A 53,929-nucleotide genomic window follows, 5' to 3' on the forward strand; every position below is an offset into this window, starting at 1 on the left:
GAAACCTAACAATGCAATTCAACAAGTCTTTTGAACCAAGAGCAACATTGGGCGAAAAAAAAATGTTAGACGTAAAATGGTCTAAAATGTTTTCCCTTGCTCTTTTTCAATTTCTGTGCACGAGAATAAAAGTTCGATGCCAATTCGACTCCAGAATGTTCACAAAGATTTGTCTCGTTTTTTTTTCAGCAAGAACTTGGGCAAGATGTGTGAGTAGACAGACGCGCACTTGTGAGCATTAAACACCACCTGCCCAATGATTCGTAAGCCTGTCCCTCTGTGGCCTAGGGCAGCGGAATCATGTGCGTGTGCGCGCGTGCGTGCGTGTACGCGTGCGTGCGCGTCGAATGTTGCATTTCGCTTAATCTTATCGCTGGAATGATTTCGTTCAGATACCAATATTATGTACATGTAACTTAAAATTTGTTTCACTACCATGTAGTTCCATGTTTCCTTAAATGAGGAAGTATGTGCTGTATCATGGATTTATTTCGGTTTCTTGGATTGTCTTGTGTCTACAGCTTTGTATGTGCAATGGTTTTTCCAATACCGTGTGATCGGAAGTTACAAGTCCCGCGTCTGTGTCCTACCTCCTGCGGCTGAACACGGTGACTGAGAGACATCTAGAATCCCGTTCATGCAGCTGGGATGAAACCAGCGAAAAAGACGCACAAAGGAAAACAGAAGGGAAATATAGGAAAGAGGCTGGACTCTGTAGGCTGTAGAAGACCAAGGTAGCGATCTTCAGCACTCAGTTTGATCGCTCGGATCCAACAGAGAAACGGGCTACCGTGTTGACCTTTGATTTCACTTCTTCGGTGTTACTAGGGCCTGCCCCCAAGGACAGCTATGGAAGAGGCTTCCACAAGTGTGTACCCCGTGTCTACGTATGTTGCCCTGTGTACCCCAGGCAATTAATAAGCCGAGTATTAGAAACTGAAACTTAACAGCGCAACAGACGGACGTGTATTAGCATGTGGTGTTTCGGCGTTGACTGGGGACGGGGTCTAAATGAGTATTTGCACAGCACACAAACAACTCATTATGTTCGGTCATAATAAGAAACATTTGTATTGATATCTTGCTTAAAATTTCGAAGATTGGGGCAAAATTGAGTTCATAATCGTGCAGTGTGTTGTGTATACTTCCTCAGTGCATTTCTGTAGTTTCTGTCCACAAGCTGATGCAGTTTCTGCATAAACGGCCAGCTTCGGACATGCCTCCGGTTCTGGTAACCCAGTCCCGCTGACCTTAATGAGACCCTTACTGCTCTCCGATCCTCCAGTCCCAGGCTGCTCGGAGCAAACAGCTTAGCGAAGCTGCTCAGCCTCCTTTCCGTTCATCCCCCCCACCCTCCTTTTGTTTTCTTAGCTAATTAGTTAATTAACGCTCCTTTCTTCCTTACGCCACAGGGGAATACTCGCGGTTGGGGATTAGGAGCCCTCAATATGTGCTTGTGCATGTTCGCAATTCTCTCGACATTGTCTCGCATATCGTAGCCTTTCTTCTCTTCTTCCGAAGTACACAGTAACATAGTAGAAATAAATGTAAAAACTAATGACAAAAAGAAAAAAAAGGTTGCTGTCGGGTCATACCTTCACCGGCTTTCGCACTACTTAGATAACTGGAAAACGTGCGGGAGTGGACGTTTTTTCAGCCCCTAAGCGACTGTCGAGTCTAGTCCGAAAAGTGAATTTTCCGAGCAGAAAACCTCAAAGCTGCTCGAAGAGCCACACTAAACGTTTCCTCTCTTGCCAGGAAGGAGTGATTTATTCCTTGTCAGTGTCCAGTGGGAAGAAGTACATCGGCTAAACTGGCCGGTGCCTTAAATATTAAAAGAACACGAATACAACGTCTCACGTGTTTCCACCACAGAGCACGTGGCAAAGCACTGCAGAGAATGCAAGAAGGATGAAAGCGACGTGGAAGAAGTTATTGCGATCACCTATGGGATGTGCCATCTTTTCAAAGGCTAACAACAACAACAACAACATCAGGACTGCACTGTGACAGGAAGAAGCCGTGATGTTTTGGCGCGAGACATAATTGAATCCCCGATTATAACACGGCTTCACGAGGAATGTATCAGCGCGTCTTCAATAACTTTCTCGGAGAAAGAAAGAGCCTCTCTTGAATGCTAATGTTGATACCTGCCAGTTACTTTTTGACGGTCGATGTTTTATGTGCATGAAATGTATCTTTCCAATTCTGGCCGCCAGTGGGGTATTTAAACTGTCCGGTTTGGCACCTAAAGGCTTCAGTAGCGAGTTAGCGCAGTGCTCAGTCGTACTCTCTTGTCCCCTCTTTCGCGCTTTAACTATGGAAAGTATAGTTTGAATGACACGTTTGAATAATACACTGCACACCCAAGATGCGCGAATCCAAACCAACAGAGCCTGTAAACATGACAACGCTTATTTGAACTCTATAAAGCACGGATCCGAACGACAGAGGGACAAGAACTTGAAAGCAAGCGTGCGAACGGTGGCTGTATACTACCACGGTAGCTGCCTACGATGCAGGCAAGGTTCACAGCTACACGCATGCACGATGGTGAAAGCGCTACACTGGGCCCTGGACTACGACACCCGTTCGCACGCCACAGCCAGCCGTTGTCCGATTCTCGGATCGGTTACCACTCTAAATGTCCGAAAAATGGAGATGGCATGTGAGCGCGCCATCTCCAAAGTAACCGGCACCCAACATGCCCCGTAAGCAATAAACAGAGCGGATCCACCCTCCCGCCCCTGTCACGTCTCAAAACAAATATCTCGCTTAAACATGGAGCACGATAGCGCTGCTTCAGTAACAAAGAAATGCGTATACACGACAGAAACAGGAACCCGGCTCAAGCCCCATATCGCAGGTGGGACTTCGGCAACTTCGAGAACAGTGACGCGAGTAGCCGCACGCATCGGAGTTCTAACATTGCAGTGCGCAGAGAGAGCGGACAATTACGCCTGCCAGTAGCAAAATCTTCTGGCAGTAACTATTTAAAATCCTTACGTAGCTCCTTTTGTGGCCGAAACGAGGCTTGCAGACAGTGGTTTCGTCCAAAGCCACCGGACCTACTCTACTACTGACGTCGGGGCTTGGCTATGTCCCAAGGGCTTACTAGGCAGCGTCATACGCATGAATACACTTAAAGACTTCCGACTTCAGAAGTCCTCACGTGTTTTTTTCCCAGTTCCATCTTGAGATCAAGTAGCATAGAATTTTTTCGTCGGTCCCATTACACCATGGGCTTCCACTTTCCAGTCCAGCCTTACACGTTGGTTTACGCACAATTTTTTATGCGCAAATAAAGATTGCTATATTTTAATATTTTAAAGATTATTAGCGCGCCATATCCTCTCACAGCTTCTCCCTTTCTCCTCGGTTAGAATAACAGCAACCTGGTGAGTAAGAGCAAGCTCGCAACCATAAGAGGTGCGGCATCCACCCTGCTTTCTCCAGCTTTTGTAGAGACACTTCTATGAAAATTCGTGGTTTTAACCATCAGCCCCGTGAGAGAGAATCTATAGCCGAGGGAGACAAAAGGTGTGCGGAAGAACAATAGAAAATGTTGCAATTTCGGTCGTAAATTGTTATTTTTCCGTAGTTTCACAAAATTTATCCTCCGATATGGTAGGCATAAAATTATTTTGCGGCCAGTCACTCCGCAAGTGTATTCTTCCCATCGGCAAAAGCAGAGGATCTCTATCTGGGCAAAACTGCGTTTGGTATGTTCGCTTCATCGAGAGTTGAAGCAGCTGCGGTGAAATTAAGGCACGTGTAAACGAACGAGCTAAGACAAGCTGGAGAACACACGGGCACATGCCGGGCTGTACCTTGTTCCATTTAAACGTACAGCATTTGAGAAAAGTTTAGAGCCCAGGGTGTTTGCTGTTGAGTCACAGCGTGTGGCTCATAATGCATCCCGAGCGTTCCAAATCGCAATGTAAGAAGGTCTCGTCTTTCCTCCTGCAATGAGTAGGACTTCTACGAATGCTACTGGAGCCCTTCTACATGGCACAGAAGCAAACCTCCTCGGTTCTAAACTTTGAGTGGCTGTACCTTTCCCGCAATGAGACCAACTAGCCCACCTTCGAGAGGCCATAAGGTGCAACCCCTGAGCGTAGGTACATCCACACAGATTCTTTTCCCTTGTATCGGGCTTGGCAGTTCCTGGTAAGGTGGAGCTAAGTGAGGGGAACCTAACTGTTCACGCGTACGCAGTGTCACAACGCGTCAGACACCCTTCGATTGGAGATTTCTCTAGAGGGAGTGATGTAGTGTATGTACTCTGGTTTATGGAGGCTTAACGACCGAAGTGGCTCATGATACAACATGCTATGAGGGACGCTGTACCGGAGGGCTCCGGATTATTTCGACCGCCTGGGATTCTGTATGGTACACTGAAATCGCACAGTACACGGGTCTCCAGTATTCTGCCTTCATCGAAACGGTGCCGCCACAGCCGGTATCAGACTCGTCTTTTTCGTTCGGCAGGCGAAGTCGAAAACCGCTTTCAGCCACCGCAGCGAATATGAATATTCTGGGACAGTACGTGCAGTGATAAGCGCTACGCGGTATACGAAAGAACTTGCAAATGTTTATTTGGCCTGAAGTTGAGGATGGATCTCGGAGAGCTTTATGCCTAAAAAAAAAATACGCATGTGATTTCAATATCTTTCAGCCTGATCAGGTTAATTAAGAAGCACTAAATATCAGAAGAGAAAGAATTAAATCACCCGCACGCGAGCGCACAGCCCGGCCGCGAGAGAGACTACGTCATAGACGACGACAAGGAAACAGCGCGAGGGCTCGAGCTCTCGGTTCCGCCATTGCGACAGCCTCGGCTCTGCCTGCTAGCTGTGAGTAACCTCGCTCTGCTTGCCTTTGCGCTTTACCCGCTTTCGGCGACGTTGCCTGCAGTAGGGACTCGCCAGCATTGCCTCCGTGGCAGCAGCGCATCCCTCGAGAGCGGCTAGGTGCGGTTCTGACCGCCAGTAGGGCGGCACGAGAGCGGCGCTCGCGACGCAGCCGAGTGGCCGCCCGTCTGTGACAGGGCGGCGTAGCTTCAGGTTGCAAGAGGAAAGAATGATACTCGATTACTTTACAGCCCGCCCTCCCTTCAGCCGGGCAGAGAATTTGCGATAGCTGTACCGGCCATTTCCCCCTAGGTCTCTCGGCGGTGAAAGTGGACTTAGGCCTGGGAGGCTGAGGCCTACCTCAGGCCTACGCCCACCTGCATCGACTGACCACAGTGGCGTATTCTCGGGAGTAGCCACTTCGTGAATTGTGCGTTAGGCAGCGATTACATCCTCGTTGTTGGCCGAACGTGCAGTTGCGTGCGGATTGGGCGGCAATCGCGTATCGTCGTCCGCCCCGCTTGAAGGCTGGTTCACATGCAAGCGACTGAGCGGAGTACACGATTCAGGGCGCATCGCCGCGAAAAATTTCAGACTAGTTGGATCTTGGTCGTGTTTCCATCGCGGCGGCGGCAGCAGCAATCGCGAGAGTTTTCGCTTGCATGTGAAACAGGCTTCTACTCCCATGCTGTACGGAGCGCGGCACAGATTGGGGCGATTGCCAAATCAACCGCCATATAGTATGCGCGCCATGCGGGCTCATTCAAGAGCACTTCGGAAATTTCCGACGCTCATTGATTTCAATATTCCGCTTGTCGGGGGAAGTAGGCCCGGAACCTACACTGCTGTTAGCACACCGCCTTCACGGAAGGAATGTTGTCAATGCTGATATCGTTAATTCCTTAATAGAAAAAATTTGAGGGGTCACTTCGGCTCAACCTTAAGGGTATGACGCAATGGCGTGACTGATTGCATTATTTGCAGAAGGTCATCGTCTACTTCGCAATGATTCCCTGGGAGCCCTCATACCCTCCTGACGCAGTGGTGCAGTGGTTAAGCGATGCGCCTCTGCGATAGCAGGTGCTCCCAGTGGTCGGCGCTGTTGTGTCCTTGGTTCCTCTTCCCGAGATACCAATCATTAATTTAGCTGCCATCTGCCACGGTGAGCAGTTTGCTCACTGCCCGGTGGGCAGGTGGTGATGGCGCCGCATGACCACGTGACCCAGGTGGCCCGCCTGGGTCACGTGATCACGTGATCAAGTAGTGCTCTCTGGGCACTACTTGCCCGAGCCACGCTCGCGACTTATCGCCCACAACGCTGACACAGGGTTTTCTAGGCGACGGAGCCTTAAACGGTATCCCTTGAAGAAAGCTGGCTTTTACACCAGCCGAGGTAATGAGCTTGCAGGAGATAGCCTAGCATTATTTTCTCGGGAGACCCCTCTTAAAGATATAGTCCTTTTGCACGCCCTCTGCCCGGTCAATAAGAAAGGGTGCGGTGCCGCGCCCTGTTATCACCGCACTGCACACTTGCTTTCCAGCAGATATTCGCTCACTGTAGTGGTTTTCAAGGCGCGATGATCGTTAGGAAACTGAAATCTAGGCAGTTCAACTTCCTGGCAGGTTACATCGCGGCGTGTCCTGCTCGCGAACTACTAAAAGCTGTAAGCGTATACTCGGCACTTCTCTTGAGATGAAATTTGACTCGAATGTACGTTCAGTTCACAAAACTGACTTTTGACATCGATCGAGGTTATTCGTTCTAGCAGCCTTATGTTTCGCCTTATGTTTTTATTTCATGTTATTAGGAACTGGGGCACGTGCAAATTTCTCACGCTGTTATTGGTTTAAACATTTTACCGTCATTGTTTAGCTTCAGGGAGAGTTCGATTATTGTTCTAGTTTTTCTGAAACCTATTATTAGTCAAGTGTCAGTAAAGCAGTCAGTCAGCTCCGTGTTTGTCCGGCCTCACTTTCAGTTGTCTTTCTTGTGCGCTGTAGAATTATGGATTCTGACAACGCTTTTGCTTTCCATGGTATGTGCACACCTACCAGAAAATTTGACGGAAGTAAATTTGTTTTCTGAACGAGGGCAAAAGAAAGGGACATAAATAACGGCGAGCTTCATCGGCCATCAGCTGACCGCTCTTCGGGCTAAGTGCGAGCTGAAGTTTTGAGGATCAATGTGCGGCTGGCTGTACGTGCCTCCCCGGCCACGCTCGCCGTCTTCTGTATGGTTTGAAGACGGCTGTACCATTGTTTTATTGCTAGGCACATTTATTTCACTTAACTGCCTCCAAAGCAACGAGCAGATTGTCTTCCAGCCTACAGTCTTCGCGTGCCTCATGACCTTGCTGCTTTATCAAATGGCTGGACAACTGGGACTCAGTCGAATAGAATGAGTTCCGCCAAGATAAGCAAGTTAAACAACGGTAACTAATTTCGATAAGCAAGATTACGGCGCCTGGGTGGACAGCGTCCCTTCCAATAAGTTGTGTAGCGTAATGGTAATCGAGCAACTTTGCGCCAACATCATTTCTCGCGTGCCTAGTATTTGCTCTAACTGTGCTAAAAAGCATGGTCCAAAAGTGTTCGGTGCTGTAAACACACAACGCTTCGTTGCCGAAAATATTTTATGGACTTATGCAGCGTGTTTTGTATTTATCTGTCCCTTTCGCGAAAAATTCGCGTGCGCCAACTGCTCCGGGCTGCTCGTAGAATTTTCATCGAGCCGAACTGAATAGCCGATTGAAGAGGCGGCGCCTTCAGGCGAACTGCGCAGCAACCATATCCATTATCGAAGCTTGGCTGGGCGTGTTTAGCAGTTGCGTAGATGTCACAGCCTCTCAAATCGGCTCTCCCACCCGCCTCGACAAATCTGCGCGCAGCCGACTGCAGATCCCGGCACGTTGAGATGTTATGTTATTTATCATAAAAATGCTGACATTTTAAGCTACCTTGCGGTCGATGGTTTAGCCCAAGTACGACAATAGTTCGTGCAGGGGAATTTTTACAACCGAAAGAGATAAATACAGGGTACGCGGTAGATTATTCAACGCAGATCCCAAAGGCAGCTTAACCATGACTCAACGTTTGTGCGCTTGTAACCGTCAGTCAAACCGCATTCGAGTGACGGCAGGCCAAGAGCCAACTCAATTACGCCAGCGAAATTGTTGCCTTCCTGCTCTTGTCGTAGAAGCCTAGGGAGCCGGGGATGCAGATTACCTCGGAACTAGCGCAGGGATATCTACGTGCTGGCCACCAATACGGCTTCGATTCTTTGTCGACTGTGCACGATGCGTAACTGTTAATTTAAGATTGTTTTTTTTAGGAAAAGGATGCCAGTTGCGTTTTTTGATCAGGTGGCAGATATGGCGTAGATGTAGACCCAGCCAAATCGTGATTTTTGCATCCCTAATTGCACCTTTTAAAAAGCTTCTCTCGGCTAATTAGGTGGCATATTCACGCTGTTTTTTCACGTGTGTAGTGACATTTGTAATCTGATTTTTTACATTATGCTTCAGTAGAGTAATTGCTTGGTGAAATCAAAATTATGTGTAATCTTCGTCTGCGGCTACTTAGAGCCAAACCAAGCGGAGTACGTAGCAATGGTTCTAGTGGCAAATTCGCGCTTACCCTGGGTAATATGCCTGTAAAGCATTGAAGAAGAGGTAGTTCACCCAGAGGAGGAAGCGAGAGGAACAAGAACCATGCAGCGCGTGTTGGTTGTGTGGCTCTCCGTAGCTGCAGACGATGTGGCAAGTACTCCACACTAATCAGGCAAGTACTGCACTTATTACGGAAGAAAATCGACAGCCAAATTCCGCCACATGGGTCAAATTGCAGCTTGAATATGCCAGCAGTTAAGCCGAGAGAATAGTTTTAAAGTTGCGATTAGGGATGAAAAAATCCTGCCTGTTGAAGATTTGGCCGGATGTAGTCCTTTCTGCTCTAATAAGCTGTGCAAAATTTTGCACCACAGTTAATTGAAGAGCCAGGGAAGGCGAATGGGAGAATTACAAAAAGGTGCCAGATAACGCATGACTGGAAGTCTCCACCTTGTGCTGAAAGAGTGTTGTATGAAGTGCCATTTACGTGCGGGAAGACATAGGTTTGGTTTGGTTTATGGGGTTTAACGTCCCAAAGCGACTAAGGCTATGAGAGACGCCGTAGTGGAGGGCTCCAGAAATTTCGACCACCTTGGGTTCTTTAACGCGCACGGACATCGCACAGTACACGGGCCTCGAATTTCTCCTCCAAAGAAATTCAACCGACACGGCCGGGATCGAACCCGCGTCTTTCGGGACAGCAGCCGAGCACCATAGCCACTGAGCCACCGCGGCGGCTGGGAAGACATATACATCACGCAGGAAGGCGCTTAGATACCCGCCTACGAGACCACCATTTTTCTTTAAAAGTAGCTTTGCATTACATTGACTGTCCTCATAAGAACCAATCTAGTCGTTCTAAACTTACTGCACTCGTTTTAATGAAACCAGGGTCCTGTACAAACACAGCTCAGTTAAAAATGGAAATTAGTGATGCGTTTAATATTTGCAAAAGCCATGACTCGTCCATAAGCGCCCCCTCTGTGTTCATGACTGAAGCAAAATATCTAGATTCGTGTCTGAGGTATAAGTGAATTTTGGTGTTGCGCATGTCCTCCTGGTTGCGAGAAAAAAAAATTGTGTTTTTATATGTTTCTTTCTAATAAACAGGAGTTAGTGAGCACCAGTCCTGCGCTTCCTCTGACCCTTGTCTCTGCGCACTTATTCGCAGTAAACAGGTGGGTTGTGCGACGCGCGTGTGGCTACCCAAGACGAACGGTAATGAAAGGGCGCATGATGACCTTAAGAAGGCGCGGCGGATGTGACAACCTAGTCACGAAAACTTTTACTAATCATTCACGCTGCCACTAAAGCCTCGGATGGGTTGGTAACCACGGCAGCTCAGGATGACCGACCACAGAGTATCAAGCCAGAGATTTCAGAAGAAAAGCAGGCCTGGTAGTCTGTGCCAGGATTCAAGCCATGGTACATAGAATATACACCTGGGGATGGTTTTAGTACATGCCAGCGTTTTGTTTTAATAGCGACCTAAAAAGGCAGCAAGCAAAACAGGACACCTGTGTGGAAACGTTGCGCCGATGCACTACAGCCAACCCTTGGAGGCCTCCCGCGACCGCTGCTGGGCTTTACACACCATCAGCATGAGTATAGAATTTTAGATTCAGTTAGGATGGTTCAGTTAAGTTTGCCCCCCCCCCCCCCCCCCTCCCGACAGGTTACTATGTTACTATGCTTTGTCAAGGACTCGATCCATCCGGGCTTGCGATCACACCAGCATCAACAGAGCGGTAAAACTTTGCTGCAGAAACAGAAACATGCATCCACTATTGCGTTGTCCTACGAACAGAACGATATTGCGCAGCGCTCGTTTCTTGCCGTTTGTCAAGCCGGCCACAGCTCAGAGAAACCGCGCCATACACACGCACTAAGCTTTTTCAATTTTTTTCAACGGGCCACTAGACCGTGCCCGCATTGACGGACGCAGAGGGGTGTCAAAACGTTTCGCCTTCCAGGCAGTCCTGCATGGAGCGCTTCTTTTCTTTTACACACGACGTAAAGAGGAAAGCTGCCCTTTCAGCAAACTTGTGCCATGACGGGCGCAAGAACCGGGCGCGATAGACACCCACGACGGTGCAACTTTGGCGAAAGGGTTACGTGCGTTTCCCACGTTGTTTGTTCTCGCTTGCAAGCAGCGCCCCACGCGGGACAGGCTTGCATGCTTTGTCATCTAGGCGGCTGCGTGTACCCTTGTGACGTGCTCAGATTACACGCGAAATCCGGCCGCTTATCGAAGAGTGATCTCGTAGTGTTTAAAAGAGACAGGAATTTGTCGGCCTGCGGCACCGGGCAGTGGCTGCATTTCTTTCTCAGTCCCGGACTGTCCGGGACTACTTGCGAACTCGCGTCCGGTATTTGTTTTTCTCAGGCAGCCCGAAAGCTCCGCCCACTGCGTGCATCGCCATAGCAACGCGTTCGTGTTTCGCCAATGGCAGTCCGCGGGCTACTTGGGGCTGCGGGAAAGGCAGCAGACGACAGCTGCGCGCCTCGCTGGCAGCGATATTGTGTTAGACCCTGTGTTCATTTTGCGTACTTTTCGTGTTCCTGGAGGACGATATCGCGTGTTAAACCTTCACATGAGCTCCGTAGCTGCTCTGAGCCATCATGAGACTTTTTGTTCTTGCATCTTCGTTTATTTTCTTGAAATCCGCCGCAAACACGGACGCGCGTTCGGAGCTGCGAGCGCGTACTGTTTGCTCGTGGCGTCAAGAGGTTCTTGTTCGCTTGTTTTGCGACATGCTGTCTGCGCGCTTACCTGAAGGCATCGCAGGTGAACCACTCGTATACTGGAGCAGCTATAGGGCTTGCTGTCAATATTTTCGCGAAGGCTTTCGTCTATTTTCCTATTCACAACGAGTTGGGCTACTTTGTACGAACTTCGCCGCAAGCAGTAGCGGCGAGCATACTTCCGAAGCTGAGTTCTGTAATGTACCTACGCTAAGCTGACAGTACGGTCTTCAAATCGACTCAATATTATGATCGAGCGCACGGCGTTGCTTCGGCGTCGTAGTGGCCGTAGCTTGCATTGTCTGCTAGCAGATGACAGCTTCCTGGTACGGTAACCGAGGGGGAGCCCGGCTCTGGCGGCGAGTTCGCAAGCAGGCAAGCAGCCTATGGCAAGTAGGTCGTGTGAACATGACGCTGTTTCCTGTCAGCGGAAGCCGAGACCTCTCAGCAAGTAGTCCGGGACTGGAAAAACAAATGCGGCCAGTGTCTCCACCTATACATCTTGCATGACGGTCACGGGGCACTGACAGCTGCCACGCTAGAAATGAAATATGTTCGCCTTACTTCCCTGAGCTTAGGTTTTTAGAGTTAGCTTCTCACCAAGAAACACTCCCTCCAGATGACACTGCGAACTTTTTAGTGGCGACCAAAGCCAAACAATATTTTCAGACATTACTTTCTACGCTACTGCAACGCCATGGCAAGCATCGTGACAAGCGGCCGGGTTACATGCTTCAAAACTTCTTCGCAGACTTGGCCGGACGGTGAAGTCGGCTCTTCGCAGACCCTCGGCAGTTGTGAACCAGACACTCGGTGGCTGCAGAACTAATTGAACGCAATGCGAGTTTTCATTAAGGTAAGCATTACCGTTTATAACATAACATGTGTTACACAGCCACTGCATATCTGTGGGCTTCGTGCATTTATTGGTGCGCCTTCACTTGAATAAACTCCATGATACCGATGTATTCAGGCTATACAGATCGCTAGTACAGAAACTGATGTCACTTCGAGTCTTTTTCCTGCTAATGGTTCATTATTTTTAACTTTTTACCGTACTTTCCATGATCAACGACTAGCACTTCACCATCCAACGCAAATCTAAGTAGAGTGCGAAACTTCCTTTGGAGTTTCATTGCTTGGAACCTAACATCAGCGCATAAGTGAGCCTAGCCGGGAAGCGCTAGCAGCACCGACCACCGATACCACACGTATCATTTTCCGTCTGCAGTGTTAGGCTGTTCTGTTAGTTAAGTTTGAATTCTCTTTCATGCGTAAATTACTTTTGCTGCAAGAAGTGCAGCATGCATGAACCGGGCTTGGTCCCACAGTGGTTATGTCACTGCCCTTTTCTTTTTTCGCAGTGCACGCAGTGTGATGCTTCGCTCCGATGTTTCGTGGAAGACGGAATCCACAACTACAACTTTGACCCCGCTACCATAACTGGTGATTTCATTGTGCGTGGCAAGTATTTTATCATTAGGAAATCAGGGCAGAAAGCTAGCAGCTAAGAAAACAGACACCCTGATTTGACAGCTGCTGAGCAGCAGGACCAATATTTTAGACAGTGTACCCGTCCGGGCTGCAAAGCGAGTCACGTTGTGAGCAATGCTAGTCTTTTTCGAAATTTCCTCGAGCCCGAACTATACGTTGGCCGAAATGTTCGTTCTCTCGACTACTCGCACCGTGTCGTTCGGGTGTGCGTGTAATGCCACTTTTTTTCCGACTATGTATTTTTCCTCTACTACTGCCTTGTACTATCAGCAAGAAATTAAATGCGAACAAGACAACTTAACTAAACAGTGCAAAATACGCAGGTCTTAGCCTGGGGAAGCTCAATACTACCTCCTAGTATTTTAATTTTGAAGGCGCGAAGACTTCTTCCGAAGTTAATCAACCTCGCTTGTGTTGCCAAGTCATGAGCTAATATTTTAGTGTTTTTGTGTTGCCCCCTCAATTTTGTTGTTCGTTTCATTCGTTGCTGATACTGCATATTTTAAAAATTTTTGGGACTTGCGTGCGCCGCAATTCAGGAAGAAAAGAATGGCGAACGCAGCCGGTCGGCTTCTGCGCAGTCAGCTAGCCTATAGCGACGCACTGCGCGCAGCCAGCTCGGAATTCTTGACGATTCCGAGCAGATTCCGAGCCGACGAGGATGCGCCGATTACGTCGACGGCGTATGGCTCCCGCAATTTTCATTCCGACTCCTTATTTTACACCACTGCCTTCGGTCTTAAGGCGTCACCTCAATGCGAACGTAGCTGTTTGTGAATAACGGCAGTAACAGTATTTAGGATGCCACCTGAATTGCGTATTTTAAACTGGTTGTTGGTATACGACTCGAACACTACGAAATGGTTGACTGAAAAAGGCAAAATTACTTATGCCGCTTAAGTGCCCTGTACGGCTGCAATAAAAGCCCCGGAAAAAGATTTTCTGTGCGCGCGCTTGGGGTTGGGGAGAGAGGTCAATATACAGGGCAGCTCGGGGTGAAAGGGAAACTGCATAGGTTTTAGAAATCAGCGAGCTTAATAGGGTGGAATGTGTGAAACTCGCACGTAAAATACGCGAGGTCTTTTTGGGCTAGCACAGGGAAGTAATCGCCGATTAAAATCCGGACGCCGTTCAAGCTTCTCAGCAGCGCACAACGACAAGTGTGTGTGTGGGGGGGGGGGGGCTCATGATGACGTCATCGAAGGTATCGGTACATTTACAACGCACAAGCGCCTGGTTTAAAAAGGAAAAAACGCCACCGAAGGCAAACCCTACCGAGAGTTGTTTGGCAGCGTCTAACGAGTCAGGGCAGGGTGTGGCTGATGACCGCGGTAATTAAAAATCATACCTTCCGTGATGTCAGCTGTATTTCCCTGCAGTCCTCGGGTGCATTGAGGAGAAGCGCAAAATTCAATCGTCCATTACGTCACTATTTTAAATGCTAGTGCAGAAACACTTGGCATGCTTTACCTACCGCCTATATATATTTGAATCCTTGAATATCGCGAAATTCTCAAAAAAGTGCTGGAGTTGCCCTTTAAAGATATCAAGCGCGCTGCTTTATCGTTTCTCATTGAGTAGCTAGCTTTCGTCGCGCGCTCTGATCCATCCCGGAGGACCGTTTCTAAGCCAACACGCAGCGAGCGACACACGCTTCAGACGGACATGGCGCGCCGCCTCTTCCGCCCGTTGCTCGCAGAATGCATCTGGCTACGATCGCATCGCGCAGCAAACAGCGGTCACTCGAAAGCGAAACTAAGATGCTCAATGGAAGGCTTTCCGAAACACACGGGCCCACGGCAGGTGTGGCTGACGCACCGCGGAGCACGCTGCCAGAATCGTACGCACTTGTGTTGGCGCCTGTACAGCCTTCCTACGCAGGCGCTATAGTCTGCGTTCCAGTGGATATCACGTTTAATGATTCTGTGGGACGGCACTCCAGTTAGATATGGCTTAAATATGTAACCTAGCTCTCAGTTCATAGTGCTCACTTCCGAAGGCTACCAGCCATTCGCACTGCTTGCTTTGTTTTCCTTTCGCAGTGCTCCAACCTGAACCCAAAAGCGCCAGAGTTCATTCCGGGTTCTTTCATGAACGGAAGCAGATATCAGAGTACCGCCGACCGGCACAGAAGTGGTGGGTACCAGAACACCAGTGGACACCTGACCACTCCTGCGTTCCACAGTGACGGTGGGCTGCCAAGCAGCAGGGCGCTCCATACGGACCAAGCAGTGCATCATGGACAGCTGGGAGCGGCACTGCAGGTGCGACATAGCGCTTGTGCTTGACAGTCCCGCCTAGTCTCGGAACTAGTTTTTATAGCTACACAGGAACGTTCATCTAATGTTCACTACAAGAAAATCGACTGTATACCTCATCCACGGCTATGCTGACGTTTGATCGGCAGCATACGCATTTATTGCTTGCACGGTTTGCATCGGTCACATGACCAGAGGTGGCACACATTTTCTACCGTACTGTCTCCTGCGCGGAAGTCCACCACCGAGAGCAAAACTAAAGAGACCAGGGAAGTAGATACAAATACTACCTCCCATTACAGTAAAATATAAATACTTAGGTGAATTCTAAGCTTAGTCGACCGTGCTTACCACTGCCGACGGCAGTGTTAATACTCCTGCAAATAAACCAATTCGTTGGCATGCACAACTTCGCCAACGACAGTACGCCATGACTAGCGCGTACGTGCACTTATAAACCGCCGCAGAGGCTTAGGGGCTTAAGCGTCCGCCTATAGTATGCGAACCTGCGCGGTTCTATCCCTCATTTCCCTCGGGTGCGCATTACTGGGAACAAGATTTCCCTTGGCCAGATACCGCGGTCTATGCGGAACGTAATAGTAGGTTCGGCGAGGGCCGAGACACATTGAACACCTCAGGACACCCGACCTTCTTTACCGTGCCACGTTCAGTACTATTGCCTCTTGTTCCATGTACTTCAAAATTCGGCAATAGCTCGTCTGGAAAAGAAAATTCATTCTGGATCTCTGAAAGCAATCGGTCTCGAACAGCATCGAATGAAAATAAGGTGAAAGCAGGCGTTTCGGAAACGCTGTAATTGCCTTGTTCCTAATTGGACGCATTTTATACTGAAGGCAGTTTGCGCCGCATCTGGTGTATCGTTTCATAAGTCTGCATGAGCACATGCATAGATTTTTAGTTTTCAGGCGCACGCGTGGAATGCCAGTAAATGTATTACAGGCGCAGGTGAGACGGCAGGCCTACAAATAACTTCTCAAAGAACACCGGCCTAACGTGAACAATGGGAAAGTAGCTTCCGACGCTCTGCCAGCACCTACAAAACAGAGGAAAAAACCATGGTAGGCATTCCGCACGTATACATGACAAAAAACACTATCCCCGCGCATGCTCTTGGAATTTCTTCACACGTAATTTACGACCGAAGCGAGAAACCGGACGTGGGATCATATGACAAAGATAAATGTATGTGCACTACCCTGTTCCTTCGTAAGCAAGGGTCCATCAGTTTTCGTCTCAGTGTGAATAAGGCGCACGTAGCGGTGTCATAACGGCTGTGCGTAAACCTTAAATATTGATGTACTTGACAGGTGCTTTTTTGCGTGCAGAATGTCTTCTATACTGACCCGTTTCACCTGACCTGAAGGTATGTCTCCTTAAAAGGCCGAGACTCATGTCTGAGGCGCAGGTCATTTACTGCAGTTTCATTTCTGCTTTGGATTTCACTTTCTTGGAGTACCAAACAATGAGCCAGATGCTTGAAAAGGGTTTTCGGCAAGCCTTGCGCACACCAAAAAGCTTTAGCTACGGTACTGCAGAGCTGCTTTTAATGGAGAGTGAACACAAATTGAAGTTTTCTTGTATTGACAGATTACCGCATTGTGACAAAGGGTACCTTCACTAAAAACGGACCTTTTTATAGACTAGCAAAGAAAAAAATGGATACACGTGCTTCCACCACCGACTGATTTCGCACCGACACAGCAGTGCGTAGACTTTTCTCACCGCGGATCTTAGATGTTAGGCTGCGCAACCATTAACTTCAAGTTGGTGATCATGGAGTCATTCTCGGTGTTGGCGTCACGAGTCTGAATCATGTGGCTGGGAAATATGTTAATGCACTTTTATGAATATTAAATACGCCTTCTGCTGCAGACATGCATAGACATACAGAGTAACAAATAAATTCGTTTTTAGTAGGGAAAAAAATCGTACGCAGTTCAGAAAGCTAGAAAGTTAGCACTAGACTGACATACGATGCCAGCGCTAACCCCGTCTGTCCCGAAGAAAGCGCCAATAGCAATTCAAAAATTGATCTCAACTGCCTGCGTTGACGGCGCAGAAGAGCAACGAAAACCATTTAATTTTAGCTAGGTTACATTCAGAGTAACGTTAGCAGCAGTCAAATTGCGTTTGTGTGCGATGCAAAGTCTGTGCGGCGTCAGTTTTTCCTAGCAGCGGTCACCGCTGTGTCACATCCTAGATGACGATGACTGCGATAACTATGGTATGTGTACTGCAGCATTAATTCTCGTTACTGGCTGCACAATCGCCGCAGTAGCAGTGTACAACAATGCATACCTCGAGGAATTGCCTAATGACTTCGGGCTGTTACGACAACGAGGACGACGCGGGTAATAGCGCTGAATCGAGGGCTTGCGGCAAGGAAGCCAGCCATTAATTCTATTAACCCCTGAAAGCATTTCCCATCCTTCGCCTCATCGCCGCTCAGCAGTGTTGGGCTGGCTCATCTGATGCTATTTCTTGGAATTTAAAACGCCACCCACCACTCCTTAAAAACTATTATGGAGTATATGACACTTATGCGTCGTGTTTGAGTATATCAGAAGAGCGCAGAACAACACGCTATGCACATCGATTTAGAATATACGAAAAATCGAGTACTTGTGCCGAGCTGGAAACTAATGATAAGCGTGATGATCCCTGTGAAGGAAAAAATAAGGTGAGGTTTGTAGCAACATGCACAGTGTTGAACTGCTGAAGCTGCTTGTTTTTCTCCAGGCTTGATATTTTGGCACTTTTACTTTCCGAAAAGAAGTCTATAGATGCGACTGTTTCTAATACAGCTTATGCTTAAACGTTGAACACGTGTGACCATCCATTGAAATTTCCGATTCGTGTTATTCCTACAGGAGCCAGCGTGGCCCTCCTGGAATGAGCTGGGATCTTTCGACCTGAGTGCCTGGCACCACAGCCTCGCCATGACCATTGCCGACGGCAGCACTACGTGCCTCCCGCCTACGCAGCCCAACCCGGACCAAGGTGCTGGCCGTGGTGTGTTTGGACGCCAGCACTGAAGGTGGGACGGCTTGGCCGACTGGAGGAAAAATAAAGCTCCTGCCGAAACTGCTTTTGCGGAATTGTCTTTTTGTATCCATGGAGGCAGTAGCCATTGTACAGGCATGGAATGATATAAGTTGCCATTTGCTACTGGCCAGCACTTGATTCATGCTGTGGTCGCGAAAATTCTAGGCAGCAATTGATTTCAACAATCCGGCGTGCATACATAGCACATTCAGTGGGTGTCGTAATAGTGTTCTGCTTCACGGTGTATGACTTGACGTCAGACACTATCAATATCATGTCTACAATGATTCTATACAAAACTTGCAAAAGTTCTCAACAATTCATGCTAAGCACTTGAACAGAAATCAGTTTTTTGCGTGTAGCACTCTAATAGCGCGCATGATAAAGCTTTGTGGCAATTATGTCGGTCAGACTAACTTTTACACTGGTTTATGGTTATGTATTTGTTTGCAGCCTTCGACCATTTAACACAGTCCACTCTAAATAGCGTCAGCTCGAGCTAAAGGTGGCAGCTTTGTGATCTTTCAATGAAAAAAAATGCATGTACTTTGAAGCAGCGGTCAAATAGCCTATATATCCTGGTGGCGATATAAAGGTTACTTTCTCCTCCGTTAACACTACTATCGACTCTAATCGACGGAACAAGGTAAGCCTGTCTCCTTTTATTGGCACATGTACCTTTGATAGCCGATAGTCAGTGCAAGCACCTAACCCTTCAGAAAACACGCACCATGTTGGCGCGTGATCATGGGAGCGCGTCGACGATGAAGCCGAAGTGTGCGTGTGTCGGTCGACGAAGACGAAGTGTGTGTGGGGTTCGGTCAGCGAGGCAGCCGCCATCTTGTGAGTTCGCTGCTGTGCGCTGAACTTTGCTGAAACTGAGCTGTGCCAGTCCTGTCTTCGTTAAATATATTAGACCTCATGCAGAGTGGCGCCAAACCCATGACAAGATGTTAGCCGCAGCACCGCAGAAGATAACGCACTTACTCACTGCGGAACAAAGTACCTGAAATAGAGCACTGCGGAACAGACCATTCGGGCCATGAGAACGCTAACACGAGTTTCATGCAAACAGTCCAAACAAGAATGTAAGCCTGACAACCGTGCTCCCTAGGGTAGTCAACAAACACCACATGCACATTTCACAATCACATGAGCTGTCTGCGCACGCAATTTAAAGTTATTGCTGGACATAACACACTAACAAAAAGACGTAATAACCATCCATCACGCCGCGATTCATCATGAATCTGAGCCACAAATGCCCAGAGATGGACGGTATATTAATCTCAGAGGCGTCCGAGTAAGTCCACTCACAAAATGCTTTACCACCCAGGCGCGCCCACGACCAATGTGTCAGAGGTTAGACGCGATTAAGTGGAGGGAAACTTAACCCCAATCAAAAAACTACAGTGTATGAATGGATATCTTCCTTATTCCTGTGCAATTATTTCGACAGCCTCTGCTCTCCACACATGAGAACGCGGGCGGTATTTTAATGCCAGAACAGTATTACCCCTGGCATTAAAGGCACTATATCAAACGGAGTTCAGCGCCTACTTTACATCTAAAAGCTGTCCCTGGGTGTTTTCTCTGCCTGGTTTTCATTAACCCTTTCGGCCCTGGATTTTTTTTTTGGTTGCTCTTTATTTTTACAATCTCTAAGGCCCTATAACCACACAGTAAAAATTTAAAGCTCATGGTGCAAGTATTAAGCTATTTACAGTTATCGTGTCAAAACCGCACATCAGGGAGTAGTGCGTGTAAAAGGCGAAAGGGAACCCTTTGGTTACCGCAATTCAGAACAAAAAATCGAACGAAAAATTTCTTATTCTGCTGTTTAGTGATCTCTGCAGAAGCTTTTCCTAGTTTGTAAGGGATAGGTAGAGCTTGCAGTTGCCACAGAAGGGGCTGCTCTCTCCTTTTTGCCTTGCGTTTTGTATCACTTATCCTCGTTCTTGTCGCTCACGCGTGTGTTCCATGTGATAGAACGCCATGTTCACAACACACATGGTCAAAATTTTCGCAGCCTTCCTGGAAGGCGACGGTAGACAAGTGAAGACTTTCCTCAAATCTGTAAGGCCCTCTTATATTGAGCTGAATGAAGCGCTTCAGTAACGCTGGGCGCAGCACCCAGCACATCTAAGTTCCCAGCTTGCACGAGGCACAGGGCATCAGGCTTGAGCCTGTTTTCAGGCTAGCTGTCTACTACAAAAAAATTCATGAACGGGAGGATAATCTGTCGCGCCTGGGATCTTGACCAAACACTGTTCTTTACGGGCGACTTGAAATCGCCTCTCAATCATAGGCTTCTGCGGCGATTATATATCTCAGCCGGGGAGAAAAGCGAAGCTGCTTATGAGCATACCGAACACGCGTTCTCAAAAAAAGTAGAAAAACTCTCTGCATTGCTCCTAGCGTATTGCAGCATGTGTTGCAAGAGTGGTGGTGCGCGAGCTACAGTGTGAATGCACTGGCCGCTTGTTGCAGCCCACTTCCGATTCTTACAGGAGGGGGCGAGCAGTATAAAAAAGGAGTAAAAGCAAAAGGTCAAGCGTCCGTTTATTCCGACAGCTCCCTTGCTGCGGTTTCTGTTCGCATACATTCCGCATTGTCATTTCTAGGCTCGATCCGAACATTCACTGTCTACGATAGCGAAAATTACTGTTTCCAAGTTCATCAGGAAGCTAATTCTAGTAATTCGTCTATTTGGGGCGAGGAACATTCATGACAGCGGTCCAACAAACTCATCAGAATAGGTGCCTCAGCAAAAAGACTAGCAGAACTTCTTCTAGAAAGATTATATGTAATCACCGCTGGCAACCACAGAGCCCTGGTGGTGTCACGATCGCATACGTCAAAAACGTGTTGCAGCGCAGCCCCTACGCAATCATATGAGCTTGGATAGGCATTTCACAAAACGTTTAAAAATATGCGCGGGAAAAGTTGAATGGTTAGCGAGACATAATTTTACAATTTTGCTATTCCTCGGCTTCTTCACCCATGTCTAGCATGCTGCTGCTGCTGCTTCCTTAGACCACACAGCTGAATGGACATGAATGAATAGTGATGTCTATGGCAGCAGGGATCCCGGAGCAACTACCCTCTTTAAAATGAATAGTATTTTCGCCCGTTACTGAGGCGCGAGCGAAATATTTCTGTTGTGTCATTTGAAGCCACCAGGGCCGAAAGGGTTAATCTTTCCCGTGTTTCTAATTTTCTTTCTCCAGGCCACTCGCCTCGCCGCTTCCAAGGACATCATTTGTACCATTTATACTTCGTATTTCTTACAGCTCGTAAAAACATTTCAGAGATGTTTTGAACCTGAAATATTTTTGCTTTTCCGCATTAAAGTGGCCGGCAGCAATAACCTCCCGGTATAATATGTGCATGCCTCTTTGTTGTACATGTGTGGTGCAAATAAATTTCATCGAATCGGCAGACTTGTGGTAGAGCACCTGTCTCGCATTTGTTATTTGTAGATAATTTCCCCATGCCTGGTGCTGAGCTTTTATGGGGTGAAGTGGGATGATTCGTTCCTGCGTCAAACAACCCTAAATCCGCCTCGAGAGGCAAAAGCCAACTTGTGGCCATTTTCTTTCTATGTATCAAGTACGAGTCCACGGTACCGAAGCTTGTCAGCCATATTTGCCGGGGCAAGGTGGGCCTTCGCTTGAGTCTAGCAGAAGAGGACAGTGCTTGGCGATTTACAGCAGCTCTGCTGCCATGGCAATAGGGATTAAATGGAGCTCTTGACGGCTTTCTGCTCATCATTTATAGCGTCGTGAAATTTGCCAAGCTAGATGCAGGCCACGTCTGTCTGCACCAGGTTGCTCACCACCACGGGGAAGAGCTTTGTTGAGGGCAGCTTCATCTATTTGTATCGGCAGGGTAATATGTCATTTTCACCACTGCCGCCACTTGGTTCTGGCTCTGGGTCAGTTGTGCAGGCCATGCCGGCCTCCTGCATGATGCCATACAGTGACACACCATCGGGCAGGTACAGGAGAACTTTGGGGCGTGATGACTCAGTGGGCCGCTCCGTTACTCCCACTCAACAGTCCTACTAAACCAGTGTAGTGCACAGTGACCAGAGCTTCTAATGGCGAAGGTCCTGTCGAGAAGAATGCTTCAATGCCTTTCTCTCCAGAATTGAGGATAACAGCTCAGTAGAAGAGCTTGTCGCAGGAGTAGCACGCAATGCGGGCCTGGCCCACTCGCAGCGTGCGGTGTTGAGGCTTCGGTCGGCTGGAGTATAACTCATTAAGCATCTGCGATATTGTTTTGTAGACCTCAATACCTTTGCCATGCACCTGGACGCAGATGACAGCATTTTCATCAGTGTTTGATGGAATCAAACCGGTGCTCACAAACGAGAAAATCAACTATCTTGTTACTATCCTCGGAAGACAATGAATATGCCGGGTGTGTAACTTTAAAAACATTTAAACAAAACTGTGAAGATCAGCTAACAGCACTTAAAGATCAACTCAGCAAAATAGTATTATAGCGGCTGAAAGAGTGACGACCCCATTTTATTGCGAGGAATAAAGATGAGCTTCACGATACACAACAAAGTGAACATATACGAGAAAAGCTCCCGCTGGAAACTGAGACATCTAGACTGTTCACCAACCCCCTTTCCATTTCCTCCGAGCCCTAATACACGCCGTTCACACTGCAGGACAATAGCTGTGCAGTTAATTTCTGAATTCGCATATGATAATGAAATCACATTTTGCCCAACTAACAATTTATACGAGTATGAACAACGTCGAGATCTGAAAAGTTTGTGAAGAATATGTATTAAGCAGTGTTTCACAAAAAAAAAACTTCATTCCTAATTTACCAACGGCCTCTGACAAGTGGTCAACACGTGTGAGCTGAACTGAAGTGACCCGCCTTATTTCTATTGCTCTGACAGTCCGCAGCACGTGGACGTCGGATATTATATTGTCTCCAAACAAATTACAGAACTAAGTGAGCACGAAAGCGAAGATACCTTTTCAGGGCGGAACAGGCCACTGGTTGATGAACGTTTAACGTCCCAAAGCGACTCAGGCTATGAGGGACGCCGTATTGAAGAGCTGCGGAAATATTGCCCATCTGGGGTGCTTTAAAGCGCACTAACATGACACATTACACGGGCTTCTATCATTTCATCTCCATCGAAATGCAACCGCCGTGGCGCGGATCAAGCCTGCGTCTCTCGGGCCAGCAGCCGAGCGCCATGACCACTGAGCCACCACAGCGGCTTTACAGAACAGGCCACTCTAAACCAGATGTCTTCTAGAACCGGTGTAGTCATTAAGCCAACAGAAAAAGGTGGTAGCATAGTCATCCTGGCAGCCGAAAAATAAAAAAAGAGGCCAGCAGGCAACCACAAAAACCCTTGCCATTATAAGAAAGTAGATTCCAATCCCACTGTAAGGGTCTTCCAAGTAATTCTGAGCAAACTGGCAGACCTATTATCTACAAATCTAACAACGCAAACAGACCATTTAAATCGGTCAAACAAGCAAGACGGACGCTTCTACGGACTAAAATTCATAAGGTTTCTGCATAACAGTTGTTCACAGTAGACATCCCGGGCACGCCTATCGTTTCGAACAACAATATGCGGGCAAAAAAACTTCCAATTTTTCCGAACCGCTACATTCCAAACATGACACTCCTTCCTTCCTGTCCGGGACACAAACCGCACTTTACTCGAATAATAGAGTCGCAAAACGATGCAGCCATTATCCCAGAGGATAGCACATTGAAGGAGGCAAAACTTAGTAAACATTCATGATGGGCTTTAGGAAGTAGCACAGGTACGCACTGGCAAGTCATGTGCGTAAGCACGGGGAAGAGATAAGTCCTGCCAAGCGCAATTGGATCAAACGACGGTGATGTTTGCGCATCACGAACTGGAAGACTAGGGAAATCGAAGATTATCATATTGCTAAGACAAAGGGCTCTGCCAGTGAGCCTTCAATTTTGTTGTCGGACAAGGAACGTGCGCTTTTAGATAGTAACGGCTAATCTTTGTTTTTGTTCTTTGTGTGTATATGACCCCTAATTATTCCCAGCGTTGCAATAAACGTTTTTTGTTGCGCTTGTCGTGTAAGTAAGCGCTTGTCGTGTGTGTTATTTTGCTTTCGTCTCCGTCTTGTCGCGCTTCGGAACCCATCACGATAGCACATTGGTTACACTTGCCGTCTACGCTTTGTAGACGTCGCCGCAATATTCCCGCAAATAAAGGCCTATAGACATGCACTACCCCGAACGCTCGAACGCTCTAACACAAAATCCACACCCGCATGAAACTGAAGTATATGTGTCTACTTAAATTTGGTTTGGGTGAGCAGGTAACGAAGGCTGACACCAACGCTTTGTCGGCTAAGTCAGCTGAGTCGCGGCGTTCACTTGCACTCTTACGTGATTTCATCGTTGCGTAACTTGTCAGCGGCGCTCTACCGGTAACCGTCAATGCGCACAGTCGGACAACTGGTTTTTCGACAAGTTCAGATATTCTAAAGCTTGATATAACTTCTTACACAGAAGGGAAGGTCCTGAGGCTTCAATTTAACCAGGATCATTGGTGTTTCTCGTGTTGCATGGACATGCGGTGGCGGATTTGGAACGTGGAATACTAGCCGAGAGCGCACACATCGACGCTGGGCAGCCTCGCCATCTTCGAAATGCTCCATCGCACAAACCTTCTAGCTGTCATTGGAGGACGGCCTTGGTGAAAGCTTGCCGACAACATTGTGCTGATACGGTACAACCTGACAACACAGTTGGCCATGGAATTCACGCTCCTTAGCACAGTCCTAGCTGAGATACGCTGGTTAGAGTGTACGACCTTGAGCTGAACTCGAAGCACCTTTGCAGGCCTCAGGCGCGCACCCCTGAGGAACCCGAGCTCCGGGCCGGGGTGCCTTGTGCCCATTTTTACCGCTGAGTGTCCGGCAGTGGGTTTCGACCCAACGACCTCCCAAAGCCGAAGCGGACGCTCAGACCACTAGGCCACGACTGTGGCTGAATATCTCTACCTGAATGCAAACATTTTTATGGGGTGAAGCTCCAAGCCCATTTTTTCAAAAAACAGCAGGCATACGCGCGTAATAGACATTTTTATGATATGGTAACACGCGTCAGTCCCTAAAGGCTTTTGTCTCGCACCTTATTTATTCCACTGTAGCATTAAATTGTACTTTCCTCTCCTTTGTAAATGCAAGTAAATATTCTCCACAATATCTTTCGTTTACAAGACAGCCAGCTTAATATCATAATACAGGAAATCTACAGACCGACAATAATATTGAAAATTCATTAGCCATCATCCAAGGCACTTTAAGCAAGATAAATTTGTAGGAGAGGCATTGCGCCTTAGAATAATATACTGACGACGGCTGCTATTAGAAACATCGCCACTGACTGAAAAGCTCCGTAATTGATAGGAACCATCTTGATAATTCTTTGAATGATTTCCAACAAGAAACCGCTCAAAACGGAGGAGATTGACTTAAAAAGGAAACAAAAGCTAAAATTGAATGGCCCCTTCCATTTATTACGAAACACTGATCGCCATTCCCAATATAAACAATATTCTTCGGAAATATGAGCCTATTTTAACTAGCAATGGTCGTCACAAAAATATTCCTTGATGCACTAACGATAGCATTCTGAGGCAGAATCAACCTGAGAGATAGTTTATGCTACGCTCAATAAGAAACACTTTCCGACAGTAAGCTCATACCCTGAACCTATATGCAAGACATGAAGCATTTACAAAGCGACAGTGCTGCAAGAAGCAACAGTCTTCATCTTCGATATGAAGACTAGCATTAACTGCGCGTCGTCTGTTATCTACATACCTCAATGCTCATCTTGTCACAAGCAATATATAGGTGAAAACGAGCAATCAATGAGCGCCACTGATGTGCACTACCCCCAACGCTCGAACGCAATGACACCAAATCCACACCCGCATGAAACTTAAGTGTGTATGTCTACTTGAATTTGGTTTGGCTTAGCAGGTAACGAAGGCCGACCCCAAAGCAGCGTTGTCGGCTGGGTGAGCTCAGTCCCGGCGTTCATGGGCGCGCTTACTTGATTCCATCGTTGCGTAACTTGTCAGCGGCGCTCTACCGGTAACCGTCAGTGCTCAAAGTAGGGTAACTGGTCTGTTAACAAGTTCAAATATTGTGAAATTTATTGATATAATGTATTACACAGGAGGGAAGGTCCTCAGTCTTCAATTTAATCAGGATCATTCTTGGTTCTCGTGCTCCATGGACACCAGGTGGCGGATTTGGAACGTGGAATCACTAGCAGAGAAAGCATACTTCGACATGTCGCATGTGGGTAGCCTCGCAAACTCCAAAATGCTCTATCGCACCGACCTTCTAGCTGTCATTGGAGGTGGGCTTTTATCAAAACTTTCCGAAAGTACTGTGCTGATAGGGGACGACTTGACAACACAGTTTGCCATGGAATTCACGTTCCTTAGCACAGTCTTAGCTGAGATACGCTGGTCATAGCGTACGATCTTGTGTTGAACTTCAAGCACCTTTGCAGGCCCCAAAAGCACACCTCTGAGGAAGCCGAGCGCCGGGCCGGGGTTGGCGTGTACATATTTTTACCGGTGGGTGTGCGGCAGTAGGTTTCGACTCAACCACTTCCCACAGTCGAAGCCAACACCCAGACCACGACTGCGGTTGAATATCTCTACTTGAATGGAAACATTTTATGGGGTTACTAGAGGGAACTTCAAAATTACGTTTTCAGAAAAAGTGCTTACATACGTGCGTAATACATTTTTATGATATTGTAACACCGGTCAGTCCCTAAAAGCTTTTGTCTCGATACTTATTCATTCCACTATAGCATTAAATTTACTTTCGCATACTTTGCGCTGCAAGAATTTTCTCATATATCTTTGGTTTAGAAGACAGCCAGCTTAAGATAACCATACACGAAGCCTGCAGGCCGACAGCAGTATTGAAAATTCGCTAGCCACCATCCAAGGCATCGTAAGCAAGGTATATTTGCAGGAGAGGCATTGCGCCTTAGAATAATATACCGACGACAACGACTATCAGAAGCACCTTCACTCACTGAAAAACTCCGTAATTGATAGGAAACCCCTTCCTAATTTTCTTAAGGATTTCCAACAAGAAACCACTCAAAACTGAGGCGATTTGCTTAAAAAGTAAACAGAAGCTAACGTTGAACGGCCCCCACCATTTATTACGAAACAAACGAACGCAATGTCAAACATAAACAATATTCCGCGGAAATACGACCCTATATTAAATAGCAACGGTAATGACGGAAGTATTTCCTGATGCCCTAACGATAGCATTCTGGCGCAGCACAAACCTGACAGATATTCTAGTGCATGCTATGATCGATAAGCAACCCTCGCCGACAGTAACCTCATGCCCTGAGTCTATATGGAAGACATGAAGCATTTACAAAGCGACACTTCTGTTGGAAGCAAGAGCCTTCATCTTCGATATGAAGACTGGTATTAACTGCGCGTTGTCTCATCTACATAGTTCAATGCCCATCTCGTCAGAAACAATATATCGGAGAATTAAAGCGCAATTAAAGCGCAATTAAAGCGCAATTAAAGCACAATTAAAGCGCAATTAAAGCGCAAGAATGCAAGACATAGGAAACCGAGGAATAAACTGCCGCTACCCGTCTACAATGATAAATTACGCGAAAAGTCTCATGCACTAAAGGCAGCTATAAAAAGAGGCTAAAGATGAGTACATGAACGTAACCCTAAGTAATTTTCTCAAAGTATCTCCTTCCAAGTTTTGGCGGTACCTGAATTCGAATTCACGTCAGGACAGTAATCCACCACCCGCCGAGGCTATCGCGAAGGCTACAGACTTCAATGATTACTTTATAGGAGTATTTACGCATGACAATGGAAAAAAGCCTGACCTAGAATATCATCCGAGTAACACAGCAAAAATAGATGATTTGATGATAAATGAATCGGGCATTCTTTCCCTCTTACTGGAAACAGATCCTAAAAAATCCGCTGGTCCCGACAACATACCAAATGCATTTCTTAAGCGTTACGCGGAATGGATGTCAAAGTTCTTGCTGATTATTTTTGAAAAATCACTGCAAAGAGGCGAAATCCCGGAGAAATGGAAAATTGCCAAGGTCATTCCTATACATAAATCGGGCGACATTACCAACGCATCCAATTATCGACCAATCTCGCTTACTTCTACAACATGCAAAATCCTCGAACATTTAATTCTTAAACATATCCTATCATTTCTAGAAAAAAATAACATAATTGTGCCTAACCAGCATGGCTTTAGAAAAGGTTTGTCTACGACTACTCAATTAATAGAGACAATTCACGACCTAGCGTTTCACGACCTAGCGTTTCTTCAGCTAATGTTTCATTTCTTGCTCCCTAAAAACTTGTCTGCATTATTGTTACTGTGTTTTTTTTTCTTTACCGTGCCCTACTACTACTTGCTCCTGTTTTGCTATTTTGTTTTACCTTTTGTATATTGCATATTGCCTTGTTGGACTACGATCGCCTTTGTGTTGACACTTACGTGACCTGTGTTATTTTACTGTGTGTGATGTCCCACTCCTGCGACGGCCTCAAATGTGAGGCTAGCAGTATGTTCAAATAAATAAATAAAATAAAATGGGCAATCAATGAGCGTAACTATAAATGGCCACCTAGCTGAAAAGCAAAAGGAGGAAGACCAAACACTTGCCCTGCAGTGGGTTAATCTCTTAAGGCAGTGTTCGTCTTCTTTGTATGTCTAGTGTAACTTCCCGAAGCGACACATGGCCTATGGAAGACACCTTAGCAGAGAAGTCTTGATCTACAAACCACACGGTGTTCATCAGTGTTTTAAGACATCGCACAACACGCGCGTAATTTTGCATTTTGACTCCACCGAAATGCACCAACGGAGGCAGGATCGTAGCACGACACTGCGACATTGCGATCATCAGCGGAGAGCCGAAACACCCCAGCCATAGCGGCAGGTCCCACTTCAGCGACGTCCGAAGCGGCATCGTGATGGGCACGACGGGCAAAAACCAAGAGCTCTCCTGTGTGTCTTGCGTCATCGAGGTTGCACGCGTAACAAAATCATGCGCGCAGTGTAGCACGTCTCGAAAGTAAAGTCTGCGCCTTCAAGTTACTGTGGTTCTCGAATCGCGGTTTATCCGAAGGACCACACGATCCCCGTTAAAGAGCAAATAGTGGTCGCAGTTCAGCTCAGCTGAGAGTGGTTTAGCCAAATCGTGCCGATGACGTCGACTGGTCCGGCCGACTAGCTCCGTTCATAGCGACAACTGCAATGCGAATGCCGCGAGAGCGGCGCCTGCATCTTTTTCCAGCAAACTGCAAGTCACGTTGTTGCTCACGTGGCCAGAGCTGCCGAGGCGGTGGTCGGCGCTACGGTCGGCATGCCGGCGGCAAGCGGTTGCAGCTGCGGCGCCTGAATATTCCCGCAAATGAAGGCCTATAGACGTGCGCTACCCCCAATGCTTGAACTCTTTAGCACAAAATCCCCACCTGCATGAAACTTAAGTGTCTTTGTCTACTTGAATTTTGTTTGGCTCAGGAGGTAACGAAGGCCGTGCCCAAAGCAGCGTTGTCGGCTGGGTGAGCTCAGTCCTGGCGTTGATTTGCGCACTTCATTGCATCGTTGCGTTACTTGTCAGCGGCGCTCTACCGCTAACCGTCAGTGCTCACAGTCGGGTCACTGGTTTTTTTTAACAAGTTCAGATATTCTGAAGTTTATTGATATAATGTCTTACACAGAAGGGAAGGTCCTCAGGCTTCAATTTAACCAGAATCATTGGTGTTTCGCGCTCCATAGAAACAGGGCGGCGGATTTACAACGTGGAATCACTAGCTGAGAAAGCAGACTTCGACGCAGGTGGGTAGCCTCGCAATCTCCGAAATGCTACATCGCACCAACCTTCTAGCTGTCATTGGAGGTGGGCCTTGGTCAAAGCTTTCCGACTATACTGTGCTGAGGCGGGACAACTTGACAACACGGTTTGTCATGGAATTTACGTTCCTTAGCACAGTCCTAGCAGAGATACGCTGGTTAGTCAATGATCTTGAGTTGAACTCGAAGCACCTTTGCAGGCCTCAGGCGTACACACCTGAGGGGCCTGAGGTGACTTGTACGCATTTTTGCCGGTAGTAGCCCTTTACACCTCGATTTTAGTGGTTTTAAATTTGTTCGAGACCTTCTGATGCGACTACTTTTGATCATCGGATTTACACAGCATGCCTTTCCCCTTTGATACCATCCTCTACCTCATTGCCCTTAGTATGTGCCTGCTATCGCAGAAATAAAGCTCAGTTATTCACTCTTACGTACGTGAATTCTTTAGCTTGCTGTGTTTATTTGTCGGCTGCACTTCCCTTACATCAGGATCCACCAACTAGCTCAGAAATAAATCCATGAGTATCGACTCTTTGTCCGGTTTTCGAATGTGCTATTTTGCACATGCACGCGCATCGCACTGTGCTGCAGAGAGAAAAAAAAACGGAAACGCCAGCCAGCTGCACCCGCCATTGCTCTCAGTTCGGCCAGGAAACTATGAGGAAGTGTCCGGCGAAAACCTCGAAGCCTAATCACAAAAAAGTAAAAAAGGGTAATGTGCGCAGCCTACGCAAAATGTGCGCAGCCTACGCAAAAATTCCAATGCATTTATTGGGTATATATCACGTCATAACTCAAGTTTTGACTTAATAGCTGTGAGTGAAACATGGCTGAGGGGCAACGAGACTGTCTCATTACCAGGCTATAAATTTTCATCCCTACCACGCAATTCAAGTGCAAGAGGTGGCGGTGTAGGAATGTATATAAGCCAAGACATTACTTTTCAGGTATTGTCTACAGTTTCAGTTAGTGACCATGCTATGGAATCTCTTTATCAAACTGTCAGGCCGCATAATAGTTGGAGTGGTATACCGCTCCCCAAGGCATTAAGATTCTTCATAGAGCAGTTTGAAACATCCCTTGCCCTTTTATCACATGAGCAAAACAGGAGCATTCTCATTGTTGGCGATTTTAATATCGATATCACAGTTGATAACCAATATGATTATACATTGCTGCTGGAATCCTTCAACTTGCACAACTTTATTACTGAAGCTACCCATGTTACCACCACCACAAACACACTACTTGATCAAGTATTGGGTAACATTGATGACAGGACTTGTGCTGGAGTGTGCCCTTATCCTGTTGCTGACCATTTGCCAATATTTGGTGCTATGCAGATTAAAATGTCCGAGAATGTGAGACCCACTTGCTCTAAACTCCAGAGAAAAATAAATTAAGCCTCACGGCGTAGGCTACTGGAACAAACACTTCTCCGCCATGTACGACGATAATATTGAAACTGAATGTAATTTGATGAAGCTAACACAGTGTTGAGAATACATGTGTCAAAAAGTACAGTAAACCTCTTCGTCCGTGGATGACAAGATCCATCCTTGATGATTTAAAGAAGAAAGAATACTGGTATAAGAAATGCAAGCAGAACAGAAGCAATGATTGTTACCTAACTCAATTTAAGCGATTTAGGAATTCCACCGTCTGTCTAATGAGAAAAAGAAAAAAGGAATATTACTCCTCTCTTATCGAGCAAGCTGATGGCAATAGCGCAAAAATGTGGAGTGTAGTGAATAGTGCTATAGGCCTTCGGTGTAAGCAACACGTATTACCTGATGTAATCGACCACGATGTAGTGGACACGTTCAACAATTACTTTAGAAACATAGGGCCTCTCTTAGCAAAGCAACTAACTACCGTATCTGATCCCACAAGCCCAATAACCCCTGTTATAAACACTTTCGTAACGAAGGAGCTCGAGCTAAATGAAATAATAAATGTAGTTAATGAACTTCAAATATGTAAAGCCTCGAGACTCGACACAATCCCTGTAAAAATAATTAAAGATAATATTGATTTATTAGCCGTGCATTTATTACACCTGTTTAATCACTATTCAGAGCTCAACATATCCTGAAAAGCTAAAGGTAGCTACAGCGGTGCCTATTCATAAAGAGGGTGAGCAGTCAGAACCAAGTAATTACAGGCCAATTTCGGTCCTCAGTATTAACACAATTTCTGAAAAATGTCTGTTCACATGTCAGGAAATTCGTAAGCAAATGCCGGGTGTTTTTTTTTCAGAAGGTCCAAAATTTTTAAAGAAAGGTAAATTCCTTTAGATTTATTTTAACCCTGGGGCTGTACTGAGGGCTACGGCGGACACCAGGTAAGAGGCAAACTACTTTAATTAGTTCGCTGATTAACTGAATACGTTAATTAACTTTTATAATTTTTATTTTAGGGGATATGTTGTATTAGCAGAATTGGAGATAGTCTTCCAAGCAGTCCAGTCAAGAAAAAAGATTTTCATGAAAAAATTTTTTGCGCGCGTAAAGACGCGAGAAAAAGTCACCCTGGTAGGCAGCTTCACACTAACACAGCGTCTGTGAGCGCCTGTGACGTAGCTCGCTCCGCCCTGCACTTTGTGTCAATGCGTTTTTGTTCCAGCGCTGCATTCCGTGAGGCCGCGGAGCGAAGCGAGATAAGCAGCGATAGCGCAGGCCGCCAGTCCGGGACGCGTGACGCAAAGCGCAGGGCGGAGTGAACTACGTCAGAGGCGCTCCCGCCGCTGCGTTACGGTGTGAAGATGCCTACCAGGGTGAATTTTCGCGCTTCGTAACGTCCGTGAAAAACTTTTAATTAAAATTGTTTTTTCTCGGTTGGACTGTTTAAAGGACGATCTCCAATTCTGCAAATACAATATATCCCCTAAAACAGAAATTAGAAAAGTTCATTAACATATTTAGTTAATCAGCGAACTAATTAAACCAGTTTTCCTGTTGCCCGCCGTAGCCTCCAGTATAGCCCTAGTGCTAAAATAAATCTAAAGCAATTTACCTTTTTTTAAATTTTGGACCTTCTAAAAAAAACACCCTGTATAGTATAATGAGCGCCAGTCAGCATGGCTTCACATCGCAGAGATCAACAGGATATGCTGTCCTGGTCCTAACAGAAATTTTAAATAGCCCTTCACGAAAACAAGATAGCCATAGTTGTGTATTTAGACATTAAGAAGGCGTTCAATACCGTTGATCATACCATCCTACTTGATAAACTTCGTAATTACGGTTTTAGAGGTAAAATAGCAGATTTATTTACCAGTTATCTCACCAACCGCAAACAGCAAGTTGTAATGAATAACTTGATACCTAAACCGCAGGCCGTGCTGACTGGAGTGCCACAGGGCTCAGTACTGGGACCGATCTTTTTTTCGTTATATGTGAATGACTTTCCGTCAACCTTAAAATATGCTCAAGCATTAATGTATGCTGATGACACGGCATTGGTATTTATAGGAGAATCAATAGAAGAACTAAACAGCAAAATAAACGAAGAACTTGTCAGGGTCCTAAAGTGGTTTACTACCAACCAGCTGACTGTTAATATTCAGAAAACAAAATACACAGTGTTTAGCTCCAGGGGAAAACGGTTAAAGTACAATGCTATCACCATGCATGTAAATAATGAGCCCTTACAACATGTAACAAGTTTTAAATACCTAGGTGTGCATTTTGATTCTGATATGCACTGGAGAAATCACAAAACGAGTTTGTTCAAAACTTGCGTATGGATGCCATATTCTCCTGAAAGCGCGGAATGTTTTGAATTCTCTGTTGTCCGTATACTATATTTTGCTTTATACACAGTCAGTTGAGTTACTGCATAGAATCTTGGGGCAACACGTACCCTACATATCTTGAACCCATAGTCAGATTACAAAAGAGAGCTCTAAGAATTATCATACTCAAACTACACTTGCCCCAGCTGGCCACTATTTCAGTCGGCACATATTTTATCTTTACATTCTATCTACACGTTAAAAACAGCACAGACAATTCATAAAATACTGCAATTCAATGACCCGTTTCATCACAGTATCTTTATAACTCCTAAAAGGGGCACTAGGGCTGCAAGTGCAAATCATTTTAACCTACTAATCTGCCGCAATACTTACGGGAAAAGGTTGATTGAATTCAACGGTGCACAAATATGGAATGGCATCCCTAATGATGGTAAAATAAAAATTAATTTTTCGCAATCTCTTAAAATATTTGTTGAATCTAAGTTTCCACCGGTTGAGCTGTAAATTCGGTACCCAAATGACTAAAATTGTAAATATTTAAGGTTATGCGTACAAAGAATGTATGCATGATAACAAGTGTATATATTAGCTATGTATGTTGTGATTTTAATATTTTGAAATTATATATGTGAGAAGTGTTCTCTCCACCTGCTGCATTTTGCAATTTATCATTGTGTTGGACCCGACACTAGCCTTGGCTATGGGTCCAGTACCATTGTACATAGTTTGCTTGTATTCATTTCTGTTTTCAAATAAAAAAAAGGAGGCCACTTCGCGTTTCGGATTTCTGATTATTTTTCGTCTATTGTGCATTATGGGGCCACTGCATTCTAGGCTTTCAAAAACATCATTGATGAAGTTTACTTCGCACACGTCATGTCACAGTTGCTTCAGAAGGTAAGGTGGTAAGCATTTCTAGTTGACTGGCTTATACAGGCAGTTCACCAACTATTAAATTCTCACTCACCATATTGTGCATCCATATTGTTAATACTACATAAATTTTACCTGGTGTACATATATTAGGACCATACTCCAAGTAAGTTACATCTTTGCAACATGCATGGAAGCAAACTAAAATGTGTGCCAATTTTTAGGTAATTTTTTGAACCTCAAGTCCGCCACGCATTGTGTCTGGTAGGTTTTTCGTTTCGTTTAATAACTGCAGAATGATTTATGTTGTCAAGAAGGCTATATGCGGCTTTATGAAAGCAAAAAGACTAAACATACACAACCGCTGAATAGCAGCTTGTTCAAGGCCCATTTCCGCCTGCGCCTTTTGCATCCGGAAGAGACTTGTTCCTGATGATGTAAGTGCGATACTTGTCCCAGCGAAACTTCCGTTGGGGCACGTAAAAAGACTGCACAGATTACTGCGCTCGGAGCAATGGCAGTAAGTCCGTCTTTTTCCAGACTGGCTTCGAGTGATTTGCTTGAAAGATCATCCCGAATAGCTCGCGATGAAGTTCGCTTTTCTCAGCCGCCTTGCTACACATGTCAGAGTTCAGGTGGAGACGGATCTTCAACAAGTTGCTATTTACCGTCTGTGTTTGTGTTTCGTCTCTCTTGTCCGTTTATTTGTTTGCGCTATACACCCCTCTACATAAAGATGAACTGTCAACTCGTCCAACAGGAAGTTTTAATACGAGTATACTGTACGCAATCGGTCTCCGAAGAAGCTATAGGAAAACTAAGCAAGCACGAAAACGAAACCTTTCCTCGAAAGAACAGGCTATTCTAAACCAGCTATCTAGAATAGGTATAGGCGTTAAGCGAGCTGAGAAAGTTGGTAGCATAGTCATCCTGCAGCCGAAAAATACAAAAAAAAGAAGCCAGCAGGCAAACAACAACCCTTTCCATGACAAGAAACCAGACTCCAATCCTACTTAACGTTCTTCCAAGTAACGTTGAGCAAACAGGCAGACCTATTATCCAGAAAACTAACTCAGTCATAATACTTAAATCTCTCAAACAAGGAAGCAGCTTCCACTTCTTAAAATTCACAACGTTTCGGATAAGGCTTATTTCGATATCGTTTCGAATAATAGTAAGCCGACAAAAGCTTCCAATTTTTCTGAACCGCTCCATTGCAAACACTCCTTCCTGTCCGGTACACAAACCACACTTTCTTCGACGCAGCCACTAAACCAGCGGATAGCATACTAGTTAGACTTGACATCGCCGCGCTGTAGACAAATATTCCCGTAAATGAGGGCATATAGACGGGCACGATCCCGAACGCTCGAATGCTCCAACTCGAAATTCACACCCGCATAAAGCCTAAGGGTGCATATCTATTTCAATTTGGTTATGAAGCTCAAATGTACATATCAATTTGGTTTGGGTTAGCAGGCAACCAAAGCCCTACATCAAGGCTGCGTTGTCGGTTGAGTGAGTTGAGTCGCTGTGCTGATTTGCGCGCTTGCGTGATTGCATAGTTGCGAAAAATAGCTGCCCTCTGTGGGCAACTCTCGGAGCTCACCGTCGGGTAGCTGGTTGCTTGACAAGTTCAGGTATTCTAACGTTTAGTGATATGCATTGCACAGAAGGCAGATAGCTTTCCTTTGTAGCCGTAAGGCTGCGCTCGGGTGGATGTCACTGAGTAATTACTCCCTTATTATAAATCTACTCCACTTTGGGGGATTCCCCTAAACATTTGACCAACACTGTTCCCACTTCGAGTTATTCATCAATTCGCTCTCGCCCTACCATAACCTTGCCGTCCCGGTTAGCTCAATTGGTAGAGCGACTGCTCCGGTGGTCCCGGGTTCGCACCCCCGACCAGGACGAATTTTTCTTTAACTACGAAGTTTCTGACAAAGCTGTATAGCTTTCCTTTGTAGCAGTAAGGCTGCGCTCGGGTGGATGTCAATGAGTAATTACTCCCTTATTACAAATCTACTCCATCTTGGGGGATTCCCCTAAAACATTTGACCAACCATGTTTTTGTTTTCAAAACTTTCCAGGATAATTTCTTTTTGCGTAAATAGCGCTAATTCAGTGGACCTATTCATTCTGTACGTGACGTTATCACATTGTGGCATGAGCGAATATTCAAAAGGAATTCAAATTTCATCTTTGGGCTATTCTCAGCCAGAAAATTAATATTGAAATCTCCGCCCAATATAATGTAGACGTTTTGAGCATTGACAAACTCTAGCCTATGAAGAGACGTCACCGCATGGTGGACGATAACAACTACACAATAAGTATTTGCGCGATTTTAGTGCGAGCACTTTGAAGTCAGTAGAAGCACAACAGAACTCAAGAACTTCGCACTCAATTTCGTTAGAAATGAGCATCGATACAACGCCACCACGTTTACCTACACGATTAACAAAATAAGATTTGTAGCCAGATAGCTTAATCACGTCCTCTTCACAGTCAAACCAGGTTTCTGAAAACATCACTACATTAAATATAATATTGGCTTGGCTAAATAAAATCTCAAGAGCGCCATCCTTGTTCCTGCCAGATCGCAAATTAAAATGAATACAGTTCAAACACTGTCGAGAATCACCCAATGCACAGCCGTCCAGCTCCGTCGCGTCAACTAAGCCGCTCATACATGAAGCCACCGTGAGAGAATTAGGACAGATTTATACGTCGGCCACACGTTATCAAACGACCAGCGCTCTAAATATGCGGAAAGAGAACTTCGCGCTGTTTCGCACCATTCATACCGGAGTCGGTGCATTACGCTGGCATTCAGATTGTTCGATATCAAATGTGCGATATCAAATGTTCCAAGCGTTTGATAAAGTCTCGCACCCTAAACTGTTACTTAAAATCAGATTTACATTTAAAAATGAAACTATAACTAAGTGGTTTACGTCCTATCTTTCCTGTCGAGCACAGTATGTTCAAGTTCATGCTCATAAATCCAGCATTAGTCCAGTAGACTCCGGCGTTCCGCAGGGCAGCGTCCTGGGCCCGCTCCTGTTTTTGATTTTCATCAATGACTTGCCTAACGAACTCAGTGTACCTGTCCGATTGTATGCAGACGACTGCATCATTTATAAACAAATTGGTACTCTGGAAGATCATGTTGAACTAAATCTAAATTTCCAAAAAAATCAACGAATGGTGCAAAAGGTGGCAGATGGTATTAAATCCAAATAAAACAGTTTTTATGACCATTACAAGAAAGAAAACTATCTCAGATTATAAATATAGTATCAATGATAGAATAATAACTCGGGTGAATAAATACAAATATCTTGGATTAACACTTACTTCTGACTTACGTTGGAATTCACACATAGATAATACATGTTCCAAGGCCTCAAAAGCACTCTGGAGCCTCAGACCAAATATGCATAGTGGAGCCCCTTCAATCAAATGTCTGGTTTTTAAGAGCTTGATAAGGCCCATTCTCGAATATGAAAAAATTGTTTGGGACCCCCACACAGCATTGAATTGCTCTAAGCTGGAAAGAATTCAGCGTCTCGGTGCTAGGTTTATATTTAATAGGTACCGACATTCTGATTCCCCGACGTCTTTGTGTAAACGTGCTGATTTGGAGGCGCTCGATTTTAGAACCAAATGTGACAGGCTCAGGTTTTTTTCAGATTATTAACCGCAGCTTGAAAATAAACCATTCAAAGTACTTTGAAATTAAAACTGGAGAAATATCACGTCATGGTCACAGCTTGTACATACCAATGCCCTCAGTCCGGAATGATTGCTTTAAATTTAGTTTTTTCCCAAGAACCATTAAGGAATGGAATATGCTACCAAACTTTGTTGTCACCTCACAATCACTTAGGGAATTTTTAGATAAGCTGCAGGATGTTTTATTGCCTACATGAATTATATGCCAGTGTTTTATTTTTTGTATAAGTGGTGAACGCTTTATGTACCGAATTTTTGTGCCCGTTTCAATGTTTGTGTTTTTGCTATTTATACCTCATTATCCACTCCTGTTATAGACCGTGATCTGGGCTGACAGTATAAATAAATGAAATGAAATGAATGAAACCTGCGTTAACATATGACGACTCATTGAGAATGCTTTGTGCAAGCAATATCGGCAGTGCTTTAACTTTTGAAGGTCTGCGTATAAAAAGGGGGACTTCAAACGCCTGCGGGCACAAAAGAAAGAGACTTGCATTGTCAACATCAACTGCAAACCTAGTGTACATGTTACAAAAGGGTGATGAAGGCAGGTCTCTCGTTTAAGCTCGAAGCGTAATCGTTGGTGCTACGTGAGCTTCGTTGCAACCTGTTGTGTGGAAGTCTGAAAACTTGCACCGTATGCCGTTCCATTTTTTGTGAATTAGTGGTACCATCACGCGTTCAACGTCCTGCCACTCTTCATTTGGCAGCAGTGGCAGCCCAGCGGACTGCACGCTCTGAGCCTTCATTCCGTCTGTTTTGCAGGTTGGTTTGTCAGCCCTCTGTCTTTTAGCACGCTGCGCGTGCGTTTTTCCGCTCGCTGTGACTGCTGCCCTCGAGTGTTTCAATACACATTGGGCGAAGTTACTTTGCTATGCATTTCGTTCAAAATAAGCAAACCAATCAACGATATGATGGAAGAACTGCGGCAGGAGATAAAGACAGCCCGTGAAACAGTTGAACGGGATTTACGTGCCGATATGAGGGAACTGCGTGCGGAAGCACGTGAAAATGAAAAAAGTATGACTCACATCAATGAAGTTTTTGAAGAGCTTAAGAAAGATTGCTCTGACGTCAAGGCAGAGAATGCTGCACTAAGAGAAGAAAACAATGAACTGCGTGCTGAGTTTGATGCCCGAAAGAAACGCCTAGCCGGCACGGAATTCCGTCTGACACAGACAGAGCAATACTCGAGAAACAAACACGTTGAAATTAAAGGCTTCGATGAAAAACCGGACCAGGATGTCACCAGCATTGTTTGTGATATTGGTGCGCTCGCTGGTGTGACCATTGCCCCTGAGGACATTGAGACTTGTCAAGGCGTCCCGTCCAAGAATTAGCCCAGCTGCATTGTTGTTCAGTTCAGTCAGCGCCAAAAGAGGGATTCCTTACTCGAAAAAGCTATAGCATTAAATTTGTTTTCCTCTACTTAGCTATGAAAGGAAATTTTCTCGACAATATCTTTGTTTACAAGACAATCACACTACAGGAAGCCTGCAGACGAAAAGCAGTATTGAAAATTCACTAGCATCATCCAAGGCACTTTAACCAAGGTACATATAAGTAGGAGAGACGTTGCACCTTACAGTAATATACTGACGACGACATTAAGAAACATATCCACTCACTGAAAAGCTCCGTAATTGATTGGAACCATGAAAAACTCCGTAATTGATAGGAACCATCTTCATAACTCTCTTAATGATTTCGAACAAAAAAACCAGTCAGAAAGGAGTCGATTTGCTTAAAAAGTGAACAAGGGCTAACACTGAACGGCCCCCTCCATTTGTTACGAAATACCTGAACGCTACTCCGTACATAAACAATATTCTGCGGAAATACGACCCTATTTTAACTAGCAACGGTCGTCACAAGAATATATTTCCTGATGCACTAACGAGAAGATTCTGACGCAACACAAACCTGACAGATTATAGTGCACACTGAAGTTCGACTGCCCATCATTCTTCGAGCGCCTTTAAGCTGCTTTACACACTCCCAACTACAGCGTAAAAATGACGTGGGCAGCTCTGTCGGGTGCCTTCTACGCTACACTGCTCACCAAGGACGAAGAGAGTGGGAACTTGGAGCACAAGGTTGTTTGCATTGCACTCTGGTCCGGACTACCGTTGCTGGCAATTCGAGTGGAAGCGGCCAGCATAGAAAGTCGCTTTTTGGCCGCTCCGAGCACGGCACTTGTCGATGATTACTTCGGCATCCTTGATGGGCGTTACGGCAGTGCAGAAACGGTCGCCGACAGGAATCTCATGCCCTGAATCTATATGCAACCCTTGTAAGCATTTGCAAAGCGACAGCACTGTTAGAGGCAAGAGACTTCATCTTCGATATAAAGACAACCATTAACTGCACGTCTTCTGTTATCTACGTACTTCAATGCTCATCTCGTCAAAAACAATATATCGGAGAAAACGGGCAATCAATGAGCGTAACTGTAAATGGCCACCTAGCTAAAAGAAAAAGGAGAAAAAAACTTTCCCTGCAGTGGGTTAATCCCTCAAGGCAGTTCTCGCCGTATTTGTATGTCTAGTGTAACGTTCCGTAGCGACACATGAGCTATGGAAGAACCCGTAGTGGAGAAGTCAAAATCTAGAAACCACCCGATATTCTTCAGTACTTTACGACATCGCACAACACGCGCGTAATTTTGCATTTTGACTCCACCGAAATGCAGCAACGGGGGTCAGGATTGTACCACGACAAAGCGACATTGCGATCATCAGCCGAGAGTCGAAACACCCGAGCCACAGCGGCAGGTCCCACTTCAGCGACGTCCGCAGCGGCATCCTGGTGGGTACGACGAGAAAAAACCAAGACCTCTCGTGTGAGTCTTGATGTCCTCGAGGCTGCACGCGTAACAAAATCATGAGCGCAGTGCAACACACCTCTAATGTAAAGTCTGCGCCTTCACGTTACTGTGGTTCTCGAATCACGGTTTATCCGAAGGACCACACGATCCCCGTACAAGAGCAAATAGTGCTTGCCTTTCAGTTCAGCTGAGAGTGGTTTAGCGATAACGTACCGATGACGTCGACTGCTCCGGCCGACTAGCTCCGTCCATAGCGAGAACTGCAATGCGAATGCTGCGAGAGCGACGCCTGCACCATTTTCCAGCAAACAGCAAGTCACGTGCTTGCTCACGTGGCCAGTGCTGCCAAGGCGGTGGTCGCCGCAACGGTCAGCATGCCGGCGGCAAGCGGTTTCACATGCGGCTCCTGAATGCGTGGTATGCTTACTTTTATCCTTTGCTCATAATTTCGTGTTAAATGACTGTTAATTTGTTTGATTGTATTTGCTGTAACCTACTGATTTGCGCGAGCTATATTTTTGTTCATTTTGTGTTACTTGTAACTGCTGTTCTTTTGTCATTTTGTCTATTGTACCCCACTCCCCTCTGTAATGCCCTCGGGCCCTGAGGGGACTGAAATAAAAATAAATAATAAAAAAATAATGTTCCCGCAAATGAACGCCTACAAACGTGCGCCACCCCCAACGCTCGAACGCACTAACACCAAACACAAACCCGCATGAAACTTAAGTGTGTATGTCTACTTGAATTTGGTTTCGGTGAGCAGGTAACGAAGCCCGTCACCAAGCCTGCGTTGTCGGCTGGGTCAGCTGAGCCGCGGCTTTGATTTGCGCGCTTACGCGATTGCATCGTTGCGTAAGTTGGCAGCGGCGCTCTACCGGTAACCGTAAGTGCTCACAGTCTGGTGACTTGTTTTTGACAAGTTCAGATATTCTAAAGATTAGCGATATAATGTCTTACACAGAAGGGAAGGTCCCCAGGCTTCAATTTAACCAGGATCATTTCTCGTCATCCATGGACAGAGGGTGGCAGATTTACAAAGCGGAATCACTAGCTCTGAAAGCACACATAGACATGTCGCAGGTGGGCAGCCTCGCCATCTCCGAAATGCTCCATCGCACCAATCTTCAAGCTGTCATTGGAGGACGGCTTTGGTGCAAGCTTGCCGACAGTACTGTGCTGATGCGGGACAAATTGACAACACGGTTGGCCATGGAATCACGCTCGTTAGCACAGTCCTAGCTGAGATACGCTGGTTAGAATGTAATACCTTGAGCTGATCTCGAAGCACCTTTGCAGGCCTCGGGCGCACACCCCTGAGGAACCCGAGCGCCGGGCCGGGGTGGCTTGTGCCAATTCTTACCGGTGGATGTCCGGGGCTGCGTTTAGAACCAACCACCTCCCACAGCCGAGCGGACGCCCTGAGCACTAGGCCACGACTGCGGTTGAATATCTACTTGAATGCAAATATTTTTATGGGGTTACTGGAGTGAACTTCAAAATTTGTTTTTCAGAAACATTCCTTACATACGCGCGCAATAGATATTTTTATGATATGGTAACACGGGGCAGTCCCTAAAAGCCCTTGTCTCCCACCTTATTTATCCCACTATAGCATTAAATTTTACTTTCCTCTACTTTACAATGCAAAGAAATTTTCTCGACAATGTCTTTCGTTGAGAAGACAGCCAGTTTAAAATCATACTACATCAAGCCTCCAGACCGACAGCAATATTGCAAATCCACTAGCCATCTTCCAAGCCACTGTAAGCAAGGTATATTTGTAGGAGGGGCATTGCGCCTAAGCATAATATATTGACGACAAGGAGTATTCGAAACATCTCCACTCAATGAAAAACACCCTAATTGATAGAAAAATATCTTCATAATTTCCAACAAGAAACCGCACAAAAAGAAGGTCATGCATATAAAAAATGAACAAAAGCTAATATTGAACAGCCCCCTCCAATTATTAAGAAATACTCGAACGCCATTTTGATTGTAATCAATATTCTGTGGAAATGCGACCCTATTTTAACTATCAAGGTCGCCACAAGAAAATATTTGCTCATGCACTAACGGGAACACTGACGCAGTACAAACCTGACATATTCTAGCGCACGCTACGCTCGATAAGACACCCTCGCCGACAGTAAGCTCATGCCCTGAATCTATATTCATGACATGAAGCATTTACAAAGCGACACTGCTATTGGAAGCAAGAGTCTTCAACTTCGATATGAAGACTGCCATTAACTGGGCACTGTCTGTTATCTACATACCTCAATGCTCATCTTGTCACAAACAATATATAAGAGAAAACGGGCAATCAATGAGCGCCACTCGAAATGGCCACCGAGCCGAAAAGAAAACGAGAAAAACCAAACTGTTGCTCTGCAGTGGGTTAATCGCTTAAGGCAGTGCTCGTCGTAGTTGTACGTCTAGTGTAACTTCCCGAAACGACACATAGCCTGTGGAAGTCACGTTAGCGGAGAAGTCTAAATCTACAAACCACACGGCGTTCATCACCGTTTTAAGACCTCGCACAACACGCGCGTAATTTTGCATTTTGACTCCACCGAAATGCACCAACGGAGGCAGGATTCTACCGCGACATTGCGACCATCAGCCGAGAGCCGAAACACCCGAGCCACAGCGGCAGGTCCTACTCCAGCTACGTCCGCAGCGGTAGCATGGTGGGTACGACGGGCAAAAACCAAGACCTTTCGTGTGTGCCTTGCGTCCCCGTGGCTGCGCGCGTAACAAAATCATGCGCGCAGCGAAACACATCTCTAAAGTAAAGTCTGCGCCTTCACGTTACTGTGCATCTCGAATCACGGTTTAGCCGAAGGGCCCTAAAATCCCCGTACAAGAGCAAATAGCGAATGCAGTTCCGCTCAGCTTAGAGTGGTTTAGCGAAATCGTAACGAAGATGTCGACTGCTCCAGCCGACTAGCTCCGTCCACCGCGCGAACTGTAACACGAATGCGCGAGAGCGGCGCCTGCTCCATTTCCCAGCAAACAGCAAGTCACGTGGTTCCTCACGTGACCAGAGCTGCCAAGGCGGTGGTCGGCGCAAGGGTCGGCATGGCGGCGGCAAGCGGTTGCAGTTGCAGCGCCTGAATATTCCCGCAAATGAAGGCCTACAGATGTGCACTACCCCCAACGCTCGAACGCTCTAACACAAAATCACACCCGCATAAAGATTGTGTGTCTACTTGAATCGGGTTTGGGTTAGCAGTTAAGGAAGGCCCACCCCACAGCAGCGTTGTCGGCTGGGTCAACTCAGTCGTGGCGTTGATTTGCGCGCTTACGTGATTGCATCGTTGCGTAACTTGTCAGCGGCGCTCGCTCTACCGGTAACCGTCAGTGCTCACAGTAGGGTAACTGGCTTTTTAACAAGTTCAGATATTCTGAAGTTTATTGATATAATGTCTTACACAGAAGGGAAGGTCCTCAGCCTTCAATTTAATCAGGATCATTGTTGTTTCTCGTGCTCCAAGGATACAGGGTGGTGGATTTACAACGTGGAATCACTAACTGAGAAATCACACTTCGACATGTCGCAGGTGGAGAGCCTCGCCATCTCCGAAATGATCTATTGCACCAACGTTCTAGCTGTCATTGGAGGACGGCCTTGGTGAAAGCTTGCCGACAACATTGTGCTGATACGGGACAACTTGACAACACGGTTGGCCATGTAATTCATGCTCCTTAGCAGAGTCCTATCTGAGATACGCTGGTTAGAGTGTACGACCTTGAGCTTAACTCGAAGCACCTTTGCAGGTCTCAGGCGCACACCCCTGAGGAACCCGAGCGCCGGGCCGGGGTGGCTTGTGCCCATTTTTACCAGTGCGTGTCCGGGGCTGCGGTTCGAACCAATGACCTCCCACAGTCGAGCGGACGACCTGACCACGACTGCGGTTAAATATCTCTACTTGAATGCAAAATTTTTATCGGGTTACTGGATTGAACTTCAAAATTTGTTTTTCAGAAACATTGCTTACATACGCGTGCAATAGACATTTTTATGATATGGTAACACGGGGCAGTCCCTAAAAGCGTATGTCTCGCACCTTATTCATTCCAAAATGGCTTTAAACTTACTTTCCTCTAGTTTGCAAAGCAAAGAAATTTTCTCGACAATATCTATCGTTAAGTCAGCCAGCCTAAAATCACACTACAGGAAGCCTACAGACCGACAGCAATATTGAAAATTCACTAGCCATCATCCAAGGCACTGTAAGCAAGGTATGTTTGTAGGAGAGGCATTGCGCCTTAGCATTATATATTGACGACAAGGGGTATTCGAAACAAAAGCTAATTTTGAAGGGCCCCCTTAAAATTATTAACAAACACTCGAACGCCATTTTGAATATAATCAATATTCTGCGGAAATGCGAGACTATTTTAACTATCAAGGTCAACACAAGAAAATATTCCCTGATGCACTAACGGTAACATTATGACGCAGCACAAACCTGAGATATTCTTGTGCACGCTAATATCGATAAGAAACCGTTGCCGATAATAAACTCATGCTCTGAATCTATATGCAAGGCTTGGAAGCATTTACAAAGCGACAGTACTGTTAGAAGTCAGAGACTTCATCTTCGATATAAAGACTGCTGTTGTGTTTCTCCCCCCTAACTCTCCGTGTGTTCCCGTCACACCTGTATCCACATAGGCCATTCCCAGAGGCAGTGTGTGGTTCTGCGAAGGTGGTCTTTCTTCATGCACGCGCTCCCATGCCACCTCCTGACAGGTGGAACCGAACACGAGGGACGCATTCGACTCCTGGATTCCTGGTACCACCACTTCTGCCTAACTGCCACGACGTGTTTTCCGGAGTTCCCCTTAAGCGGCCTCCAACGCAGCAGTATTGACGCTGCGACTTTGTGTGTGCATCTGCCAGGGTTACAATGACTCAAACGCCTGCTGTCACCTGCGGAGACGAGCGTCTGCCATTCAACCGCACGTCGCTCTCTTGTCAACAGCGGGGTGACGCCATAGCAGGTGTTCGCCTTTGGGGCATTTCCTTGGAACACGATACGGAATCCACCTGGCCGGAAACGACTAGCCCGACAACACGCTCTTCTGGACACTTCCGAGTATTCAAGTGCCTCAGCGGATGAAGCGAGGTGACGACGCTGCAGGTGTTCGCCCTGGGCGTTTCCTCGAAACAAGATATGGAATCCACCTGGCCTGACGGGCCACTTGAGTATCCAAGGGCCTCAGCCGAGGAAGACGACGAAGCGGTGAACGACCTTGGAGCACCCGGACGAAGTCCCTACGATTGGTCGGAAAAGGCGCGAAGATCTCGGGAGGGTCTATTTAAAGCGCTCGACACGTTCATCGAGGAGCGATTCCCGGAGCGACTCCCTGAGCGATTCCCTCAACGTTTCCCTGAGAGTTCTCAGTTTTTACCTTGTTTGTCACTTTTTTGTAAATAATCATGTAAATATGTAAATACAGTTTTTCCTTCACTTCCCCTACTCCCCGTCTCCGGCCCACGTTCCTTCCTCCTTCGGCACTGCGGCGGTGCTCCTGGACCCGATGCCTGGTGTAACACGCTACTTGTCCGGCAAAACATATCAACTGGTGGCAGCGGTGGGATTCTGCTACCTCGAAACGTAACACTACCATTAACTGCACGTCTTCTGTTATCTACATACTTCAATGCTCATCTAGTCACAAACATTCTATCGGAGAAAACGGCCAATCAATGAGCGGAACTATAAATGACCACCTAGCTGAAAAGAAAACGTGAAAAACCAAACTCTTGCCCTGCAGCGGGTTAATCCCTTGAAGCAGTGCTCGTCGCATTTGTAAGTCTAGTGTAACGTTCCGAAGCGACAGATGACCTATGGAAGACCCCGTAGAGAAGAAGTCTAAATCTTCAAACAACCCGGTATTCTTCAGTATTTTAAGACATCGCACAACACGCGCGTAATTTTGCACTTTGACTCCACCGAAATGCAGCAACGTGGTCAGGATTGTGCCACAACACTGCGACATTGCGATCATCAGCCGAGAGCCGAAATGCCCGAGCCACAGCGGCAGATCCCAATTCAGCGACGTCCGCAGCTTCATCCAGGTGGGTATGACGGGCAAAATCGAAGACCTCTCGTGTGTGCCTTGCGTCCTCGAGGCTGCACGCGTAACAAAATAATGCGCGCAGCGAAACATCTCTAAAGTAAAGTCTGCGCCTTCACGTTACTGTGCTTCTCGAATCACGGTTTATCCGACGGACCAGACGATCCCCGTATATGAACGAATAGTGGTTTCAGTTCAGCTCAGCTAAGAGTGCTTCAGTAAAATCGTACCGAAGACGGCGACTGCTCCGGCCGACTAGCTCCGTCCATAGCGAGAACTGCAATGCGAATGCCGCGAGAGCTGCGCCTGCTCCATTTTTCAGCAAACAACAAGTCACGTGGTTGCTCACGTCGCCTGAGCTGCCAAGGCGGTGGTCGCCGCAACGGTCGGCATGGCGGCGGCAAGCGGTTGCAGCTTCGGTGCCTGAATATTCCCGCAAACGAAGGCCTATAGACGTGCACTGCCCCCAACTCTCGAATGCTCTAACAGAAAATCCACACCCGTATGAAAATCAAGTGTCTATGTCTATTTGAATTTGGTTTGGGTAAGCAGGTAACGAAGGCCGTCACCAAGGCTTTGTTGTCAGCTGGGCCCACTGAGTCACGTCGTTGATATCCGCGCTTACGTGATTGCATCTTTGCGCAACTTTTCAGCGGCGCTCTACCGGTAACCGTCAGTGCTCACAGTCGGGTAACTGGTTTTTTTGACACGTTCAGATATTCTAAAGTTTAGTGATATAATGTATACACAGAAGGAAAAGTCCTCAGGCTTCAATTTAACCAGGATCATTGTTTCTCATGCTTCATGGACGCAGTTTGGCGGATTTACAACGTGGAATCACTAGCTGAGAAAGCACACTTCGACGCAGGTGGGTAGCCTCGCAATCCTCGAAATGCTCCATCGCACCAACCTTCTAGCTGTCATTCTATAGGTCTCAGATTTTCATGCTTCGCAAATTGCTGCTGTTCACCGTCTGCCGGCCAAGGGTAACACTATTCCGTCCATCCTTGTACAAATGACCAGCCGCGCCTCGAAACAAATGGATTGGAGCCAAAAAGGGGCTTGAGGCTTTAGCCCAAGATAGCACTTTTCCGATGTTATTTTTCAATGATAATTTGACCCAGAAAAATCGTGAGCTGTTCTACCTTGCCCGTGTGAATGGAAAGCAGCAAGATTTCAAGTATGTTTGGACGCGAGATGGAAAGATTTTCGCCAGAAAATCTGAGGGCGCTTCCGTTGTTCGAGTGGTATGTGTGGCAGATCTTGAAAACATGGTGTAATCATGGATAATTCCGTTCCATCGTTTTGTACTGACTTTTCGCAAGTTCACACACTTTTCACAGCCAACAACAGCGCTATCCGCATTTTTCACGTCAATATCCGCAGCATTCGCAAACATTGGGATCACTTTTGTGCAATAACACTGCCCATGCAATCGCTCTTTGATGTTTTAGTGCTAACAGAAATTAGCATTACATCAGATGGCCTCTTGTGCTTTTCCATACCGGGTTTTCATATGTATGCACACACACACGCACAACACGTAAAGGTGGGGGTGTGGCTGTATTTGTAAAAGATGCTTGGTCAGTGCAAGAAATAAATGTTCATTTCTGCCAGGCTGAGGTGGTAGCCTTGCGTCTTTCAGTGTCAAACTTTTCTTTGGTAATTTTAGCGGTCTATCGTCCCCCCTGTAACAATGGGCGGCTCTTCCTTGAAGAGCTGGATTCTGCAGTCTCACCTTTGTCTGAAGAATGTTTGATCGGCGATATCAACATTGACACCCATCGTACCACTACACGTTTAACATGCGAATATCTAGATGTGCTGTCGAAATGGGGTATCCAGAATACTATCCACGAAGTCACGCGTGAAGACATTATCTAACCGCCTGGTTGTCTCGTGTATTGACCATATCAATATTCGTGCTCACAATCTTACAACGCGTTCAGTTGTTGTCCGTCAAAAACTTGCTGATCACTACTTCATCTGCTGCGACTTTCCCAACCGTCTTGCCCGGCGTCTACTATGAATTGCAGAAAAGAAATTACTGTCACAGACCCTAAAATATTGGACAAGGTAATAGCACAATACGACTGGCACAATTCATTAAAAATTGTGCCTCCTGGTGAGATGTATGAAGAATTCGTCAAATTGTTCAAAAATTTAAACAGGCCGCCACGCGGTGTCTCCATATTAAGCAGCGTAGTGTTGATAGCCGGTGGATGTCAGCGGAAATATTGGCAGCAATTAAAGAAAAAGTTACTGTGGACGCAATTAAGGCGTGCGCCTTCTTGCGACGAGTTGCGACTCAACTTTAAGATATGCAGAAACAGAGTCAATGCGATGGTTAGGCTTGCCAAGCGGATGCACTGCCGGAAAAAATTTTTCGACGCACGTTCTGATAGCAGACGAACGTGGAGGCTTGTCAAAGACTAACGAGGTGAGAACTCTGCCATGTGCAAGGACACGTCTATTCTGGGACATTTTTCAAGCGATGGTGAAATGGTTGTGGAAGAATTTAACAGTTACTTTTCTCGAGTAGTTGGCGTAGCAAGGCCACATCCGAACACTTGTTCCTTGAAGCACTCTTTGGCAGAATCTGCCTACCTGCCTCTTATTTCCGAACATGACCTTCAACGTCTGCTTGCAAGCCTAAAACCCAATAAATCTCCTGGCATCGATGGAATCTTAATTGCTGATTTATGCAGATATTTTCATGTCCTTAAATGTGTGTTATTGACAATACTGAATAACATTATTTCATACTTCATATTATATCCTATTATTTCAGCCGAAATACCAGTCCTAATGAAACGCGCCATTAATGATCATTCCATGTTTCAAAAATGGAGCACGCAATAGGGTAGAAAATTATCGACCCATCTCAATTTTGCCAGCGATATCCAAAATACTTGAAAAACACTTGCTTTAGAGTATGCAGGATTTCTTGGATAGACATGGTGTCATTTCTTCTGCCCAGTACGGATTTGTGCAGGGCAAAGGCACCCAGGTTCTTGAAGATTTCGCAGATACTTTGAATTTGGCTTTCGAGTCTAACCAGGTAGCATGTGCATTGTTTCTAGACGCGAGTAAAGCTTTTGACAGTGTTTGTCATAGCCTGCTCTTAACTAAACTACATATGTTAGGATTTAAAGGCTTGTTTTTGTTACTGCTTACTAATTTCTTACAGAACAGACGGCAGCTAGTCTCAGTCGCCAATTTTCGCAGTAGTTTTATTGACATCAACGCCGGCGCCCCCCGAGGGTACATTCTGAGCCCTTTGCTATTTAATATCTTTGTTAATGATCTAGTTGACACAGTCCCCGGTCGTTTGTTTCAATATGCTGATGATACCGTTATCATTTCCTGTGCAAAGCACTTTTCTGATGCTATCAATGATCTTCAAAGTACTTCAACAAAAGTTATGGACTGGTTCGCCAACAATCTTATCAACGTTAACATATCCAAAACAAATCTGATATGCTTCTGTAACCCTTTAAAGAAGTTGACGCTTGACCGGACTTTACTTTTACATACATCTGATTGCGCCCCGTGCTTCTGTACACCTCTGGTTTATGCTTCCCGCGTAAAATATCTTGGTTTGCTGTTTGATAGTGACTTATCTTGGAATTCTCACCTTCACCATGTTTGTCAGAAATTACGGGCTCTTTCTTGCCTACTGTTCAATATTAGATACTACATGCCATTTTCCGTAAGAAAAGCAATAATTCATGCCTTGGGTTACAGTGTTTTAAAGTATGGCATAACAGTTTATGGGCATTGTGCGCTTCGTTGGCAAAACAGACTAAACTCCATATTGCGCTCAATCTTAAAAAACAGTGTTTACGATTTACGCCTTCCAAAGGAATGTGATGTTTTTAGTGTTCTAAGGCTCCCAAACTTTAATCCTGTCTTATTTGAAACGGTTGTACTCAGACATTTTTTCGAAAGTGCGTATAAAGTTGAGTATGTTCCGAGTAGATCTCTGAGACCAAAAGAGAGATATAATATTCCCCGCTGCTCCACTCGCTATGGCAAAAGAACTCGTGCATTCTATGTTCCTTCGTCACTAAATGTGTTGCCGTCAAGCGCATTTTCTGTGAGTACAAATTATACACTAAAAAGACTATTGCGTTCATCTGTTTTCATCTGACCTTTAACTTCGTTTTTTTCGTATAATTTATCGCCTGTTTTGTCTCGTCGTTCCTTTCATGGTCATATTCCTGGACTTTCATCGCCTACATTGCCTGATATGTATTTGTTGATGTAGTGTAGTGGATTCAGCGTTTTTTCCAGTTAACTATGAAGTGTGATGTGTTTGAACGTTTTTTTGCTGTTCCGATTGTTCTGTTCCTTTCTGCTAATCTTAGTTTGTAAAGCGCCGCACGCGACTTGCCGCTACCTGCCAGGCGCTGCCATACAATCCCAATGAGGCTTCGGCAGGCCTGAATCTGTAAAATGTCTTTTCAGTGCAGAATACACTGATTGATTGGAGGTGGGCCTTGGTCAAACTTTCCGCCTATACTGTGCTGAGGTGGGACAACTTGACAACACGGTTGGCCATGGAATTCACGCTCCTTAGCACAGTGCTAGCTCATACGCTAGTTAGAGCGTACGATCTTGATTTGAACTCAAGGCACCTTTGCCGGCCTCAGGCGCACACCCCTTAGGAACCCGAGCGCTCGTCCGGGGGTGGCTTATACGCATTTTTACCAGTAGTAGCCCTTTACGCCTCGATTTTAGTGGTTTTATCTTTTTTTTAGACCTTGTGACGCGACTACTTTTGATCATTGGATTTAAACAGCATACCTTTCCCCTTTGATACCATCCTCTACCAATAAAACTCAGTCACTCTTGCGTACGTGAATTCTTTAGCTTGCTGGGTTTATTTGTCGGCTGCACTTCCCTTGCATCAGGATCCACCAACTAGCTCAGATAGAAATCAATCAGTATCGGCTGTTTGTCCGGTTTTCAGATTGTGCTAATTTCCACATGCGCGCGCATCACACTGTAATGCAGGGAAAAAAATAAAGGAAACGCCAACCAGCTGCACGCGCCATTGCTCTCAGTTCAGCCAGGAAGCTAGGAGGGAGCGCCCGGTGACAACTTTGAAACCTAATCACAAAAAGTAAAAAGGGGAGAGTCGGTCCCCGCAGTGATGACGCCACGTGATAGCGCGTGGTGATATCTATCTCTGCTGCCACACGCATGCGCGTACACAGCGCGGCAATCTGACTAGACCAACGTCCTTGCTGCAGACGAACGCTCCACGGGTAGCACAGACGCGCACTGAAACGTACCAACACCAAAATACTAGGGACTGAATAACAGGGAAAAAAAAAGGGGGGGGGGGGGGGTATTCACGAGCACTTTGCTTGCGAAGGCTGGCCACTTGGCGTCGCGCTGCCTCCTCGCTATTAGCTAGCAAACTCAGCTTCAGGGGTCGCTGCGAACTCTGGCAACATGCCACGAGTGTATGTCCAGGAATAGCTCGTCGATTATGAACGTTTGGGCTTTCCGTGCTTGCGCTGAAATTTGTAGATTTCTATGGGAGCTCATAGCTTCTTTGACGCTGAGCTCTCAATGACGACATTCTCCAAGGGCACCATAGAATATCAGACGGAACTTGAGGCGATGGCGTGGGTGTCGCTCCTTGCAAAATTCCGCTAAAAGACGAAAGTCCTCACGCAATCTACCGTGAAGAAAGCTAAGCGTTTCTGTGTCGCTGATATCTTACAAACGGAAACTTCATGACTCCGTGCTTGCTACACCGTGCTACAGGTAGGGACGTTGGCGTCTTGTGCTTATTTAGCGGGGAAGCAGCACCACGCTCACCGGAGGTGACTCCGGTCGTCGCGCTTTTTATGTGTCGTGTTTGTTGCCGCTAACTTCTTGGTAGCGATCAGCAATAAACGCGACGAGTAGAGCGTATGCTGTGTTCTCGGTTGAGAATATGCAGCTATCTGTGGCGAGAATGGGTAGCAGAATAAGTATGGACGTGAATGTCTGCAACGCGACCACACAATGATAAATATGCTTTCGGAGAGAGACAGCGTTCACAGTGAATTTTCGCCGATGTAGCCCGACAAAATTTTTCCGTGATCGAGAGTGCTGGTTGCCTCTCGGTGTCGCGAGTTTCCCTGTGCTAACGCGAAAGCCGAAATGACAACCCTTCAGAGAAAGTTTAGAAAGCGGAGGTGTGGCCCCGATAACTGCAAGCTCTACTTATACACCTGTGGTTTGTGTAAATATTCGTTATTTAAAATTCACATCACTCATTTATCTATTCCTTGCTCCAAGCCTGAGAAGTAAACCTACCTGCCCTCTAGCCATGGTTGCTTGACCCACAAAAAAAATGTATCTGTTTTATAGAAAAATGTGAAGAAATAGAGTCAAGGACAAGAGACGTGCAAGATTGGTATCACTTCCCACCAGTTCCCTTTTATGGGTGCTCTCAGTGTGGCATGCTGATACATCATGTAAGTGCAGTGGGGTCGACGAGAGATGGTTCAGAAGCCATGTGTCCAGTGAAGCTACACAATTTCTTGAAAATTGTGAAGCACGATTTGGACGGCGGGCAGGTGATGCAGCTCACCTTAACACCGTATAAAATCGGCCACATGACCTTTTGTAGTTATGATTTTTTTTGCTGCA

At 46.2% G+C, this 53,929-nt stretch overlaps 1 protein-coding gene across 1 annotated transcript; it reads left to right on the forward strand.

Moving 5' to 3' along the window:
- The first annotated feature begins 11,946 nt into the window (after positions 1 to 11,946).
- On the forward strand, positions 11,947 to 18,014 carry LOC149333338 (uncharacterized). Its single transcript, XM_089556032.1, has 4 exons — positions 11,947 to 12,062; positions 12,571 to 12,663; positions 14,743 to 14,964; positions 17,850 to 18,014. Exons 1-4 carry the CDS (start codon positions 12,045 to 12,047, stop codon positions 18,012 to 18,014), a joined length of 498 nt encoding a protein of 165 aa, XP_089412158.1. The 5' UTR covers positions 11,947 to 12,044.
- Positions 18,015 to 53,929: the final 35,915 nt, after the last annotated feature.

This window comes from Amblyomma mixtum, chromosome 8 (assembly GCF_055824585.1).
Source record: "Amblyomma mixtum isolate Tamu chromosome 8, ASM5582458v1, whole genome shotgun sequence".
NCBI lineage: Eukaryota > Metazoa > Arthropoda > Arachnida > Ixodida > Ixodidae > Amblyomma > Amblyomma mixtum.

Excerpts from the sequence above, each read along its gene's own strand:
- LOC149333338 (XM_089556032.1), top strand. Across the intron at positions 12,664-14,742 it reads CCATAACTGGTGATTTCATT|TGCTCCAACCTGAACCCAAA; the intron begins GTGCGTGGCAAG and ends TTCCTTTCGCAG. Across the intron at positions 14,965-17,849 it reads AGCTGGGAGCGGCACTGCAG|GAGCCAGCGTGGCCCTCCTG; the intron begins GTGCGACATAGC and ends TTATTCCTACAG.